Source organism: Pleurodeles waltl, chromosome 9 (genome assembly GCF_031143425.1).
Source record: "Pleurodeles waltl isolate 20211129_DDA chromosome 9, aPleWal1.hap1.20221129, whole genome shotgun sequence".
NCBI classification, from domain to species: domain Eukaryota; kingdom Metazoa; phylum Chordata; class Amphibia; order Caudata; family Salamandridae; genus Pleurodeles; species Pleurodeles waltl.
This window is the reverse complement of record NC_090448.1, coordinates 681,747,577-681,819,665: the sequence shown is the minus strand read 5'-3', so window position 1 is coordinate 681,819,665 and position 72,089 is coordinate 681,747,577.

Here is a 72,089-nt window from a genome sequence, read left to right as displayed (position 1 = left end):
GTCGATCAGGGCAGGGATGCCGTTCGTCACGGGTGTGGCCGGGGCTTGGCGTTCGTCGACTGACTGTTCCTGCACGGCGCAGGGTTCATGGGTCCCCTCGTCGCCAGTGTAGATGTGGGGCCTAGGAGCAGCGCTGTAAAGAATACGCGTACCCTTTTGCTGGGATACTGGGGAAGTGCCACGTCATAGCAGCCCCTCTTTATTTATAAGCTCGGTTCCGCGCTCCTCCCGGACGCGCAGAACACGATACAATGTATAAGAGAGGCCGGATGGCTCTCTACAGGTGTCACATTTTAGTATCTAGCAAATAGTTATAGACTTCTGTCAGGTAGGAGGTCAGGAGTGTTGCAAAGGCCTTGTAAAATAAATTGGACACTCCATCTGGTCTTGGAGTTTTATTGTACGAAAGCCCCTTGATGACCTGTTGGCCGTCCTACTGTGTTATCGGTTATTGTAAGTCCCTTTGTTGTCGGTGTTTACATCAGGGATAAGCACATTTGAAGATAAGTGTCTTGTTGTCCGGAATCATACCGATCCCTCTCGTAAAGGGCTGTGTAATGTCAGTGAAAGGTCTCCCTGATATCTTGGTCTGTTGTTCGGATGTGACCATTATCGACAGTAGCATGTATATAATTCTGAGTTCTTTGTGCCCAAATCTTGTCAGCCAATAGGCGGTCGGCCTTGTCACCTCTCTAGGAATAGAGTTTCTTTGTCTCGAGTAGCTTGTGGGCTGCATCTTTGGTCAATACCATCTCTAACTCTCTCCTGACCGAGGGTAAGGCTCTCAGGGTTTTATGAGAGGCTGTGGTTTTAAATTGAAGCTCCAATTTATTAATCTCTTCATCAAGCTCCAGTCGTCAAGTTTTAGCCAATCGGAGGAAAGTGGAGGTGTAGTTAATTAGTTCCCCTCAATTACCCCATTAGCTGCATCCCAGATTGTCGTGCATGACCTTCTCCTCACAGTAACGTTCTACTGCTTCTCCAGTGTAATTTCTGAGGCCCAGATCTCTGATTGCTATTTTGTTTAATTCCCGGATTCTATTCGGAGGTAGCTCTGGTGGGGAGATTTCAATCAGTATTGTCACCAAAGCATGGTCAGACAGCACTCTGGTACCAATCTCTATGCGTTAACTCAAGGGCAAATAGGTGGAAGGGCGAAAATGTAGTCAATACGTGAATGTGATTTGTGGGCACTGGAATAAAACATATAAATGGTCATGATGACAGTGGCGGTAAATGCCACTTACCGCCACAGTGATGTCTGCCAACATACCGTCGCAGAGGCGAACATCCGTTCGCCATATTATGACACACACACACGAAACTGACAGAATACTGCCACAAAAACAAATCCGCCAGACCAAAGGTCAGTGGTAAAGTGTCGGTATGAACACCCATACCTGTTATGCCGCGGCACTCGCCGCGGCGCTCGGCGCGGCCGCGGGCTCAGGTTGCTGCAGCGCGGCACGTTAATTCTGCCACAGCCGGCGCCCGGGTCGCGGAGAGCGCCGCGGCCGGCACTCGGGTCGCGGTAAGCGCCGCGGCCGACGCTCAGGTCGCGGGGGTTGCCGCGGCTCGAGCGAGAGCCATGGAGGCTCCAAGGAGCCGGTCTAGGGGTCGCGGCACTCGCCGCTTCCCTTATTTCAAGTACTGCCATAAAGGCAGACGCAGCAGAGCCTGAGACCCCAAGGGGGTTTCAGGCATGGCTGCATACAGCGCATTATGCGCTTAACATTTATTTTTCTTGCATGTCCATTACCTGCCCACCACTTACCGATGTTCCTAGAAACAAACCGAACCCTTGCACTTGGGGTACTTTATACTTGCCTTTTCTCTTCCCAGCATGCTGACCGCTTCCTCTCTGCCCAGCATGCATTGTTTAACGCACATACCTAATTCACTATTGTTTTCTTTTCCCCAATCCAAGATGGTGGTGTTCTACTTCCTGTTTCCTATTTCCTGTCCAGGGGTATATAAGGGGATTCCAACTACTTGTCCATTGCGTTGCAACACTCCTTGGTGGTAGTCACGCTCTGATTGATTTCCTTCTGCGAATCTTGGGGGTCATTCTGACCCTAGCGGCCGGTGGCCGCCAGGGCCACCGACCACGGGAGCACCGCCAACAGGCTGGCGGTGCTCCCACGAGCATTCTGACCGCGGCTGTTCAGCCGCGGTCAGAAGCGGCAAGTCGGCGGGCTCCCGCCGACTTACCGCTGCTCGGGGGAATCCTTCATGGCGGCGGAGCGCGCTCCGCCGCCATGAGGATTCTGACAGCCCCTACCGCCATCCTGTTCATGGCGGGAAACCCGCCATGAACAGGATGGCGGTAGGGGGTGCCGCGGGGCCCCTGGGGGCCCCTGGCGTGCCCATGCCAATGGCATGGGCACGGCAGGGGCCCCCGTAAGAGGGCCCGCAAAGTATTTCAGTGTCTGCCTTGCAGACACTGAAATACGCGACGGGTGCAACTGCACCCGTCGCACCCCTGCAACTACGCCGGCTCAATTCTGAGCCGGCGTCCTCGTTGCAGGGGCATTTCCTCTGGGCCGGCGGGCGCTCTTTCGGAGAGCGCCCGCCGGCCCAGAGGAAATGTTTAAATGGCCGCCGCGGTCTTTTGACCGCGGTGCGGTCATTTCACGGCGGTACCTTGGCGGACGGCCTCCGCCGTCCGCCAAGGTTAAAATCACCCCCCTTGTGTGTTCCTGACCTGCCTTGTTTTCCAGCCTTCCTGATCTTCGGTCCTAATGCCCTGGTGTTCTCCTTTCGTTTCAGGGAGTTCCTGTGGAGGTTTTTTACCCTACTGGGGTTTTTCCTCTGGGACTCCTTCTGGAGGGCACGGACTGTAGTGGTTCGCTCATACCAAACAGCACCGTGGCTACCGGAAGGGGTCGCCCCTACCTCGGCCAGAGCAGAACCCGCCGGAACAAGGGCCGTTCCCCTACGCCTCTCAGCTGCGACGGTAAGACCATTGAAAACTGTGACAATACCGTTACGCCAACAAAACAACGCCCACCACATTATGACCCACGAATCACCACGGCAGACATTCAACAGCAGTAAACCATTGGTGGTACACACCGGTGCGGTAAGAATGGACACCCAAATACAAAACAACACAACATTGCCCAAAACTAAAATCACACACCTTGACACTCATACACACACCATACCCACAGCACTATAAAACCCACACCCACAGTACACACAGCCCTTTGCCAACACAAAAAGACTGCAATAGCTAGCCATGCAAATCACAGAGGCAACCACACACACACCACAACCACCCATACATCCGTCACGCACTCCGCATCCCACACCCCACCACATTACTCAACACCCTCAGCACAACACACACCACACAACACCCATGTCCCCACTAAGGCACCCCCGTTTCACAGATGAGGAGCTGCAGGTCATGGTGGAGGAAATAGTCAGGGTAGAGCCACAGCTCTTCGGAGCACAGGTACAGCAAATATCCATTGCCAGGAAGATTAAGTTATGGCGGAGAATTGTGGACAGGGTGAACGCCGTGGGACAGCATCCAAGAACAAGGGACGACATCAGGAAGAGGTGAAACGACCTATGGGGGACGGTACGTTCTGTGGCAGCAAGGAACCAGCTCGCCATCTAGAGGACTGGCGGTGGACCCCCACCTCCTCCCCCACAGCAGACACCATGGGAGGAGCAAGTCGTAGCAATCCGGCATCCTGAGGAACTCACTGGAGTAGCCGGAGGTCTAGACACTAGTGAGTCAATATTTACTACTTATCAACCCCCATACCTGCATGCCCTCTCACCCCCTCACCCTGACTCCCATCAGTGCACTCCATCCCACACAGTGCACCTACACATAACTAACCCAATGCCAAACCCTGCGTGCCATACCAATGCATGTACAGCCCTCCCAGCCCAGCATGTACACCCACCACCAATGCATGCACAACATGGAGAACTAACAGTCCCACAATACATCACCATACACAAACAAAGGTGGCAGGGCAACAGCAACGATATAGGGGAAGATAGGGATGTAGAATATGTCAGAGAAATGAAGCATAATACATCACTTACATCCCCACAGGTGCCCCAGCCAATCCCAGGGGTGAGGAGGTGCCACGACTATCCAGTCTCCCAACAGCAGATGCCCCCAGTGATGACAGTAACTCTGGACTTCTGGATCAGGATTACCTACCTGGCCCATCAGGGACCACTGGTCAGTCGCCCACCCCAGCCCACTCCCAGTCCACCACAGAGCCTCCCTCCTCAGTATCCAACACCAGAGTACCCACCCAACGTCCCCACACCGCTGTCCCCAAGACACAGCAATCAGCAGTGTGCCCACCTGTACAAGGACCCCAGTCCACACCTCACAGCCAAGACAATCAGGGTCCTGGGTCAGTGGCAGTGGGCACACCGTTCAGAGGACACAGGGGGACAGGGACACTCGGAGGACAGCTGTGTGCTAGGGGAGGGACTGTCCAGGAGGCAGTCACTAATGTCCTTGGGGCTTACTAACAATCCCAGGACAAGATGGGCCAGATTCTTAACAACATGCAGGAGAACCAGCGGCTGCAGAAGGTACACCATCAGGAGATCAGGAATGATTTGCAGGCTCAACACCACCATGGTCTTCATAGCAGGGGGGCTGGCTCATAAGGCCAACATCTTGAGGGAATATACAGCAATCCAGCGAGCCCCTTCCACTAGCCAGTCAACTGAACAGCCCACCACATCTGCTGCAGCTACAGGACAGGAGGCCCTGCCCTGCCTCAGAACCCACTAGCCACCAGAACCCCTCCCCCTGCAGAAGATGATCCACCCCACAAATGGTCCCTGTGAACCAGACAGATGCCAGAGACACTTGCCAAGACCAAGACCACCGCCAGGAAATAAGACCCTCCTGAATGCCCAGCTTGTGTTCCACTGTCTCACCTTGTCCACTTTGAACTGCCATTGCTCCCCTTCCTATGGCCCCTTGGACACTGGTCCTGTGCTACAAACAGACTGGACCAATACTCTGGACTTACCTCTACCATCACCCCATTCCATTGCACTATTCCTTCTAAATATTTCACTACAATAAACACCCTTGAACACAACTTGAGTGATAGTGCTTTATATGATGAAAATGTGCAATTATGTTCACAGTTACATCTTGTGCAATTGACCTGAACTTTGTGATACCATACAAATAATGACCTGTAGCCATCTGTAGTCATCACATCAGTACACAGTTGTTATAACACCAACATCTGCAAATTGAGAAGGCACAGGTGACAGTCAATTGAGATGCAAAGGAAGTGACTGCCATCCTGCTACAGCCACACTGAAAACATAAATATTTAGAGGAATGGTCAGTTCCACTGTCTCACCTGTGTGTCATTGAAAGTACTGCCGTATTACTGATGTTCTGTTGTCCACATCCTCACCCTCTGCCTCCTCATCCTTACTGTCCTCAGGGTCCACTGCTGCCACAGGGGCATTTCCAATCTCCTCCTCCTGTAGATAAGGCACGTGTCGTCTGAGGGCCAGGTTGTGCAACATGCAGCATACTACAACTCTCTGGCAGACCTTCTCAGGGAAGTAGCACAGGGATCCACCTGTCAGATTGAGGCATCTGAACCTGGCCGTCAGGAGGCCGAAGGTACGTTCTATGATTCGCCTGGGTCGCCCATGTGCATCATTATACCGATTCTCACCTACTGTCCTGGCATTCCTCACAGGGGTCAGGACCCACGACAGGTTTGGGTAGCCAGAGTCACCTGCAAGAATTGAGGGACAAACATTAGCCTTAAACAATTGTATGGGGGATGACATCCAGAAGGCATACACTGACATATCTTGGGTGGGGACTCAGGCTCACATATCAGCCACACCCTGTGCCTCTGTAATTGTGCCATCACATTTGGAATGCTACTATTCCTCAGGACGAAGGCATCATGCACTGACCCAGGATACTTGGCAGTCTTGGCAGTGACGTGGGAGATGTACTGGTCAGCCAGGCACAACATTTACACACTGAGTGAGTGGAAACTCTTCCGATTCCTAAACACCTGTTCATTGTTGCGAGGGGGGGGACAAATGCAATATGTGTTCTGTCAATCGCACCAATAACATTGGGGATATGTCCCATTGCATAGAATCCAGCCTTCACAGTGGCCAAATCTTCCACTTGGGGGAAAGTGATGTAGCTGCACATGTGTTTGACCAAGGCAGACAAAACCCTTGCCAGCACTATTGAGAACATTGGCTGTGACATTCTTGCTGGCAAGCCCACTGTCACTTGGAAAGAACCAGTTGCCAGGAAATGGAGCACTGACAGAACTTGCACAAGAGGGGGGATCCCTGAGGGATGACAGATAGCTGATATCAGATCATGTTCCAATTGAACACTCAGCTCTGTGATTGTGGCCCTGTCCAGTCTATAGGTCAGTATTATATGCCTCCCTTCCAGTGTAGCCAAGCCCACAAGGGGTCTGTACACAGGGGCTTGTCTCCTCCTCCTAGTCCTTCTCAGTGGTAGGTATCTATGGGACACAAGAGTGTGAAGGGAGTCACAAACCGAACAATGGAACCACCACCCCAGTGCAACTAGGCATGTATGTAATCGGACAATGTGAATGACAATATATGTACAATTCACAGCAATGACACAGTTTCAAATTTCTGATTGTTGTCAACCACCATGAAATGGCTACCGCCTGTCCTGGAAGTATGGACAGGTGGAAGTGATGTAACTCCGCCAGTGTTGGGTGTCATGGCAGAAGGCGGTTTTGCACCGCCGTACTATTCCTCATTGGCTAACATGGGGCTCTATGGAGTACATCATCCAATGAGGGTCACCAGCGGTGATTACGGTGTACATGGCTGAGGACGTGACTGCCATTTTCCATCTATAACCTCAATTGATTCCTGACTTTCCACAGGACAACACCTACACTGTGTGTGCTGCTGGGACCTGTGTCTGGATCCTGCCATGGACAGTGTGACTGGGGAAAGGGCCCCTGCCTTCACTTCGGAGGAGTTAGAGCGCCTGTATGGACAGCTGTATGGGCTTCCAGACCAACAGGTGAGTACACCATGGGACGATGCATGCAACAAGGTGTGGGATATGTCTGGTGGTAGTGTACATGCAGGGCTCCGGGTGATGTGTGTGCCAATGGGGATGGAAACGTAATGTGTGGGCCATATGTGTGACAGGCCAGGCTGTCTGATTAATGGTGTCCTCCTGTCTGTATTACCCTGCAGGTCAGCACCCATCAGAAGAAGGAATTGTGACGTGCCATCGCCAAGGACTTGCGGGGGTCTATAGCAGGAGGAGCACCCACTGCAGGAAAAGGTGGGAGGACCTGAGACGCTGGGCCCAGAAGACTGTGGAGGCCCAGCTGGGGATGACCTCCCAATGAGGGTGGGGTGCTCGTCTGAACCTGACCCCCCGATGGCCTGCATACTGGTGGTGGCCTACCCAGAGCTGGATGGGTGCTTGAGGGCAGCACAGCAGCCACAAGGGGTGGGTACAGTGAGCGTGACAGCCCTTGTTTTTGGATGGCATGGGATCCAGGTGGCGGGTTTCAGAAAGTGGTTGCCCATTAATGCCAGCTCAGACATTGCTGCATGGTCCCGCACAAGGTAAATGGGTGAATAGCAAAATCTTATATTCCAGCTAGGTGGCATTCCAGGTCAGTCAGGGTTTACTGGGTCCCAGGAGGGGTGCAGTTGGCGGTGGTTGGCTCTCATCTTGCTGTGGTACGTAGCCAATGGAATGCCAGTGTAATGCATAGTGCCCAATCGTGTTCCCTGTGTGTGATGGTAATGTGTATGCCATCTGTGGGGTTGGTGCTGTAATTGAACCAGTGCTCCCTTTCTCTCTCTCCCCCGTATTTTCTTTTGTCATCCTGTCCATGTGTGCATTAGCATCATCTGGTGGAGGAGCAGGGTACCGGTGACTGAGGGAGCTGCATCTCATAGGACCCAGGAGGCAGAGTCCACTGACGCTGAGGGGACCAGTGGGACGAGGACGAGGGGAGCACCACGGCAGAGACAGGATGTGACAACACTGACTGATACCTCCTCCGACGGGAGCTCCCTGATGGTGGTGGATACCTCTGGCACCACCCCAGCTACAGCCGCCACCCCCTGTTCCAGAACCACCCTCTCAGTAGCCCCCCACTGAGTTGCCCGTGCCCGCTCACCCAGAAGGGGGGGCATCTCCTTCGCCCCAGGCACCTCAGACCCTGCCCCAGTCAGCCCTGCTGCCCTCAGCGAAGAGGCTATTGACCTTCTGAGATCCATCTCTATAGGGCAGTCAACCATAGTGAATGCCATCCAGGGGCTGGAATCACAGATGCAGCAATGCAATGCGTTCCTGGAGGACATCCATAGTGGCTTGTCAGCCCCACAGAGATCGTTTCAGCCTCTGGGCTCCTCTCTGATGGCAGCCAGTGTCCCTGTTCCTACCGTTCCGCCCTCCAACTACCACTTCCCAGTCCAAGTCTCTTCAACCCCAATCCATCCCATGCACACATACAGACAAGCATGCACACAAAACATTAGACAAGAGTAGCACAGTCAAACACAGGCAGCACACTTCAGGTCACAAGCACTCACACAAACCACAGACAGTTGCAAACACTACCACATCCACTGTGCCCACTGTCTCCCCCTCCTCCTCCCTCGCAGTCACATCCACACTCACAACTGCATGCACAGATTCAAGCAGCCACCATCACCACATCATGAGGACATGCAGACACCTCCACAACATCCATCCATGCATCCCCTTTGTCCTCTTCCACCCTGTCTGCCCCCTCCTAAGAGACACAAACGCACGCACTCAGACTCCCAACAGCCATCCACCTCACACACGCACATTGTCCATGCACCTGCACCCAAGTCCAGCAGATGTACACCTCCGACAACCACTCCCTCAACCTCCATTTCCATCCCTCCTCTCACATCCTGCCCTAACGTACCTAAGACGCTTTTTCTTGACCATCTTGATCTCTTCCCTCCCCCTCTGCCCCCCCATCCTGTCCGTAAGAGCACAGTCCCAACAACCCAACACAGCACCTCAGCCAAACAGTCTGCCACTGCGCCCATCAAATCCTCATCTGCTGGCACAAAGGGGCCCCAGAGTGTGATGGCTGCCACTCCTACTGTGAGCACACCTCCGCCTCAGAAAGGGAGGACTAGGGTGGTGAAAACCAAGGGACAGGAGATGGGGACAGTGGAGGCACCTCCTAGTCCTAGAGGCAAGAAAGGGAAAGTTCCCACTCCACCAACCAAGAAAGGGAAGGTACCCACTCCACTACCCAAGAAGGGGAAGGTTCCCACTCCACCAGTTAAGAGAGGCAAGAGACCCCCTCCACCAGCAGTGAGCAAGGAGCCCTCACCTCTAGCAGAGGCAGCCAGGTTAACACCTCCACCAGCAGTGGGCAAGGAGCCCTCACCTCCAGCAGAGGCAGCCAGGGTAACACCTCCACCAGCAGTGGGCAAAGAGCCTTCACCTCCATCAGAGGGCTTGTAGGCCACCCATCAGAGACAATTGGGCATGGAGCCCCCTCCAGAACCAGTGGGCATGTTCCCCACTTCAGAGACTGTGGCCTTGCACTCCCCACCAGGGACAATTGGGTATGGGGCCCCCTCTAAAACCAGTGGGCATGTTTCCCACTTCATAGACTGTGGCCTTGCACTCCCCGCCAGGAACAACTAGGCATGGTGCCCCCTCCAGAACCAGTGGGCGTGTTTCTCACTTCAGAAACTGTGACCTTGCGCTCCCCACCAGGGACGACAGGGCATGGAGCCCCCTCCAGAACCAGTGGGCATGTTCACTTCAGGTGAGGTACCCCCCACCCCCACCCTCTTTCCCCCTGAGGTGCCTGCCCATTTCCAACATGATGCCCCTGCACAGTGGAGTCCGGACAGTCAGGAGTCAAGTTGGACCTTGGACCCCTGTGGCCATGTAGGCCTTTTGGACTTTAGACTGGCCTTTGGCCCTTCTGAACATTGACGGATGCTTTTTTATTCGCATGGGCAAAATGGTAGCTGTTGGCATCAAATAACAGTGTCAGTTAAATTTCAATGTGGTTATTGTTTTAGACGTGGGTCCTGTGTCATTAGTTTTACTCTGCAGCTGGTTCTGGGTATGGTGTGTGTGTGAATGGTGTGTGTTGTGCGTGTGTGTGTCACTCTCCTTTTCCTCCCTCCCTCCCTTGTGTGCTAGGTGGCTGTACTCATCATCGTCGTCTTCGGAGGCGTTGGTGTTCCAGAAGGACCATGGCATAGAAGAGCATCGGGAAGACTTGAAGTTCCGGTTCCATGGCAGCGGCAGAGTCCTCTGTACCTGTTGGTGAGTCTTTCGTTTTCTGTGTTCTGTTTCCACCAGACTTTTGATGGCATTAGTACCGCCCCAGAAATCCTGTCAGTTTGCTGTGTCATAATATGGTGGGCAGTACCTTGTCTTCCGCCTGGCTGTTGTTGGCTACCGCCGTGGTGTTAACACCCTGTCGGTTGGTGTGGTACATTGACTGTCTATGGGAGGGATCACCGCCATGGTCATAATTTGGCAGTAATTACCGCCAGCATGTTAGCGATATTACCGCCACTTTAACGCTCACCGCCAATGTCATAACGAGGGCCATAATCTCTTTCACCCCTATGATGTGAGCGCCAAACATCTGTTAATTTCAAGTCATCTAGACCCATTAGCAAAGATGGAGGAGTGTTTAGTGGATCCCACAACTGGTGTGACCTGTCGATTTATGAGTCCACTGCTACATTGAAGTCCCCTCAGATTATCAAATTGTAGAGTGAGTGTTGGGCTATGCAGAGGAAAAGCCAGTAGTAAAACTAGGCTTCATTTTAACTGGAGCTAAAGAGAAATGCTATCAATATAGTCTTGCCCCCCCATAGATCCATTGATCAGGACCACCTGGCTCTCGAGGTCCCTATGTATAGATTGAAGCTGGAAAGGTGTTGACCCTCCTCTCAGGATCACTACCCCCTTTGTTTTGGGCATGATGGTAGGAAGTGTTTTGTGCAACATTGTGGGTTTTTTTCAACAACACTATATCAGCTTGTTTAACATGGAGCCAATGGAGAAGGATGTTAAGACCTTGCACATTGAGAAACAAAATTATCAACTTCAGTTCTGTATCTTTTGCCATAAGAATAGAGTGTGTCCTATATACTTGGGGATTCCTAAATGACTGCAGGCCCCTATAGTGTGGCTTGGCCTCCTGTGGTCATGATGTAATTAAGGGACATAGGCGGTCATTCTGACCCTGGCGGTCAAAGACCGCCAGGGCGGAGGACCGCGGGAGCACCGCCGACAGGCCGGCGGTGCTCCAATGGGGATTCCGACCGCGGCGGTAAAGCCGCGGTCGGACCGGCACCACTGGCGGGCTCCCGCCAGTGTACCGCCGCCCCATTGAATCCTCCACGGCGGCGCAGCTTGCTGCGCCGCCGAGGGGATTCCGACCACACCTACCGCCATCCAGATCCCGGCGGTCCGACCGCCGGGATCCGGATGGTGGTAGGGGGGGTCGCGGGGCCCCTGGGGGCCCCTGCAGTGCCCATGCCACTGGCATGGGCATTGCAGGGGCCCCCGTAAGAGGGCCCCTAAATGTATTTCACTGTCTGCTGTGCAGACAGTGAAATACGCGACGGGTGCAACTGCACCCGTCGCACAGCTTCCACTCCGCCGGCTCGATTCCGAGCCGGCTTCATCGTGGAAGCCTCTTTCCCGCTGGGCTGGCGGGCGGCCTGAAGGCGACCGCCCGCCAGCCCAGCGGGAAAGTCAGAATTACCGCCGCGGTCTTTCGACCGCGGAACGGTAAGCTGACGGCGGGACTTTGGCGGGCAGCCTCCGCCGCCCGCCAAGGTCAGAATGAGGGCCATAGTTATGAGCCCCTTGTGTTGCGTCTCTTTTTGTGGCACAATTGCAGCGCACACCTTGAACTCCCAGGGGGAGACACCTCCCCAGGAAAGGCGCAATGAAGAGAAATATCTTTGTTTCACCTCGTTTTTTTGTCTGTGTGTGCTGCAGAATGCAGCACACATAGAAAAAAGAAAAAGCCTCTCAGGACTCTTTTTGTGAAGGAAGGTGCCCCTTCCTGCATAAAAACAATCCTGCCTACAACGGAGATACCCTTGCACCATGGTGCAAGAGTGTGCCTGCATTGGGGTTAGGCTGCCAAAATGGGGCAGCACAGTGGGAAAGGACAAGAATGTACCATATTGCTTAAATATAGAGCATTCCTGCCCTTTCCATTTGATGCAGGGCAGCACAGCAAGATGATGCTGCGCTGCTCTGCGCCAAAAGCCTATAAATATGAGCAACTGTATAAAACCAATACAAATGTAAAAGAAGTTCACAGTTAAACTGAGGAGCTCTGATTGGTAGGTTGCCTCCCCGGGGTACAACCACCCGCAGTCCATATTGAATCACAGGATGTGTGCAGGGGTAACACGATGTTTGTTCAGCTGGTCCCTGCCATTGTGGTTCCCATCCAGCCCGAGTAGGCAGATGTCTTCTGTAATGACAAGGCACACGGAGCTAAGTAAAAAGCTTCTTTATTGCCGTCTTTCTCCTCACAGTATGCTCCAACCGTCCGCACGCAGCACGGCCTCTCCAACATTCTAAAAGGGCGTGCGCTGCGCACACAGACACACGAGGTCATGGCAGTACATTACATCTTTTCCCTTTTTACAACAATTAATTCAATATGCAATCTTTGAACCTGACGGGTGGTACAATGGTTCTTCTGGTTGTTACAGTACCCTTTGGATCAGGTACAGTCACAGCCGAAGACATGTCAGAAGGGTTACTGTTTGCATCAATGGCGTAGCTGGTTTTGCATTGTTTACTGTGCTCTGTTGTTTCATTGGATTTAGGCACATCACTATGAACAACTTCATGGTCTGTGACTGGTTCTGACAATCTAATGCCTACCACAATTGATTCATTCCACCATCGACCATTGTTTAATAAAACAGCAGTGCCCTTGGTCTTAACTACACATTTTAGTTCACTGTACTTGCTCATATCGGCTCCCTTCTTTCGATACTTCACTCTTACCATATCACCAACACACACATTCATTTTCTTGACTGCATTCCTAGCATTGTAGTTGGCACGCATGCGTTTTTGACGTATGTCTACTAACTTTCGCATTTCGGTTTCTTTCTCCTTCATGTTCTCCTCTTCCCATTTCTTCCATGCTAAAGTCCAGTATAGCTGCAACTGTGTGATAGCTAATCTACCCCTGACCAACTTGAAGGGCGCTCTACCGGTGGTGTTGTGCGGAGTGGTGCCATATGACCATAGTCTAGTCCTAAGGGACGCCTCAATAAGAATATGAGATCTTAATGCCATTGGAATGGTTTCCTTGACTCGGCGATTGGCTCGCTCGACCTGCCCATTGCTTTGGGGGTGATATAAGGAAGATGGTAAATGTTCTATGTTATCAGCCTTCAGGAATGCAACCATTTCTTGGGAAAGAAACTGCACTCCATTGTCAGAGACTAACTGATGTGGGAAACCCTCTCTACAAAATGACTCCTTTGGAAATATTATCACTTCAGATATGGTGGGTTGTGGTACAAACTTAACTTCAATCCATTTACTGAAATAGTCTATAATAACAATGGCATAACGCATGTGTAGGGGTAATGCGTTCCTAGGTGCGATAAAGTTGATTCCAACTTTTATCCAGGGTCCCTCAGGTAGCTCTCTGGATGACATGGGGCACCAGTGAGTAGTCATGGTTTTGTCTGCTTTTGCACAAATGGAACATTGACTGACAAATATGTCTGCATCCATCGGGATTCATGGCTGGCCAGCAATATCTTTCCCTAAGCTTTTGTTTGGTTCCTGTCATTCCCATATGACCTTCATGGGCAAAAGCTATCAATTTACTTCTTAATGACACTGGTGCAATCAGGGTTTCTCCGCGGAGGAGAACCTCATCAACAATGGTGATGTTGTCTCTAATTTTCCAGTAAGGTTGCAATGTTACTGTCAATTACTTTTCACGCGGCCAACCTTCAATCACATAATTTTGTATTTCTACAAACACATCGTCATTTCTAGCGGCCTTCCCCCACTCTTGTTTGTTAATAGCACCACTTGCTTCTTCACTATCAAACAAACATGCAACAAGCAAGTCATCGTCACATTCATTTTCTTCACCATCAAATTCATTATCACATGGGACAGCTACAAGTAGTCAGCTGAAACATTCATCCTGCCAGAAATATGTTCCATTTTGAATTGTTACTCTTCCAATTTGTATGCTAATTTTGCTATTCTTGGGGTAGGTTTGCTAGAACCTTTCCTTTCCAAGATGCTAACTAAAGGCTTGTGATCTGTGCGTATAATGAAGTCCTTGCCCGAAGAAAACTTTTAAACTTTGTAACTGCCCAGACACATTCTAACAGTTCACGTTCAATTACCGAGTACTTTGACTCTGTACCTCTCAGTTTTTGTGATGCAAAGAAGATGCTTTTTTCTCCTTTAACTGTTCTTTGGCTGAGCACCGCCCGCAATCCCACCTGGCTAGCATCGGTGGTCACAATGCTTTGTAATTTTTCATTGAAGGACTGCAGGGATTGTGCCTGCTCAAGTTCTTTTTTTATGTCCTTCATGCTCTGTTCACATGTTTCATCCCATATCAATTCTGCATCCTTTTTTATTAATTTTCGCAGTGGTTTAACTTTTATTGCATAATTCTGTATGAATTTAGAGTGAAATTCACACATGCCCAAAAACGATGCAAGTTCATCCTTGTTACTTGGGGTTGGTGACTTTGAAATTGCATATATCAAGGATGGCTTAGGTCGAACTCCATGTTCATCAATGAGGTGTCTGAGATACTCTACCATTCCTTTGAAAAATTAATATTTGTCCTTTTGTAACGTTAGACCATTCTCTTGGATCCTTTGTAGAACTTTCCGCAAAATAGACACTTGCTCTTCTTCTATTTCGCTGTAAATTAGTATGTCATCTTGGAATGATCTTACGCCTTTCATATCAGAGAAAAGTTGGTTCATTATGCGCTGGAAGACCGCCGATGCCGAGCATAGCCCAAATGGTAGCCTGCAAAATTGGTAAGCTCTTTCAGGAGTAACGAATGCTGTATAACCTTTTTAGCCCTCCTCCAATTGTACTTGGTGATAAGCCGCACTGAAGTCAAGAGTTGTGAAGATCTTCACTTTCCCCAAGGTCATCACCATTTCATTTATTAGCGGCAATGGTTGACAATCAGCTACCACGTGGTGATTGAGTTGGCAAAAGTCAATGGATAACCGTATTGATCCATTTTTTTTTTTTAGCTATGACCACAGGTGATAACCACTTTGATGCGTTGACGGGTTCTATTACTCCTTTGTCACACCAACTCTAAGGTATCTTTGACGTCGAAGCAGGCTGACAAGGGTATGTTTCTTACACTTTGTTTGACAGGTTGTGTATTCTGTTTTAGAATTATTTTATGTTTAAATTTCTTTAAGCATTCAAGTTTTTCAGTGAACACCATCTTGTACTCTTCGAGAATAGCTTCTAAACTGTTTTCTTGGATGCTGAACACATAAGGAGGTTTCTCTTGCTCCAACCAACCAAGGATGTTGACATTGTAATCTACTCTGAATACTTTTGATGGCACACATTTTCCTTGAACATCAACTCGGCGCTAAACACTCCTTCCAGCTTTATTTTATGACCTCCATAGGCTTCTGGAATGATCCTGCTAGCATGTAATGGTGCTTTGCACTTTAGGTTTTTGTAAGTGTCCTTTGATAAAATTGTGATTCTGGATCCAGTGTCAACTAGCATCTCCACACTTTCACCATTCACATGCACACTACACTTGGGTTGGTTCTGTAAGTCTTCCTTGTTGATGATGGCCACTAGTAAAACTGAAATTTCCATCATTTCACTGTCATCTGAGTCTTCCTCTGATTTAGATTCCTCTACTTTGAAGACTTTTTTTATGCAAGATGTTCTGGAAACTTTTAGGAAATGTTTGACTTTCCACATCCTTTGCAAATGTTTCCAATAGCAGGACACTCCTTGCTTGACGCCAAGTGGGAACTTGATCCGCAGCAATAGCAGGACAATTTTATATTGCTTGGCTTTGAACCACTCTTCCTGTTGTATTTTTTTGACTGATTCACAGATTCTTCTTTTTCTTTGTTTAGGTTGACCTCCGTAGGATGGTTATCAGATTTAAGCAGCATTTCACTACCTGTGCAGACCTTTCAATACTTTTCACAGTTGATATCACCTTCTCCAAACTAGGATTACAATGACATAATAGCTTTTCTTGTGCTTGAACACAAGTGGTGCGCATTACTACGTGATCGCGGATCATTTCGTCTATGTCTTTGAATAAACATGTTGTGGCCAGCATCCTTAGTGTTGCAACATAAGATTCAATAGGTTCTCCAGGAGCTTGGTAGCGGTAGTAAATAGTAAAAGTTGTATCTTTCCATAATGACACTCATTATATCAAAATAATTTTTCATTCTAGTTTTTGCTTCAATGAACACACCCCATTCTTGGTCTTCCTCTTCCTCCTTCCCAACTGGGTTTATGTGGTCAAATAATCTTCTTCCTTCAACTCCCAGACAATTATACGTCATGGCTTGCTTTCTGGCTGGCTCATACTTAGTTCCATCTATAGCCTCCAAGTGTTTTTCAAAACATTTGATCCACTGTGTCCAACTTTCTGTATGTGATCCTGGCACTTCTAAAAAGGTACTAGGCATTGCCACTACATTCAATATGCCAGCCATTTTAGTTCTAATTTACTGGGATGACGCTTAAAACATATTATTTTCAATAGTCATTTAAATGTACTTCTTATACTTGTAGTTTCTGTAGTTAGAGCTTTAACTTTTACCTTTAATGATCTGGCTTTCTCCAGTGGTCCATTTAGTGTATAACATGTTAATAAGTTCAATGTATGTAATGGGTCAATTCCTTCTGCTCTGTGGATGAACTCCTCCCAGCGGCTGCTCGAGGTGGATCTTCCTTGTCAGTAGAAACCCTTTGAGTGTTAAATGGGCATGTTTATAGGTGTTATTTTTAGAATAAGATGCTCCTCTCACCTCGTCAAGCCGGTAACTGAATTACGATGTATTTTGCGGGCTGTGGATACAGCGCTGCTTCCAGCTATTGAAGTTTGAAGTTAAGTGGCAACTTCTTTAATGGTTTCTCCGCGCTTGTCACCAATTTCAAGTGTGGAATGACTAGGCACACTGAGCACTAAGCTTCTTCATTGCCGTCTTTCTCCTGACAGTATGCCCCAATCGTCCGCACGGAGCTCGCCCTCTCCAACATCCTAAAAGAAGTGCGCTGCGTGCTCCGCGCACACAGACACACAGGGTCATTGCAGGACATTACACTTCCTTTCAGGTAGATCTGTGGTACTCAGAGTATGGCCCGCGGGCCGACAGTAAACACAAGAGGGCCGCTGGAGCATGTGCAAAAGCAGCTTCACTGCGCTAGCTCCAGCGGCCCTCTTTTATGTTTACTGAGAGTCTCGGTAACGTCACCAGCCTGGTGAGAAGCTAAGGCCCTTTAAAAGTCAGCGCATTCACAGCTGACTTTTTACAGGGCCTTTCAGAAAGCTTCCTACTGCCTTTGGTGATGACGTCTCCCACAGCCTGCTCTTTCCTTGTCGTCTGCAGCCTAATCTCCGCTACCATTAAGGACTCCAACAGGGGGCCTCCATAGATCAGCCAGCCTGCTTTCCTCCTCGCCACCTGCAGACCAGCTTCTTTGCCAGCCTACTCACTACCCGCAGATCAACTTCTTTGCCAGCCTACTCACTACCCACAGATCAGTTTCTTTGCCAACCTGCTCACCACCCACAGACCAGCTTCTTTACCAGCCTGCCTGTCCCCAGCCTCCTTTCCTCGCCTTCTGTCTTCCTTCAGGTCAGTTATGTGTGCTGTGTGGCAATGTGCACGGGGCAGTGTTTATGGTGGCGCAAATGCTCTGGTGTACAGTGAATGATAGCCAAGCTGTAGGGCAGCATAAGACTTCTGAAACAGCAGCTGGACACAGAAACTTGTTCTGAAGTGCAATCGGCAGTTTCTGCGGGATTTAAATGAATGTTAAAATTATTTGTATTTCACAAGCTATTGGGCTGCGGGTGAGACACTGACAGTTTTTTAAATTTAGATTGAGCTTCTAATTTCAAAATCACATTTACAGGGGGGTTTAAAATGTTCAATGGAACATTGTGCTTTGTTATGTATAAACACTTTATTAATTTATTAATACAATTTAATCTTCTAAGCAGTCAAGGATTGCCACTTATTGGGTATTGCAAACCATGAGGGGTCCCCGGACCTCAGGTTACAAACCGATAAACTAACATTTCAAATTGATGCATTCTACATACATTAAAATGCCGGATGTGTTCTTCTCATCATCCAGTTATTATTATTGAGTGTAAGTGATTCTCAAGTGCTTAGCAAATGCTTCCCTTGTTTGCTGTTTCACTTATTTGCATACAACATGGCACCAAAGCTATACAGTTGGTAAGGTGCTCTCAAATGAAGGGCACTATTGGCTACTGCACTTAAGTAATGAAAAAACACTCTACTCTTTACTAACCTCGCACAGCCAATCCTGGTACACAGCGTATCTCTCATGGGCTTCTACCCAGCAACTGCATTTCAACGAACTCAGGGAATCAGATTGGAGTGTTACCCAGTGCGCCTTCCTAGTGGGTGATCAGAAATGGGTGTGAAATCAAAAGTACATTTATTGCAATATGTAATAAGAGCCATCTTTCGCTCATTCTCCTAACCCTACTCCCACCTGTATTTCGCTCCCTCTGGGAAACAGAACAGGGAACCTACCTCCCATCCTGTTACCTAAAGGAGCTGCGACCCACTGTATACAATAAAAAATTCATTTTTTGGGATCAGGAGAATATAGAAGAGCTATCCTTTGTGTTCTATCGCCTGCCTCCTTTTTGCCCCACACCTCAACCCAACTGTTCACACTCGCATCTGTCAAAATGGGGCCATACATATGAATGACCATATGATAATGGAGAAGACTATGCAAAAACTGTAACCACGTATAGAGCATTTTGTTGTTTTTTGGATAACTTTTTATTAGCTTTTGAGTTCATCATCATCATCATATACTTTATTCGACCATAGGTCATAAAAGTTACATATTAAATTGTACAAAAAAGGTACGTTTTCTTCATTATACTTTTACACTGGCTGAAAATAGTAAGGTTTAGAATAGGAAAAGCTTCTATAGGCAATGGCCTACTATAATCCACCATTAATCCCGATACATAACTTAACATTTAGATACCAGGGTTTCTGAGACAATTGCTTCATAACGTTAAAATAGTACAAATATTTAAAACTCTTAAAACAATATGGGGTGATTTCAAAATACATATTTCCCAGATGGTATCATCATCAAGATAAATACAAACTATCCGACCCAAGATGTAAAAATTTAAAGTGCTGATTTGATGTTACATAATAATATAATTCCTTAATAATTTAGATGGCATACTTTAACAAAGAGAGCCTACTACCGGCACAATCATTTGGCAAATTTAAGCACTGTCAAGTCGTTAAGACACAAGCACAGTGTGATAAAAAGCTTATATATTAACTTAAAATGGTTATCGGATTCATGTTAAAATGGCACGAGTACCAGACAGATGCATAAAAAATAGCTCTTTATGGCTAAAACTAGTGTTAAAATGGCAGAAACACATAATGATTACCTACATAATGTCTGAAAAATCTATTCCAAGCCCTATCCAACCCACTTCATCCAGATCATCTTCAGCTTTTGAGTTATACAAAACAGAACAGCATCATCATACCACAAACCCATTTGAAGAATTATACCTATATCCCAGAATCCAAAGAGCCATAGTCCTGATGACCGTAGCATATGTAATAAACATTAGGCCAAGGAGCCAGAATACCCCCTCGTTAGATTTTAACTTTATATAGGCTCAAAGGAACGTAACTTATTGTCTATGAACCAGGGCATAGAAGAGCAAGGTTCTACGTAGAGCCCTCAATGCTCCACCAAGGTTTTACATATCTTGACGTATTTAAGGGGGCAACCACTAGCCTGGTATACTGGGTGTTGGAAATGGCCCTTTCTGTGGGGTTATCCCCAAACATTTGCCTTCCTCCACCAATTTTTCTGAACTTTTTGTTGGCTTAGGACACTGGGCACTTTACCACTGCTAGTCAGTGCTTAAGTGCATGTGCTCTCTCTCCCCTAAAGCATGGTATTGTCAGCTTACACCTGTTTTCCATATTTAATTTACCTATAATTCCCTTGTAAAGCGGCATACCATATACCCATCGTTTGTAGATTAAATGTTACAAATGCAAACTTGGCCTTAGAGCCATTGATTTGCCACATCAGCAATATTGAACACATTTACACTACATCAGAAAGCTCACTATCTGAGAGAAGTTCCACTTTCACACCAAGTTTAGTGTAAATCTGTCCCAATTTAACACTGCTAATAAGAAAGGTTTGTTGATAACATTGAGGGTGACTTGATTACCCTATTTGTGCTCCTGCTTAGCCTAAAAACTAGTGGTGTTGCCCTACAGATGGGGGCATCCATGTGGTGCACAACCAGTAATTGCCTTTACCCCACCACCTGCCTCACCACCAGCTGCAGTTGATTGAACCTGTACGGTGCCTGGGGCGAGGTGGCCTCATCCTCACACACAGTTCCCAGACCAGCTCTTTCTGCACCGGGCCCATGGGGGAGCGCTAGCGTTCCCTCCATGGGCCTCCCTCCCACACCACCCAGTCGGGGATGGAAGGGGAATCGCTTCCCCTTCCACCCCGAACCCCCCACTCAGCAATCTGATGATGTCAGCGCACTCATAGCGCGCCGACATCATCAAATGCTGCTGGGGACGCACTGGAAGCCATTTGCTTCCAGCGCGTTAGGAGAGAGGATGCATCAAAGGTGAGTCCTTCTCCTGGGGGGTTGTTGGGGGTGGAAAACAGGCACAGGGGGAAAGGAAAGAGTTTTTCCTTTCCCCCTGTGCCTGTTTTGAGTGGATTCCTCGCCCGCGATCGTGGAGCAGGAATCTACCCACTAGACACTAGGGATTGTTTTCTGTTTATTCTGGGGAGCAATCTCTTCGGTAAGGGTCGCTCCCCTGGGGGCATAAGTATATATGTGTATCTGCCCCCGGGGGGGTTGAAACCCACTAGACACCAGGGATTCTGTTTCAAATAATGTTTTAGGGCAGCAACCCCTTAGGCAAGAGTCGCTGCCCTGGGGGCCATTTTCTTTATATGTTTCGGCCCCCCCTGGGGCTAGATCGCCCATGTTTTTAGCCGATCTTGTCCCAGGGGTGTCAAAACCCACTAGGCCCCAGGGATTGTGTTGTGTGTGTTTTTTGCATCTTGGGGGCATCCCTTGGGCAAGGGTCACCCCCCAAAGGGGGCACAGAACTGTTGGTCATTTCTGCCACCCCTTGGGGACAGATCAGCCTCTTTGTTAGGCCCATCTGCCCCCAAGAGGGGCAGAATCCGCTTAAGCACCAGGGATCTTGTGTGTGCGTTTGTGTGTGTTTTGTGTGGGGGGGTGACGCCTTTGGCAAGGGACACCCTCCCCAAAGGGGGCACATTACTGATGGCCATTTCTGCCTCCGTTGGGGGCAGATCGGCCTATTTTCTTTAGGCCCATCTGCCCCCAAGGGGGGCAGAATCCACTTAGGCACCAGGGAAAATTTATAAATTCTTGGTGGCGGGGTGTTTGTCAACTGGCGAAGTATTTGTATTTGTGATTATAACAGTTTATTTCTTCTTTTTGTTCTAGTTCAAAGCTTTTGTTTCATTTGCTGTGAATCCTTATGGGTTTGGCAATAGTTGACCTGCGGTTTGCGTAGTTGCATGTTTTAGGTAAGTAAAAGCAATTTACTCCAAAGGAGTATTGTTGACATGCATGAATGACATATTTGTAGGTGGTGCACTAAATGCAGGATTCTATGTGAAATTGTCCTTAGATTTGTGCACAATGACATTTGTGTTGTCTTATGTCTAATTTGCTTTTCTTTTTTTCCTGTTTAGTGGCATATCATTGGTGATTGCTGTGTCTGTGTAGAGTAGTTGCTGGTGAGTCTAGCTTTTTCAGGCAAGTGAGTAGTATAGTTTTTGACTACATAACTCTTTGTGATAAAGCCACACTTTGTTTATTACTTATTTTAGACAGTGCTGGTTGGCAATCCATTTGTTGTTAGAAAGGATCATGGCTAGCTGCAGAGTGACCGCTCAGCAGGCTGTTGGCATGCTTTTTGAGTCGTCTTTTGACCATGATTATGAGACTGACTCTGCATCTGAGGCAGAGGAGGAAGTGAGAGATTCTGGCAGTGAGTTTTCTGTCCGAGAGGAATCTTCTGATGTGGAGGCCACTCTGAGTGCAGATGAAGGGCCTGTTTTAGAGGAGGATACTGATGTGCCAATATTGCAGCAGCCTGGGGCTGAAAGGTTTCCCTTTGGAAGACCTGACACCTGGGTTACCCCAAACATGAAGCAGCCACATTTGCCTGCCTTTACTGGTCACCAGTCAGAATGTGATAGACTACTACTGTATTATTCATCAAGACGTTTTGTGTGCAAAACTGAAACACGGAGAACTGAATAACATCCTAAAACCTGCAGTGAAAATTGTTAATTTTATTCATGCCAAAGCCCTTTACCATAGAGTTTTTAAAAGCTATGCTGCAGGTGTCTGAAGCTGAATATACAGACCTCTTGATGCACACTGAAGTGCGATGGCTAAGCAAAGGGAAAGTTCTGGAGCAGTTCATTGCTTTGTTCCCTGAAACTGAACACTTTGTAAACAATAGAGGTCAATAATTCCCAGAACTAAAGGATGTGAAATGGCTTATGATGCTCCATTTTCTTTCAGATCTATTTGCACACTTCAATGCTCTCAATTTGATGCTGCAAGGCAAACTTCGGCGTGTGTGCTCCATGATGAATGGTATTTACTCATTTTAAAGTAAGCTTGCGCTATTCAAGGAAAAACTGGATGTTGCTGACTACAACCACTTCCCAAAACTGTTGGCTGTGACTCTCAGGTTTCCAAATGCACAAGAAATGCTGACAGCGCTAAACCTTGGTGCATGTCTTGGGGAAATGTCCGGAAGATCAAATAGCTATTTTCTCAAGTCAGGGCCCTCACCCCTGTGTTGAGGGTGGTTGAAAAACCCTGGATGGTGAGTGCACAACATCTTGATCTTGTTGAACGTATTGGCATGAATAGGGCAGAAGCACAAATGGAGCTGATAGACAAGCAGCACAATTCAGCTCTTGAAACATCTTTTTTGGGGAAGGCACCAGAAGAATTCTGGAACAGTGTGCCTTCTGACATATTTCCTGTTCTTTTTACAGTGGCCCAGAAAGTAATTTGCATGCTTGGGTCAACACATGTTTATGAAAGTTGTTTTTCCACAATGGGACTGTTGAAGAGTAAATACAGAAATAAGCTTACAGACTTACATCTGGATCAGCTCTTAAGGCTTGCCATTTCAGATATAGTACCAGATTACAGGACACTAATACGAGACATGTTTAAAACAAGTTCTTAATATATCTTTCTTTGACGTAACTATATTTCGGACTCAGTTAAACCTGTGCTGAATATCTTTTAGCTTTGTAGTTATATCTGGTTTTGAAATACAGTATTGTCTAGTAATGTTTTAAAAAGGGGTGATTTTTTTATTTTTACCCCTGTAGCCCCACTTCTTCATCCCCTCCCCTCCCCTCCCCTCCTTTCCCTCATCCGCAGGCCCCTCAGTATGGCCCTCGGCCACAAACCAGACTGTAATTTTGGCCCCCGGGAAAAAGTTTGTAAGCACCCATGATCTAGAGATGTCCTTCTCTTTGTACCAAAACAGGAGGCGGAGTGGAAAGCCCCATTATATGGGATATTGTGGTCCCATAGGAAGTTGTGGCTATTTTAAGAGACTTCCTTTTGGCCAAAGTTAAGGTAGAGACATCTTGAAAAAGAGAAATGTTTGAGCACCTGAATACTGCTATGTCCAGCCGTCTGGCTGCTGACATAATTTCCTCTTTTTTTTTATGTAATGGACTCAGGTGAGGACTTCAGAGAGTAGGTTTTTCTTCTTTGATAAGGGCTGAACACTGTGTGTATGGTTCAATTCGTCAAGGAGATTGTCTGGGCCTTGCAGAAGAGTTTGAAATAGTTCCTGCACATATTGAGGACGTTTCTTGGCTAATACCAATTCAGGGATCCCTCTTATATGTCTGTTGTTCAGGTGGTAGCAATTTTCACCATCCTCCGCCTTATTAGTGAGTCATTGCCATCTTTTCTCCAGTTCCTCAACTCATATGCCCAGTATGTCTCTGTTGTGGGCCCCTCAGCCGTCGTCACCTCCAAATGATCCATCCTCATGTTGTGGTTTTGGACTGTATGGTCTGTATCAGCAATGGATTTCATGAAGCCCTGTCATAGTTGGACCTTTTCCATTTTGAATTCAGTCAACATTGCCATTATGCCTTCCTCATAGCTGACAAATCCAGATCCGTTTTGGCATTCAGACATGGATTGGAATGGTAAGTTTCATCAGGTGCCCCACAGATGCCTCCTTCTGTGACTCACATAGCTCCAGGAGATCCTTTACAGAATGACCGCTATGGGCCCCTCCCACATCCTTCATCATGCTTGCTGGGCAGCCAGAGCCAAATATTGCTGGGCTCTGGCTTGTGTGGGGGCCTCTGTCATGGCCTGGTTCCTTGCCTATGTGAGGGGGAGCCTCCAAAGGCCAGGGCAAGAAAAACCAAATAAAAACATTTGTGGCGGGGGAAAAAGTGGAAATCCTCAGATCTGAGTCCTACTGAGGCCTAGTGGTGGGATGGGAGGCTCTAAACGATTATCCTGGAATACCACTCTACAAGTCAATGTTCTGGTTGTCCCCCTCACACCTGGTCCGGTCTTCTGAGCTCCACCAGTCAACCCCCAAGACTCCTATCATGGGCTGGAGGTGCGCCACAGCTGCTCTTCCAGTCCTCTGGGCTTAAGAGCCGTTTGCTATCCTGGAGGACTCAGTGGACTCAGTGGAAGGGGCTGGGGGTTGAGGGGCCAGGGGCCACTGTTGCTTCAGGGTTCTATCCCCGGGTCATCTGAGGTACCCCGCTTCTCTTTTAAACAAGGTTGCTGCTTATGGGTATGGCGGAGGGTTACATTTTAGTGCTATCTGGACTGTTTGCAGGAGTGCGGCATACCTTGTTTTGAGGACCTCTGCAGAGCCAACATTTTAAAAAATACTACTCTTACTGACTGAGGAAGCCTTTTCTCCCACAGCTGTTTCACATTTGCAGATCCGCTATACCAAAACAACCTGGTCTCAAGTTTTTGAAATGTTTTTAGAAAAAACACATAGGATGGCAGGGTAAGCACATCCTGACGCCCAGGCCAATGTGGGAGGGTTGTTTAGCAAGGAAAATACCAAATGGACCCCCTTGTTTAAATCATAACAAAAAGGGTAATCTTTGCTGTCTTTTCTGTGGAGTTCAAGGAACCCGACTGATAGTCTCCAGCATAACCCACGAGATCCCTACATCCTTGTTGAGGACCAAACCTGTCACAAGCTTAACAGGTGTGGGAGTACAAACCCAAGGCAAGCTTCAAGGGAGCGGTGTTAGCATATTGATTGAGTCCGCATAGCTCAAACCAACCCTGAGGATCCGACAGAAGGGCCAACAGGGCTCCCCAGACCAGTATATCCTATGAACCCTCACTGCATACAACCAAAAGTCGAGCACAGTTGGGACTGGCGAGCCACAGGTATTTGGGTGCAGTAGGAGTTGGGCCTGGTTGCAGCAGGGGCTGGCCATCTGAGGTGGGTAGGTGCAGTGACTAGGAACAAATATACACTCACTAGTAAAAAAAAATGTTTAAAGTTCGCACACTTTAAATTGGTTCTGCAAAGCTCAAAAAGTCAAGGGCGAATACCAAAAGGTGCAGCCAAATGCAGTATAATAGTGGTTTTACAGAGGATCCACAAATCCAAAATGATTTTACTCAAAAGAAATTAAATTACTAACAAAATGTGACTGCAAGAACTAAAACTGTATACATTTCTTATTGTTGTTTAGAAAAATCTCGATTGCCCTCTGCAGTAAAATGGTCTTCATCTTTTTGGAAAATTCAAGGCATTTCAAAACGAATATCCCATGCCACAGTTCTGAAAGTAAGCAGAAGTCACTTTGTTGTCATGTTTACAGGATCTGTCAATTTGTGGACAGAACAGATCGGAGTATTTTACTTTTGCCTTTCATAAATGTCAGACTAAACAAATGTGTTGTGGGGGAAGAGATGCCTCAGCTTTGCATAGCATATTTTTACATTAAAAAAATAAATCAAATCCAGTAATTTTCCCCAACTACTTCCCTCCACATTGCACAATCGTTACATAAGGTTACTCAAATGTCAAAACGCTTTCCAACAAAAGTAAAAGCGGATGCCATTTCATTCCACTTATACCACTCCATGTAACGGCCAACTGTGACAATCCCATATCCCTATCACCACAGCAAGATATGGCATATTCTAGATCCAAGAAAACAAAGGAGCGACAAATCAAACAGATGTGAAGCAGGCTGCTGAAGTCCTTGCCAGCCTCAAAGAATAAGCTGTAAAATGACAGTGCATCACCGTTAAGCAGTGTCGTAAATACTAAAACAAAATCTGATTGGATAAGTTACATTTGGTGTAATGGGTATTCTGTTGACAACTCCAAACAGTGAGATGTTACCAACAGATTCAGGCTATGTTTCTTGTAAGACTAACAGTTTTATCTTTTCAAATTTACAACTGAACACTACACAAGTAGACTCCATACAGTGGAGTAATTAGTACAAACAGATAAGGTGATGCAAAGTACCACCACTGATTTCAAAGTTGCGGTTTGCTGAAGAACAGGCTATGCATGCTGAACTTTTGATCTGTCTAGGCACTAGAAACGTGTTCTGATGAGGTAGCCTTGGAAACTCGTGTCCAGTAGAAAGGGTCCTTTCACTGTAGTTAAAGATATTAGTTTATGCCAAGTTCAAATAATGTCTCTGTTTACAACACCAAATAAAAAAATGGCAATTAAACACTGACCCATATGAAAGTAGCATTTCAGCTAACCGAACACAGAAGAGGAGGAGACTGCAGTGCATGGAAAATGTTTAATAAAACACATCCAGAGATTTGATATGGTGTTCTGAGTCCTACTGATTTGGTCAGGTGGTTCACAAAAGCGTGTACAGAGAAAAGCTGACATGCAGAATGATAGACAACAGTTAGGTATGTAGTCATGCATATTAGCTGATTATCCTAGAAAGAACATTGCACCTCAGTGCAGGAAGATTATCAGTCCCTTTGACTTAGGCCCTCATTATAACATTGGCGGTAACTACCGCCTACCACCACGGCAATGGCCGCCAACATACTGCCACCGTGGCTACCAGCAGTCTACGTGTATTATGACTGCTGACGGTCATGGCGGCGGACAGTGGTAAGGCAGCACTGCTGACAGCAGCACCGCCACGCCAGCAAAACACCGCCGACCGTATCATAAGCAATGATTCGGCCTGGCGGTGTTTTGCTGGCAGACGCTGCTGCTGACAGCAGCGCTGTGGACCGTCTCCAGCCGGAGGACCCCGTGCAAGCAGGTACGTCGGGTTCTCCAACAGGAGAGGGGGGTGGGGGGTGTTGTGTGTATGTGGGTGTGTGTGTGTATGTTTTGGAATGCGTGCATGCGGGTGTGAGTCGCGTTGAATGCGTGTGTGAATGACTGATTGTGAGTGTATGTTGTGTGTTGTGAATGCATGTGTGCGACAAGGTATGTTGATGTGTGTTGCGGTGTGTGGGTATGTGCGGGTGCAGGAGAGGGAGGGGGAGGATGGGGGAGGACTCGGTGAAGGGGGTTGGGGGCAGGGGAGACCCCTATCAGTGCCAGGGAAGGGATTCCCTGGCACTGATAGTGCCTACCGCCAAGGTTTTCGTGGCGGTAAGTTTGGCACGAAAACCATGGCGGTAGGCTGGGTCGTAATCCTGAGGGTGTGAATGTGACGGCCGTCAGGGGGCTGGAGACCGAAGTCTCCAGCCCAGCGGCTATTACCACCCTGGTGGTCAGTGTGTTAAAGTGGCGGTCTATGATGGCGGTTACCGCCAGGGTCATAATCCCATTTTTTTTACTGCCAGCCTGTTGGCAGTATTAACGCCGCTTTAACACTGACCACCAGGGTCGTAATTAGGGCCTTAGTGTCTTACTTATGTTTGGACTTGTTCACTCTCTCATACAGGTAGGGGTATATTTATGAGCCCCTTTGCATTGCTGTTGCGCCATGCAACGTGATGCAAGAGCGATGCAAAACTTAAGTCAGATTTATGAAGCCACACAAAGGCCCCTTTGCTTGGCCCTGATTGGCTCCATAAATTTAAGTAAGGCAACACAGTGCAAATCGCTGCATTGCCTTACTCTGCTCTAGGGAGGCATTCCATGGGTGTTGAGTGGATGTTCTCACGTAATTCCCATGGTTTTTGGATGCATTTCCAGATTTACCATAATTGGTAAACCTGGAAATGTGGCAAAAACATATGCCTGAGGCGTGAAGAAGAGAAATATCTTTATTTCTAATTTTTTCCTCTTTCTATGCGTCTTGCATTCTGCAGCACACATGGAGAAAAAAGCCTCTCAGGATTGTTTTTGTGCATGAAGGTGCCCCTTCCTGCACAAAAACAATCCTGCATGGAATACAGGCACCCCTAACTTAAATACGGCGCATTCATGCCCTTTCTCAGTGATGCACACAGCAAGGTGACTTGCTGCGCTGCACTTGCCATTTTTGCATACGTATGCCCCCCAATCTATTCTATATCCTGCCACACCTTCCTTTGGACTCTATGTCTGTCACTATCACACTCACCCATTCACTCTCACTCATTTTACTCACTCTTTTTTAAAATTCTTGAATCCCATAGATTTACTCAAGCTCTCTCACTCTCTTTTACCGTTTACTCACTCCCTCTCGCTCGTCTCCCACTTATTTTTTCATTCAACCGCTCTACCATGCACTCTGTCCCTCACACCATCCTTTGCTGTCATTCACTGTCTGTCACTCTGTCCCAATTTCATACATACTCACTCCTGCATTTTCACTCATTATTCACTTTGCCAACTCCCTTTCTTTTTCTCACTCTCACTCTTTGCTCACTCCTTCTTACTATCTTCTCAGTTCTCCACTCTCATGCACTTTGCTTCTCTCATCTCAAATCTTCCTTCTTTTTCGCTGTTTTTCTCATCCACTACACCTTGCTCGTTGCCTCATTCCTACTCACTCAGGCTTTCATTCAATGAGTAACTTTATTTTATTCACTCTCACATAGGCCGTCATTATGAACATGGCGGTTGTAGGAAAGTACCATCTTGCCTGGCATGTTACCCCCATTTTTCACTGTATATATGTTGTTTTAGTTGTATGTGTCACTGGGACCCTGGTAACCCAGGGCCCCAGTGCTCATAAGTGTGCCTGAATGTGTTACCTGTGTAGTGACTAACTGTCTCACTGAGGCTCTGCTAATCAGAACCTCAGTGGTTATGCTCTCTCATTTCTTTCTAAATTGTCACTAACAGGCTAGTGACCAATTTTACCAATTTACATTGGCTTACTGGAACACCCTTATAATTCCCTAGTATATGGTACTGAGGTACCCAGGGTATTGGGGTTCCAGGAGATCCCTATGGGCTGCAGCATTTCTTTTGCCACCCATAGGGAGCTCTGACAATTCTTACACAGGCCTGCCACTGCAGCCTGAGTGAAATAACGTCCACGTTATTTCACAGCCATTTTACACTGCACTTAAGTAACTTATAAGTCACCTATATGTCTAACCTTTACCTGGTAAAGGTTAGGTGCAAAGTTACTTAGTGTGAGGGCACCCTGGCACTAGCCAAGGTGCCCCCACATTGTTCAGAGCCAATTCACTGAACTTTGTGAGTGCGGGGACACCATTACACGCGTGCACTACATATAGGTCACTACCTATATGTAGCTTCACCATGGTAACTCCGAATATGGCCATGTAACATGTCTATGATCATGGAATTGCCCCCTCTATGCCATCCTGGCATTGTTGGTACAATTCCATGATCCCAGTGGTCTGTAGCACAGACCCTGGTACTGCCAGACTGCCCTTCCTGGGGTTTCACTGCAGCTGCTGCTGCTGCCAACCCCTCAGACAGGCAGCTGCCCTCCTGGGGTCCAGCCAGGCCTGGCCCAGGATGGCAGAACAAAGAACTTCCTCTGAGAGAGGGTGTGACACCCTCTCCCTTTGGAAAATGGTGTGAAGGCAGGGGAGGAGTAGCCTCCCCCAGCCTCTGGAAATGCTTTGTTGGGCACAGATGTGCCCAATTCTGCATAAGCCAGTCTACACCGGTTCAGGGACCCCTTAGCCCCTGCTCTGGCGCGAAACTGGACAAAGGAAAGGGGAGTGACCACTCCCCTGACCTGCACCTCCCCTGGGAGGTGTCCAGAGCTCCTCCAGTGTGCTCCAGACCTCTGCCATCTTGGAAACAGAGGTGCTGCTGGCACACTGGACTGCTCTGAGTGGCCAGTGCCACCAGGTGACGTCAGAGACTCCTTGTGATAGGCTCCTTCAGGTGTTAGTAGCCTTTCCTCTCTCCTAGGTAGCCAAACCCTCTTTTCTGGCTATTTAGGGTCTCTGTCTCTGGGGAAACTTTAGATAACGAATGCATGAGCTCAGCCGAGTTCCTCTGCATCTCTCTCTTCACCTTCTGATAAGGAATCGACCGCTGACCGCGCTGGAAGCCTGCAAACCTGCAACATAGTAGCAAAGACGACTACTGCAACTCTGTAACGCTGATCCTGCCGCCTTCTCGACTGTTTTCCTGCTTGTGCATGCTGTGGGGGTAGTCTGCCTCCTCTCTGCACCAGAAGCTCCGAAGAAATCTCCCGTGGGTCGACGGAATCTTCCCCCTGCAACCGCAGGCACCAAAAAGCTGCATTACCGGTCCCTTGGGTCTCCTCTCAGAACAACGAGCGAGGTCCCTCGAATCCAGCGACGCTGTCCAAGTGACCCCCACAGTCCAGTGACTCTTCAGCCCAAGTTTGGTGGAGGTAAGTCCTTGCCTCACCTCGCTGGGCTGCATTGCTGGGAACCGCGACTTTGCAGCTGCTCTGGCCCCTGTGCACTTCCGGCAGAAATCCTTCGTGCACAGCCAAGCCTGGGTCCACGGCACTCTAACCTGCATTGCACGACTTTCTAAGTTGGTCTCCGGCGACGTGGGACTCCTTTGTGCAACTTTGGCGAGCACTGTTTCACACATCCTTGTAGTGCCTGTTTCTGGCACTTCTCCGGGTGCTACCTGCTTCAGTGAGGGCTCTTTGTCTTGCTCGACGTCCCCTCTCTCTGCAGGTCCAATTTGCGACCTCCTGGTCCCTCCTGGGCCCCAGCAGCGTCCAAAAACGCCAAACGCACGATTTGCGTGTAGCAAGGTTTGTTGGCGTCCTTTCGGCGGGAAAATACTTCTGCACGACTCTCCAAGGCGAGAGGGATCCGTCCACCAAAGGGGAAGTCTCTAGCCCTTTTCGTTCCTGCAGAAACCTCAGCTTCTTCTGTCCAGTCGAAGCTTCTTTGCACCCGCAGCTGGCATTTCCTGGGCATCTGCCCATCTCCGACTTGCTTGTGACTTTTGGACATGGTCCCCTTGTTCCACAGGTACCCTAGATTGGAAATCCACAGTTGTTGCATTGCTGGTTTGTGTCTTTCCTGCATTATTCCTCTAACACGACTCTTTTGTCCTTAGGGGAACTTTAGTGCACTTTGCACTCACTTTTCAGGGTCTTGGGGAGGGTTATTTTTCTAACTCTCACTATTTTCTAATAGTCCCAGCGACCCTCTACAAGGTCACATAGGTTTGGGGTCCATTCGTGGTTCGCATTCCACTTTTGGAGTATATGGTTTGTGTTGCCCCTATCCCTATGTTTCTCCATTGCATCCTATTGTAACTATACATTGTTTGCACTGTTTTCTAAGACTATACTGCATATTTTTGCTATTGTGTATATATATCTTGTGTATATTTCCTATCCTCTCACTGAGGGTACACTCTAAGATACTTTGGCATATTGTCATAAAAATAAAGAACCTTTATTTTTAGTATAACTGTGTATTGTGTTTTCTTATGATATTGTGCATATGACACTAAGTGGTACTGTAGTAGCTTCACACGTCTCCTAGTTCAGCCTAAGCTGCTCTGCTAAGCTACCATTATCTATCAGCCTAAGCTGCTAGACACCCTATACACTAATAAGGGATAACTGGGCCTGGTGCAAGGTGCAAGTACCCCTTGGTACTCACTACAAGCCAGTCCAGCCTCCTACAGCGGTCCGTTGCGCACTGCTGGCGGTAGAAACCGCCAAAAGAGGAGAAGCCCGGACCGCCAAATAATGAACCAAACGGAAAACACACATCCCGCGCACCACCCACCACCAGGAAAGGAGTCCCGCTGACGATGGCAGAGTCCGCCCACAGGCCGTTGGAAAGGCCCAACCCGCCCATCAAATTATGAACCACCATTCCGCCACCAGTTCCGTGGGTGGGAACAACCGCCACACAAAGCCAGGCGGAAAAGAAACAAAAAGAAGGAAACACTCACCGGAGTTCCACAAAACGTGCAGCGGCAGCCCTGGACAGAGAGCTGCAGATCATGCCAGCCTTGCTCCTTGACATATATCTACACGACCGAGACCACAGACGAAGACGACGATGGTAAGTACCGCAACCTCAACACAAGGGAAGAAAGGGCAAAGTTACATACCCACCCACCCCGCAACGCCCCCCAACCCTTCCCAGCAGCACAAGTCAGACACCCCACACCAGGACACGTGGTGCTTGTGTTTGGAAGTGTGCTTCTTGTGTGTTGATGTGCCTGTATGCGGGTCTGATTGTGTGCTTTGGACGGGTGAAGGGAGCGGGGTGCTGGAAGGGGTAGAGGAGGTTGGAGGGGGGGGCAGAATGGCCAGGAAAACTGGCTGCCGTCCAAGAGGAGGCCAGAGCCTGAAAATATCTCTGTAGGGCAGACACGGCACTGTGAATGCCATCCAGATAGGCATTGGTCTGCTGCACCTCAGAAGCCAGACCCTGGATGGTATTGATGATGGTTGTCTGCCCAACAGAGATGGTACTCAGGAGGTCAATAGCCTCCTCTGTGAGGGCAGCAGGGCTGACTGGGGCAGGGAAGGAGGTGCCTGGGGTGAAGGAGACGCCCACCTTACTAGGCGGGCGGGCACAGGCAACTTGGTGGGGAGCAGGAGGGAGGGAGCTGATGGTATGGGGGCGGTGGCGGAAGATCTCACGGTCGTGGTTTGTCCACTAGTGTCTGGCACCGCCGGAGGACCCCCATCGGAGGAGGTCTCAGAGTCACTACCTCCTGTGGTAGTAGCCTCCCCCATGGAAGTCCCCTCGCCCTCCCACCCACTGGTCCTCTGGCCGTCCGTTGTCTCTGCCTCGGAGGATCCGTGTGTCGCTGCCTCCCCACTTGCCGGTGCCTCAGCTCCCTCGGCTGATGTTGATGGCGTATCAGACAAACACAAGAGAACAGCGATGGGGAGACACAACAGGAGAGACACTTGTTAGTAGCTGAATGCTGATACACAATGGCCAGACATACACCTACCCAGCAGACACACCCAGCAGGCAGCACCGTGCACTAAGCCCATGGCCATGGCCCTGACTGCTGTGCAGTATACTGACCAACACCCATATCCTGAAATTGTGTTGGAGCTGAGGTAGGTGAAACCTGACAGGGACACCCCTACACCCTTTGGGGAGCAGACAGTAGGTGGACACCAGTCAAAATCCCTGCTCTAAGCACCATGAGCCCTATCGCATACACACTCATCCTTCCAGGCTGAAGTAAGGGCTGTGAGTACTCACCTCTTGTGACTGCTGTGCAGCCTTCAAGCGCCCATCCAGGTCTGGGTACGCCACCACCAGGATCCTTCGCATGAGGGGGGTCAGTGCCCGACAGGCACCCGTTCCACATTGGGAGGACTTCCCCAGCTGGGCCTCAGTGATCTTTCGCGCCCAGCGCCATAGGTCCTCCCACCTCTTTCGAAAGTGGGTGCTCCGCCGGTTGTAGACTCCCAGGGTCTGTACCTCCTTGGCGATGGCATGCATAATCACACATGATTTACTCCGTTCCCTCCTAGTGATGTACATGTACATCTGTCAGGTTGCAGTTATTGTACAGACACTACTATGAAGAATGCAGTGCATCTATGTAGCAAATATGCCAGTGTATGTGTGCACATCACTCCTTTTTCTTACCCCTCATAGGTACTGACCCTTGTGGCGAGGAAGGGCACCATCAGTGTACAGACCACTTGTGGATATGGGGACCATGGTGGAGCGTTAGATCATAATCTCCTACAGACTCACACGTGCAACTATTCAGAACCTATGTGCATTACTGGATCCTGCACTGACTCCCGGAAATCGTAATCAGCATGCCATTCCAATTGAGTTGCAGGTGCTCTCCGCACTCCATTTCCTGTCCACAGGCTTTTTTCAAGTGACAGTGGGCATGGGTGCTGGTTTCTCACAGCCAATGTTCAGCCAGGTGCTGACAAGATTTCTGAATGCATTTGCACAACATCTGCAATCCTATGTGTGATTCCCCCAAAGTGCTGACCTCCCTGCCATCAAGTCTGACTTCTATGCCTTTGCAAACATTCCCCATGTCATAGGTGCCATCGATGGCACCCACATAGCTATCATCCCCCAAGAGTGAGTGAACAGGTGTACAGAAACAGGAAGAACTTTCACTCCATGAACATCCAATTGGTATGTACTGCAGACCAGTACATATCCCATGTGAATGCCATGTTTCCAGGTTCTGTCCATGATTCATTTGTTTTGAGGAACAGTAGTGTGCCACACAAGATGGAACAACTACAAGAGGACAGAGGGTGGATCATAGGTAAGTTTGCCTGTCACTAACTGACACATAGCAGAAATCCAGCCTGTCTGACTAAGGACATTCCAATGATGACTCTGTATTGACCATTTATCTAGGTTATTCTGGCTCTCCAAACTTGCGTTGGCTCCTGACTCCAGTGAGGAATCCCGGGACGGATGCAGAGAGGAAATACAATGAGGCCCATGGACGTACTAGGAGGGTGATAGAGCGTACTATAGGTCTCCTGAAGGCTAGATTCCAGTGCCTACATATCTCTGGGTGTTCCTGGCCTATGGGCCTGATAAGGTGTGTAGAATAGTGGTGGCCTGCTGCATGCTGCACAACGTGGCAGTGAGACATTCAATCCCCCTTTTGGAGGTGGAGGGTGCTACGGGTCCTGATCAGTTACCTCAGAGATGAGAGTGATGGTGAGGATGAGGAAGGGGAAGATGTCAATTCCAGGAACCAACTGATACAACTCTACTTCCAATGACTGTGTGGGACTTAAGCCCGTAAATGTGGTTAGTGACTGATACTGTAAGTGGGCCATGTCATCTAGGGGGAATTGGTCATGATAGGCGAGACATGGACCTCTTCAGCATGGTACTGACAGACAATATATGCATTCCCTCCTTGCCTAATTTGAAACACACATTACCACCACCATGCACACATTGACAATAAAGTTGTTGCCTGCTAGTTGCATCCATAATCCACTTTGTTCAACATTGAAGACAGAGGACAGTGTTACAGGTGAGATATGTTGTTTATTCGTGGAATACAGTGAACTGTGCTATGTACAGTGATGGAAGTCGTAATGGTTCGGTGTCCTCAAAACCGACTTGGTGGCAGGCCTGTTTGATGACATAGGTTGGTCCTATTTGTAGTTTAGTACTTTATTTAGCCCTCAGCTAAGTGTAGTTGGTGAGTGGGTGGGATGGTTGCTTGGCAGTAGTAGCAGTGTCAATTGTTGGAGTGGGGCTTGTTCTTAGCTGGGTTTCCAGTGCCATATCTTGGCCTGAGACTACGTTTGGGCGCCTGCTGCGGAGCTTCTTGGGGTGGCATGGTCGGGCCTTGTGATTCCTGGGAGGGTATTTCCTGTGCTGTTTCAGCTGCTTGGGTCATCTGTTACTGGTTGTCCAGGGCTGTTGTGGGGGCCTCTTGTCCGGAGTGGGTGTCTGAGTGTTTGCTGACCAACTGCAGCAGTGCTCCAGCAATGGTGGCCATTGTGGCATTGTGTTCTTTCCACTGCTCCATGGCATGTTGGTGTTGTACCAGCTGCCTCCTCTGACTTTGCTCCAGGGTGGATACAATCTGTGCCAACCTGTCTTGGGTATGTTGGTAGGCCCCCAATACCTCTGCAATGACATCCTGGGCTGCTGCATCTATCCGGTACCCTACCACCTGACCCACAGAGGCACTTGACCTTGCCCTGGCCCCCTGTGCCTGTGTCCCCTGCGCAGGTCTTGAAGTGCCACTTGTACTGGGGCCATCATCTTCCTGCATGTTGGGGGTGGGAGACTGTGGCCTCTGTAGCTGTGTTCCACCTGTTTGTGCCCTGGGTACACTGGTGTGGGTACACCTCCCCTTGCCTGCTGGTCTTGACTGAGTGTTAGGGGTGACAGTGTTTTCCTGTGTGGGGCTGCTGCATGGTGAGCATCCAGGGCTGTGTGAGGGTCCTGCCTGCTCATCAGTGTCCAGGGATCCTTCACCAGTGTCCTGTGATGTGTCTCTGTCTCCCTGGAGTGCTGTGGCACTCCTTGTCCCCTCCATTAGGGTTGCATGGGTGGTGGTGCCTGTTGGGGGACATAGAAATGTATGTTACATATGCATGAGGGTTTGATATTTTGTGCTGGTGTGTCTTTCAGTGGCCTCCCAGGGTGCCTTTGTGAGGTAGGCATTGCATTTAGTGGCAGTGGTGGGGTTACATTGTGGTGGGGGTTATTATTTCATTGTGGGTACGCGCAGGGGTGGGTGGCTGTGCACAGCGGGAGTGATGTGGGGCTGGTAGTGAGTTGTGGGTGATGCAGGGTGGTGGATGTGGTGGGTAATGGCTGGGTGGGGTGTGGGTCTAGGTGGGTGTGTGTGGGGTGGGGCATGCATTACAGGTATGGTGTATATGGGGTAATTGTAGATGACTTACCCGAGTCCATTCTTCCAGTGAGTCCAGTGAGTCCCTCTGAGTGCAGGATGGCGAGTACCTTCTCCTCCCAGTCTGTGTAGTCGGGTGGTGTTGGTGGTAGTCCTTCCCCAGTCTTCTGCACTGCGATGTGGTGCCTGGATGCCATGGCACAGACCATCCCCCGCAGGTCGTTTCATCTCTTGCGGATGTCGTCCCTGGTGCGTGGATGGTGTCCCACTGAATTCACCCTGTTCACAATGGTCTGCCTCAGCTCCATTTTCCGGGCGATGGGTGTGTGCTGCACCTCAGACCCGAATATTTGTGGCTCCACTTTTAGGATCTCGTCCTTCATGATCCTTAGCTCCCTTTCGGTGAAGCGTGGATTTTTTTTGGGGGGGGGACATGGTGAGGGTGGTGGAAGGCGTCAGGACTGGGGACGGGGTTTGGGTGCTCCTGTGTGGGTCGATATGTGTGTCCTCTCTGCTGGCGTTCTCTGTCTGGCTCTGGTGCTCTCAGTCTTCTGGTCGTGGTTTCGTTGCAAGGGATTGTGGGGTGTGTCTGGGGGTGTTTTATTGTGTTCTGGATGTGTGTCAGGTGTGTGGGTGCTAAGCCTAGCCAATGTGTACACTGGTTGTTGTTGGGCCCACTTGCCGCCAATGGTCATCCAGCCTCCACTGTCTGCCGAGGTGATTTGTGCATCATTATTTGGAGGACGGGATGTAGGTGTGCTTGGCAGTGGCGGGGTGGGGTGGACCGGGATTCCCACCGATAGGGTCCTGGCGGGGAGTGGTGGTCTGGGAATTTTTTCTATTCGCCGCCGGGATTCTGTTCACCGCCGCCACGTCGGTTGGCGGTCTTTCCCGCCATGTTCATAATGACCGCTATAGTCTTCAATTACCTCCTCATTCAGCATCTCACCCACATGCTTACTCATCCTTTCTCCTATGCACTCTCAACCTTTTACTCATTCTGACGCCTCCTCTTACTAGCACACTCAGTCATTCTCTCACTTCCTCCCTTGCACACACACATTCACTCTCACTCACAGTTTCACTGTCGCTCTCCTAGTCTTCTACACTTTCATTCACATGCAACACAGACATTTTTATACCATTACATTTGAGTCTGAAAGGAACCATTTTTGTGGAAAACTAAAACAACCCTAGTTTCACAACATTAATAAGTCTAAAGAAATACAAAATGTGCATCAAAGACTGTAATTTGCTTCAACCGATCATGCAGTAAATGTATGTTGTTCCAAAGCTGTATTTCCCTTGACTCCCCCAGATTAACTCCTTTTTGCATAAAGTGCAAGTCGCATGTTTGAATGGTATTTTTTTACACCAGGTAAAATGTTGAAGAACATGTGTAGAATGGCCGTCGATCTGGACCCCTGAGTCTAAACTACAATCAGTTCTTCTTCACCCTCTTATTTAGGACTTCGTCTGCCCTGAGCTTCGAGTTGAGAAGAGGTAGAAAGAGAGAGAGGGTAGAGGTGTAGAAAGGTAGATGTGGAGGAAGGTAGAGGTGTAGCGATAGAGAGGTAGAGAGAGAGGGGTGTATAGGTAGAGGGAGAGGTAGAGAGTGAGGCAGAGGTAGAGGTGGAGTGGAGAGAGAGGTATAGGTAGAGGTGTAGAGAGAGGTAGGGGTAGAGAGAGAAAGGTAGCGGTAAAGAGGAAGAGGGAGAGAGAGAGGCTAGAGGTAGAGAGAGGTAGAGGTGTAGAGATAGAGAGGTGGATGTGTAGAGGTAGAGAGAGAGGGGTGGAGGTAGAGAGAAGAGACTTAGAGCGATGGAGGGGTAGAGGTTGAGAGAGGTAGGAATAGAAGTGTAGAGAGGTAGAGGTGCAAAGATAAAGAGGTAGAGACAGAGAGGTAGAGAGAGGGGTAGAGGTAGAGAGGGAGGTGTAGAGGTAGAGAGAGAGAGGTAGAGGTGTAGAGATGTAGAGATGTGTAGAGATAGAGAGGTAGAGAGAGAGGTAGATGGAGAGAGAGGTAAAGGTGTAGAGGGGTAGAGGTAGAGAGAGGGGTAGAGGTAGAGAGAGAGAGGTAGAGGTGTAGAGATAGAGAGGTCTAGGTGTAGAAATAGAGAGGTAGAGGTGTAGAGAGAGAGGGGTAGAGGTAGAGGTGTGTAGATGTGTAGGGATGTGTAGCAAGGGAGAGGGAGAGAGAGAGGGAGAGAGAAAGAGGTAGAGAGATTTAGGGATGGAGAGGAAGAAAAGGTAGAGTTAGAGAGGGAAAGGGGTGGAGTTGTAGAGAGGTAGAGATAGAAAGGTAGAGCGAGAAGGTTAGAGGTAGAGAGACAGAGGTAGAGAGAGAGGGGTAGAGGTTGAGAGAGGTAGAGATAGAGGTGTAGAGAGGTAGAAGTGTAGAGCTAAAGAGGTAGAGGCAGAGAAGTAGAGAGGTAGAGGTAGAGGGAGCGGGAGTGAGGTAGATAGGTGAAGATAGCGAGAGAGGGATAGAGGTGTAGAGAGAGAGTTGTAGAGGTGTAAATATGTGTAGAGATAGAGAGGGAGAAGTAAAGAGAAAGGTATAGAGGTAAAGAGAGAGAGAGGAGTAGAAGCAGAGGTAGATGTAGAGAGAGAGATAAATGTGTAGAGACAGAGAGATAGAGGAGTAGAAATAGAGAGGTAGAGATGTAGAGAGTTAGAGGTATAGGTGTAGAGTTAGAGAGAGAGGGGTAAAGGTAGAGAGGTAGCATTAGAGATGTAGAGGAGTAGAGAGGTAGAGATAGATAAAGAAAGGTAGAGAGAGAGAGAGGGGTAGAGATAGAGAGGTGTAGAGAGGTAGAGGGGTAGTGATGTGTAGAGTTAGAGAGGGAGATAGAGAAGTAGAGAGGTAGAGGTAGAGATGTAGAGGTAGAGAAAGAGAGGGGTAGAAGTAGAGAGAGAGTGATAGATGCAGATGTAGAGAGAGAGGTAAAGGGGTAGAGAGGTAGAGAGAGGGATAGAGGTGGAGGTAGAGAGAGGTAGAGGTAGAGTGGTAGAAGTAGAGAGGTAGAGGTGTAGAGAGGTAGAGGTGTAGAGGTAGAGAGAGGCTGTAGAGGTAGAGATGTAGAGAGGTAGAGGTGTAGAGATGTGTGGAGATAGAGAGGTGGAGATAGAGAGGTAGAGAGAGAGGTAGAGAGAGAGAGAGGTAGAGAGAGAGAGGGGTAGAGGCAGACCTAGAGAGAGATAAAGGTGGAGTGGAGAGAGGGGTAGTGGTGGAGAGAGAGGTAGAGAGAGGAAGTGGTAGAGAGACAGAGGCAGAGAGAGAGGGGTAGAGGTACAGGGAGAGGTAGAGGTGTAGAGAGGTAGAAGTGTAGAGATATAGAGGTGAAGGTGTCGTGAGGTAGATGTGTAGAGAGGTAGAGGTGTAGAGGTAGAGAGAGGGTGGTAAAGGTAGAAAGGTAGTGGTAGAGAGGTAGCGAGGTAGAGGTGTATAGAGAGAGAGGGGTAGAGGCAGACGTAGAGAGAGGTAGATGTAGAGAGAGAGGTAAAGGTGTAGAGAGGTAGAGGTACAGAGAGGGAGAGAGAGAGAGGTAGAGGTGTAGAGAGGTAGATGTGTAGAGATAGGTAAAGAAAGAGGTAGAAATGTAGCGGTATAGAGTGAGGTAGAGATATAGAGAGAGGAGTAGAGGTAGAGAGAGGGCAGAGGTAAAGAAAGGTGGAGTGCAGAGAGTAGAGGTGTAGCGAGATAGAGATAAAGAGGTGGAGGGAGCGGTAGAGGTAGTAGGAGAGAGAGAAAGGTAGAGGTAGAGGTAGAGAGAAGTAGAGGTGTAGAGAGGTAAAGTGTAGAGGTATAGTGGTAGAGAGAGAGAGAGGTAAAGGGAGAGGTAGAGAGGGAGGGGTAGAGCTAGAGGTAGATTGAGAGGTAGAGGTACAGCGAGAGGTAGAAGTGTAAAGAGGTAGAGGTGTAGAGACAGAGAAGGAGAGGTAGAGAGAGAGGTAGAGTGGAAAGAGAGGTAAAGATAGAAAGAGGTAGATGTAGAGAGAGAGGTAGAGGTAGAGAGCAAGGTAAAGGTGTAGAGAGAGGGGTAGAGAAATAGATAGAGGTAAAAGTAGAAAGAGAGAGAGAGGGGTAGTGGTAGAGAGAGGGATAGAGCAAGGTAGATGTAGAGGGAGAGGTAGTGAGATAGAGGTAGAGAGAGAGATAGAGGCTGAGAAAGAGGTAGAGGTAGGGAGAGAGGTAGATGGCGAGGGAGAGAGAAAGAGGTAGAGGTAGAGAGATATCCAAGAACAAAGTGCCATTACAAACAAAACCTGAATTCTTCCGTGCCTTTCTAAGCACTGTGTTTTCAATGGTGTGCTGTGAACACATTGCTGTGGTCGACCAGAAGAACACTAAGGCTGCAATGCGGAGGAGGGAGGAAGGCTATCACACGCTGTAACAGGAGGAACCGTGAACGTAGTGTGATCGCCAACAAATTTTTTCACTTTGCGAAATTGCCTGGGAGGGAACTAAGCACACAAAGAAGGGGCATTTAGAAAAATGCGCCAATAAAAAGGAAGTATTTAAGACAAGCACAACAAAGAATGCATGGCAATAGTGGGCATGGTTAAAGCCCATGAACTGAATACAGCATGTCTTGCAGAGAACACAAGCACACTGCCTAAGTGCGACCTAAAAAGGAGTTCCACCTGTCATGAACACAGTGACAAGTCCTGTTGAGACCTTTTCTATTTTTGTCATTAGCCTATTTGCAGGTCCTTTAATCTCTTTCAGTAGAAAGAGTGAAGTTTTAGACGTGCGCAGAAATCTTAGTATTATATCTGCCTCCTATCTTGGCTGACATATTTTTGTTTTTATTATGATTACTGCCATAACATTGTGGATGCTTACAGTGAAAGTTACATGATTCTATTGTAATACTTACTGTCTCCAAGTGTTGTTTTCTTTCATAAACTTGAGCTATAATTGTCCATAGGATACTATAAAAACCCAGGTATCTGCCCATAATTTGGTGGGGCTTTGCAACAGAACTATCAAGCAAGTACAAGGAGCAATGCAGAGAGTGGCCTTCAGACTTGCACTGCTAAATATCACCCAGACAAGGCCTGTGACAGAAAAACAGCTAAACATATAGGCCCAGACATAAAAAGTATTGTGTCAGGTTTGTGTTACTTTTTTAATGCAGACCGGATACAAAATTATTTTTGGGATTATTGGTTTGCAAGAACATGTAAAGCAGAAAACACTGCTTTCTGTTACTCTGTGGCAAGGGGGCATTCCATGGGTGGCACATGGGCATTCTGATGCAATCACCTCATGGTTTTTGATGCAAAACACTATCTATTACCATAGTAGAAATGTTTCTTTGCCAAAAATTTATGCCACGAAAAGCAGGCATTAAATAGAAAGGAGAAATTATTGTATTTCTCCTAACCTTTCCCACTATGCATAGTATGTGCTGCACTGTACAGCATATATTCAGCGTGGGAAAAGTTTTAGTTAACCTAATCATAGTATTTTGTACTGGAAGCTTATCCTTCCAGTACAAAACCTATGATAAACTCAAGCAGACACCTTTGCACTAGGGACCGAAGGTGTGGTGTGTGGCGCTTGGAGGCCTCACTGAGTGACATCACTAGGGAGGGAGCAGGATAGAACCATGTGTCTGTAGATATCATGCTTTCCTGCTCTCTCCCTGTTGTGCAATGCAGCACAGCACCTTTGGGTGCTGCGCTGCATTGTGTTATAGCCCTGTGTATATACGCCCTATTATTTATTTATTGTTTATTACAGAGAGATGGTATGCTGTAACTCGATTAATAGGCTTGCTTTTTTCTGCTACAATTTAGCATAGCACTTAGAAGTAGCGATAGGGTGTTAGGATGTAACTTGTTGCAGATATGTTTTATTCCCCCCACACAAGAGATAAGGGTAGCAGAAATGTAGCCTCACATTGATACTACTAATTTAAATTTTGACAAGCTGAGCAGAATAAAGGTGCTATAATTTCAAAAACAAGTGGCGTTGACAGCAGCCAAGGAGACGTACAATCTCCAGGTAGTAAGATCATTGGCCACGATACAATCCTTATTAAATACAGACTTCCCCAAGCACTTTATAGAACTGGTCTGCAGGATTTTTAACACCTCGAGCACTGCAGGGATTGTACACTTTTTTAAGGCTGTCAGTTCTGGATTTGTTTCTACCTTCCAGACTATCTTTGGAGTCATTCTTTCAGGTATCCACTCACTCTTTTCAATTGTGTTTGGTGGCTTTCCCATAGCTTTGGCGCTGATTGGCGGAATACTACTATTGCTTATATGCAATGATTGATCTTTCTCAGCTAAGCGGAGTGATGGCGCTACCACCAGCCCAGCTGTGTTGTGATTGCATGAGGCAAAACTTTGGCGCTCCATTGTTGGAAGTACTGGAACGTGATTGGTCATTGTCATTCCGGCTAGTCCTATGTTGTGTGCAGCACATCTTTCATTGCAACTGATGCCTCTTCTGATGTACACCATTGGTGTGTCTTGCTCTCCAGCCAGTGCCTCCTGTGTACAAGGAACTGTTAATTTTCCTAATGAAGGTGCATTCACAGTCATGCTCCATGAGACTGAGGTTGATTCGCGAGGCCACCTATGAGCCATCACCTGTGAACTACTTGGCTCCTTCAACATATGGCACAATGGATGGTGCCGCCTATGCAGGTGATCCTGTGTCTGAGGCTTCCGTGCACTTCTGCTCCGTGGATCCTTCTGCCAATCTTGTGATCGATCTGACATCTGCCGATGTGGAGACCTTCCTGTATGCACTCCCATTTGATGACTTTGGAGACCTTCTACAGGACTACACATATTGTTAAATTTGACCATTGGCTTTTTCCAAAATATAAAGGCCCATATTTATACTTTTTTAGTGCCGCATGTGCGTCATTTTTGACGCAAAAGTGGCGCAAACGTACAAAATACAATTGTATTTTGTAAGTTTGTGCCGCTTTTGTGCCAAAAAGCGGCGCAAATACGGCACTAAAAAAGTATAAATATGGGCCAAAACGTGATACCAAATTGCTTTAATAATTCAGCTCATGTTTGGCCTGCCTTGCTTGTGATGGATGACATTATGGTGGTCATTATGACCCTGGCGGTCTTCTGGCCGCCAGCCTTAAAGTGGCAGTTTTGCCGCCAACAGACTGGCGGTAATGACCGCCAAATAATGACCATAGCGGTGAGCCCTTCCATAGACAGCCAATGTACCACACCAACCGCCAGTGCGGTACGAACACCGACCACAGTGGTAGCCACCTACGGTCAGGCGGTTGACAAGGATCCACCCACCATATTATGAAAGCACACGCCACGATTTATGAGGCAGTAGCAACGACACCAAAAGCCTGGCGGAAACCCATCCTATAAAAGGAGGCACTTTCCTCCAGGGACACACAGGAGTCCGTGGCCGCCATGGAACCTTAACTGCAAGTCTTCCTGATGCTGTACCACACCGTGGCCATCCTGGAACACCAACACCAATGAAGACGACGACGATGAGTACAGCCACCTAGCACACAAGGGAGGGATGGGGGGGGGAGTGACACACACACCACACACCCAGAACCAGATGCACAGGAAAATAACAGTAACAGAACCCTGGAGTAAAGAAACCCAGGACACATACACAGTTCCAACCACTGTATTCCTGTTGTATGAATATGTAAAATGCAAAAACATACACAACTGCAGAAAGAAATACATGCAGGCCCAAAGGCCAGTCCAAAGTCACAAATGCCCACTGGGGAAAGTCCAAGGCCCAACCTGACTCCTGACAACAACGGGACTCCACTGTTCTGGGGCATCATGTTGGAAATGGGCAGGCACCTCAGGGGGAGGAGGATTGAGGGGGCACCCATTGGGAGGGGGCTTCCTGCCCACAGGTTCTGGAGGGGGCTCCCTGCCCACTGGGTCTGGAGGGGGCTCCCTGACCACTGGTTCTGAAGGGGGCTGCCTGCCCACTGGTTCTGGAGGGGGCTCCCTACCCACTGGTTATTGATGGTGCTCCTTGGCCTCTGGTTTTGGATGCTGCTCCTTGGCCTCTGGTTCTGGATGCTGCTCCTTGGCCTCTGCATGGACAGTGTGCGTGTGTGAGGTGGATAGCTGTTGGGGGTCTGAGTACGAGTGTGTGTGTGACTCTGGAGGGGAAGCAAGACAGGGTGGGTGAGGACAAACAGGACGTGTGGATGGATGTTCTGGTGGTGCCTGCAAGAGAGGTGGGTGTGCTGCATGAGGTGGTGGTGTTCACCGGACTTGGATGGGCGCTTGAGGGCAGCACAGCAGCCACAAGGGGGTGAGTACACTCTCATTCTGCTGATTTTGTGCGCAGTAGAGGTGTCTGGGTGGGGGAGGTGGGCTGTTTGTTTCCCTAGGCCAGGGTGAGTGTGCTAGTTAGGTCCCCCTATTCTGGCAGACCCTGTGGCACCTCACCCTGCCTGTGTACAGTGCCAAGTTCAACTAATCAGGCTCCTGTGTCATCCATGTGTGCAGATGTCGGCCATAGCCTTGTAGGCCATGTCCCAGGGATTGAACAGTGGAGCCCAAGTGCGCGGCGTAGTGCAGGGGGCTTCTGTGTATGTCGTGTCCACCAACAGTAGCGGTAATGCATGCACTCAACATGTCTTTCTTCTGTCGTCCCCCCCACTTTTTGTGGTCTCCCTGTTCTTGTGTGCATTAGCATCATCAGGCGGAGGAGCAGTGGCACCGGAGCAGGAGGGAGCTGCATCTCACATGGCCCTGGAGGGTGACACTACGGATTCGGAGTTCACCAGTGGGACGGAGGGCGAGGGGAGCTCCACGGCAGGGACAGGAGCTGACACCAGTGACACAGACTCGTCCTCTGATGGGAGCTCCCTTGTGGTGGCGGCAACATCTGTGCCCCCCATCTACAGGTACAGCCACCACCCCCCTACCAGCACCGCCCTCCCAGCAGCCCCTCAGCCTTTGCCCCGTGCCCGCTCACCCAGGAGGGTGGGCATCACCTTCGCCCCAGGCACCTCAGGCCCTGCCCCAGTCACCCCTGCTGCCCTCAGTGAGGAGGCCATTGACCTCCTCAGGTCCCTCACTGTTGGGCAGTCTACCATTTTGAATGCCATCCAGGGTGCAGAAAGGAAGTTGCAACAAACAAATGCAATCCTGGAGGGCATTCATTCTGGTCAGGCGGCCCTTCAGCGAGCTTTTCAGACTCTGGCCTCAGCACTGATGGCAGCCATTGTCCCTGTCTCTAGCCTCCCCCACTGGTCCCCTCAGCGTCGGTGGACTCTGCCTCCTGGGTCCCGTGGGCTGCAGCTCCCTCACTTGCCGGTGTCCCTGCTCCTTCGCCAGATGATGCTAATAAACACAAGGATAGGCAGACAAAAGGAGAGAGAGAAAGTGAGCTCAGGGTCAATCTCAGCACCAAAAGCACAGAATGCAGACACGTCACTGTCACACACTGAGACTGAGAATGGGCAGTACGGACCACACTGTCATACCATTGGCTAAGTACCACAGCAGGTATGAGCCAAACACTGCCAGCTACACACCAACTGGGACCAGCTAAACCCTGTCTGAGATGGGAAGCCACCTACCTAGCTATCTAATACATGCTTTGCACCCTATTAACCTGAGCTTGACCATGCAGCAATGTCTGAACTGGCATATTGGGGCATCCACTGACTAGTACCCTGCACCCAAATCCCATGCCAGGCTACAGAGATGGTTGACAAACACAATGTACTCACCCCCTTGTGGCTTCTGTGATGTCCTCAAGCACCCATCCAGCTCTGGGTAGGCCACCGCCAGTATGCGGGCCATCAGGGGCAGTCAGATTCCAACAGGCACCCCCCCTCCTTGGGAGCCATCCTCAGCTGGGCCTCCGAAGTCTTTTGGGCCCAGCGTCTCAGGTCCTCCCACCATTTCCCGAAGTGGGTGTTCCGCCGGCCAGGGTCCGCACATCCTTGGCGATGGCACGCCACAACCCCTTCTTCTGAATGGCACTGACCTGCAGAGGAAACACAGAAGGTGAGACACCATGGAGGCCCATACAACTGCCCATACAGGGGTAGGACCCTGTCCACGAGGCTCTCCAACTCCTCCAAAATGAAGGCTGGGGCCCTTTCCCCTGTTGCACGAGCCATGGCAGGTTCCAGACACAGGTCACAGCAGCACATGCAGTGGAAATGTCATCCTGTTGAAAGTCAGGAATCAAGTGAAGTGGTAGAAAGGAAATGGAGGTCACATCCGCGGCGGCAAACACCGTCACCGCCGGTGTTAAACATCATTGGTTCCTATTCTCCATGGAGGGCCATGTTAGCCAATGAGGAATTGCACGGCGGTGCAGACAGCCTTCCGCCATGACGCGAACACCAGCGGAGTGAGGTCACTTCCACCTGTCCATGAATACAGGACAGGCGGGTGCCATTTTCTAATGCTGGTACACATGTGCAGATTGAAACGTGCATCATTGTAGTCGAATGTACTCACCTACACAATTCCACTGTCCAACATACAAGCATGCTCTGTGTACACTGCTGTACTGTGTTCATGGTTCCTGTTGTCACTCTTTTCTTACATTTGGGTCCCTTAGGTACCAACCACTGCTGAGGAATAGGAGGAGGCACACACCAGTGTACAGACCCCTTGTGGACTTGGCTACACTGGAGGACCAGCACATCATACTCACCTATCGTCTGGACAGGGACACAGTCACAGAGCTGTGTGAACAATTGGAGCCTGATCTGATACCTGCTATCCATAGCACCACAGCAATCCCCCCTCTTGCGCAGGTACTCTCAGTGCTCCATTTCCTGGCAACTGGCTGTTTCAAGGTGACAGTGGGCTTGCCTGCAGCGATGTCACAGCCAATGTTCTGATTATGCTTGCAAGGGTTTTGGCAACCTTGCTCAAACACATGTGCAGCTACATTGCATTCCCCCAGGTAGATGATTTACCCACTGTGAAGGCTGGATTCTATGCAATGGGACATATACCACATGTTAATCGGGCCATCGAGGGGACCCATACTGCCTTAGTCCCCCCCAGGGCCAAAGAACAAGTGTAGAAGAATCGGAAAAGTTTCCACTCACTCAATGTCCAGATGGTGTGCCTTGCTGGCCAGTACATCTCACACGTCACTGCCAAGTATCCAGGGTCGGCGCATGATGCCTTTGTCATGAGGAATAGCAGTGTCCCACAGCTGATGGCCTAACTACAGAAGCACAGAATGTGGCTAATAGGTGAGCCTGAGTCCCCACCCAATGTATGCCTTCAGGAGTCATAGCCAATGCCATTGTGCAGGGCTAATGTGTGTCCCTTACTTCTTGCAGGTGATTCCGGCTAACCAAACCTGTCATGGCTCATAACCCCTGTTAGGAACCTGAGAACAGGGGCTGAAAATAGGTACAATGATGCTCACAGGCGTACCAGGAGGATTGTAGAAAGGACCTTCGGGCTTCTAAAGGCTAGGTTCAGGTGCCTCCTTTGACAGGTGGATCCCTATGCTACTCCCCTAGGAAGGTCTGCAGAATCATTCTTGTGTGCTGCATGTTGCACAATTTGGCCCTCAGACAGGCATGTACCCTAACTGTAGGAGGTGGGGTGACAATGCAGCTGTGGCAGCAGTGGACACTGAGGACAGGGAGGAGGAGGTAGAGGAGGACAATGTGGACAACAGGTCACATTTGATCCTGCAGTACGTCCAATGACACTCAGGTAAGACTGTTGAACTTAACATTTCTACATTTTAGTGTTGTACTGTCTGACTGCAGTCATTTCCTCTGCATCCAACCTGACTGTCACCTATGCCTTTCTAGCATGGTTACCCACACATTTGGACTCTTTGTGTGTGTCACTGTGTTTTTACTGTTCCATTGGGGTCCTGCTAGCCAGGACCCCAGTGGTCATAGTGAAAACCCTATTTGTCAGTGTGTTTTGCCTGTCTCACTGGGATCCTGCTAGCCAGGACCCCAGTGCTCATAGTTTGAGGCCTACGTGTGTGTTGTCAGTAGTGCTTAACTGTGTCACTGAAGTTCTGCTAACCAGAACTTCAGAGCTTATGCTCTCTCTGCTTTCAAATTAGTCACTATAGTTTAGTGACTTCATTTTCAAATTCCAATTGGCACACTGAACCCCCCTTACAAATCCCTAGTATATGGTACCTAGGTACCCAGGGCATTGGGGTTCCAGGAGATCCATATGGGGTGCATCATTTCTTTTGCCAACCATAGGGAGCTCAGACAAACCCTTGCTCAGGCCTGCAACTGCATCCTGCGTGAAATAACGCACACATTATTTCACAGCCATTTTCACTGCACTTAAGTAACTTATAAGTCACCTATATGTCTAACCTTCACTTGCTGAAGGTTAGGTGCAAAGTTACTAAGTGTGAGGGCATCCTTGCACTAGCAAAGGTGCCCCCACATAGCTCAGGGCCATTTCCCGGGACTTAGTGAGTGCGGGGATGCCATTAGGCGCGTGTTCCTGCGTGATGCAGAAGATGTCCCACGAGGTGAAGATAGATGCAGATGTGATTTTGTGTTGGAAGTCGCCAATAAGCCTTGGTTACGACAAAAGTGTGTTTTGAATCAAAATGGCGCTGGATGGCCCCAAGAGGGACCTGGGGGCCTCAACTCTGTGTGAGGAGGAAAAGGGGGCTCTCAGCACTTTAGAGAGCCCTTTGGATGCCAGACAGCACCATCAGGAGTCCCAAGAGACGGGGACAAAGGAGGTGCAAAACGCAGTTGGTGTAGCACAACCGAGGAAGGTCCCACACCCCCGGAGAACAACTCAGCGAGTTGGGTGTCGCAGGATGGTGCACGAAGGAATTTTGCAAATAGTGCACAGTATACAGGGGTACCGTCGCTCTCAGGGAAGTTCTTACCTCCTCCAAATTGCTTCAGCAGCACCTCAGGACAGTCTATGTTGATGGGGTCCAACCTCTGTGTCCTTATGAGCACGCTCGTCGCTGTGAGTGGAGTCCAAGGGTACCGGTCGTCGTCTTAGAAGGTGCCTGCTGGAGCAGTGAAGTGACTCTGTCACCCCACAGGAGATTTCTTCGGTCCTTCTGGTGCAGGAAGAAGACAGGGAGCCCTCAGAGAGTGCACACCATGGAAACTGTTGCAGTTGCTGGCTGGAGCTGAAGTTGCAGAGGAAAAGAATCCCTTGTGGATACTTTGTTGCTGTTACAGCGGTTCCTGGAGAAGGCTGCGGTTGATCCGAGGTCAGAGGATGAAGTAGTAGTTGCAGAGGATTCCTGAAGGATACTTGCAAGCAGAATCTGAAGAGAACCCACAGGAGAGACCCTAAATAGCCCTGAGAGGGGGATTGGCTACCTTATCAGGTAAGGACCTATCAGGAGGGGTCTCTGACATCACCTGCTGGCACTGGCCACTCAGAGCCCTCCAGAGTTCCCCCACAACTTGCAAACCAAGATGGCTGAAGTCTGGGACACACTGGAGGAGCTCTGGGCACCACCCCTAGGGTGGTGATGGACAGGGGAGTGGTCACTCCACTTTCCTTTGTCCAGATTTGCGCCAGAGCAGGAGACAAGGGGTCCCTGAACCGGTGTAGACTGGCTTATTCAAGGAGGGCACCATCTGTGCCCTTCAAAGCATTTCCAGAGGCGGGGAGAGGCTACCACTCCCCAGCCTTTAATCCTATTACCAAAGAGAGAGGGTGTAACAGCCTGCTCTCAGAGGAAATGCTTTGTTCGGCCTTCCTGGGACTGAGCTGCCCAGACCCCAGGAGGGCAGAACCCTGTCTGTGGGGTGGCAGCAGCTGTAGCTGCAGAGAAACCCCAGAGAGCTGGTTTGGCAGTACCAGGGGTCCATAGTGGAGCCCCCAGGATGCATGGAATTGGCTCCCCAATACCAGCTTTAAAATGGGGGGACAATCCCATGGTCTTAGACATGTTACATGGCTGTATTTGGAGTTACCACTATGAAGCTACATTTAGGTACTGACCTATGTGTAGTGCACGCATGTAATGGTGTCCCCGCATTCACAAAGTCCGGGGAAATGGTCCTGAACTATGTGGTGGCACCTTTGCTAGTGCAAGGGTGCCCTCACACTTAGTAACTTTGCACCTAACCTTCAGCAAGTGAGGGTTAGACATATAGGTGACTTATAAGTTACTTAAGTGCAGTGAAAATGGCTGTGAAATAACGTGTGCGTTATTTCACTCAGGCTGCAATGGCAGTCCTGTGTAAAGGTTTGTCTGAGCTCCCTATGGGTGGCAAAATAAATGCTGCAGCCCATAGGGATCTCCCAATACCCTGGGTACCTAGGTACCATATACTAGGGAATAATAAGGGTGTTCCGGTATGCCAATTGAAATTGGTAAAAGTGGTCACTAGCCTAGTGTGACAAATTTAAAGGCAGAGAGATCATGAGCACTGAGGTTCTGATTATCAGAACCTCAGTGACACAGTTAGGCACTACACAGGTATACACATTCAGGCCACAAACTATGAGCACTGGGGTCCTGGCTAGCAGGCAAAAACATAGTGACATACATGTAAAATTGGGGGTAACATTCCAAGAAAGATGGTACTTTCCTACACATAGGCAGTCCCAGGTCTGTGTTCCACTACAAAGTCCATTCCCTGTAGGGATATGGCCAACCTCAACAGTTTAGGGTTCTCTCCTTTCATCTGCATTAGCCATCTGAGAAGTCTGGACAGTCTGAACTATAAAGTGAGTCCCAACCAGGTACGGTCTCAACTTTTTCAGGGACGAAACCACAGCAAAGGCCTCCCTCTCAATTGCACTCCAAGACTGCTTCCTGGGGAGTAACCTCCTGCTAATAAAAGCAACAGGCTGGTCAAGGCCATCATCACCGGTTTGGGATAGGACTGCTCCTATCCCATGTTCAGAGGCATCTGTCGGCACAGTGAATTGCTTAGAATAATCTGGAGCTTTCAGAACTGGTGCTGAGCACACAGCTTCTTTCAGGGTGTCAAAGGCCTTTTGACAGTCCAAGGTCCAGTTAACCTTCTTGGGCATCTTTTTGGAGGTTAGTTCTATGACGGGAGTCACTATGGATCCATATTCCTTCACAAACCTCCTATAGTATTCAGTCAAGCCAAGGAATGCCTTGACTTGAGTCTGGGTTTTTGGAGCTTCCCAGTCCAGAATTGTCTGGATCTTGGGTTGTAATGGTTGCACTTGGTCTCCACCTACAAGGTGTCCCAAGTAAACCACTGTACCCTGCCCTATCTGACATTTGGGTGCCTTGATAGAGAGGCCTGCTTCTTGCAGGGCCTGCAAAACCTCCTTCAGGTGGACCAGGTGATCCTTCCAGTTGGAGCTAAAGACAGCAATATCATCTAGATATGCTGCACTAAAGGTCTCCAAGCCAGCAAGGACTTGATTCACCAACCTTTGAAAGGTGGCAGGGGCATTCTTTAAGCCAACGGGCATAACAGTAAACTGATAATGCCCATCAGGTGTTAAGAATGCTGTCTTTTCTTTTGCTCCTGCTGTCAAGCCAAAGGTACTTTAGAATTTGGGTGCACCAAATTTGTCAATTAATTAATCTGCCATTCAGATGGGGTAAGCATCTGTCTAGTAGAGCCCTCTCTAGTCCACACAAAACCTCATCTCTCTGTTTTCATCCTTGGTGTGAGGTTTGGGGACAAAAACCACTGGGCTAGCCCAGGGACTATCAGAGTGTTCTATCACTCCCAATCCCAGCATCTTGTGGACTTCCACTTTGATGCTTTCCTTGACTTGATCAGACTGTCTGAATATTTTATTCTTGACAGGTAAACTGTCTCCTGTGTCCACATCATGGGTACACAGGTGTGTCTGACCAGGGGTCAAAGAAAAGAGCTCAGCAAACTGCTGTAGGACTTGCCTGCAGTCAGCTTGCTGTTGGCTAGAGAGGGTGTCTGAGTAGACAACTCCATCTACTGAGCCATATTTAGGGTCATTTGAGAGGAGGCCAGGGAGAGATTCACTCTCTGCTTCCTGATCCTCATCAGTAACCATCAACATGGTTATGTCTGCCATGTCATTGTAGAGTTTGAGGCAGTTATGGATTACCCTTTTGGGTGTCCTGCTAGCGCCCCGGTCCACTAGGTAAGTGACCTGACTCTTCTTTTCTAGCACTGGGTAAGGGCCACCCCATCTGTCCTGGAGTCCCCTGGCTTTCTGCCCTGGCTGGAATTCAACCACTGCAGCCTTTTGGTCATACCACAACTTTTGAAGTTGTTGGCTGACCTCAAGGTTTTTGCTTGCCTTTTCCATGTACCCTGCCATCCTGGAGCGGAGGCCTAGTACATAGTCCACTATATCTTGTATAGGCTCATGGAGAGGTCTCTCCCAGCCTTCTTTTACAAGGACCCCTTACAGGATGACCAAACAGAAGGTCAAATGGGGAAAACCCTACTCCCTTCTGTGGCACATCTCTGTAGGTGAAAAGCAGACATGGGAGGAGGACATCCCATCTCCTTTTGAGTTTTTCAGGGCGCCCCATGGTCATGCCCTTCAATGTCTTCTTAAATCTTTCCACAAGACCATTGGTTTGTGGATGATAAGGTGTGGTGAACTCATAAGTCACCCCACACTCATTCCACATATGTTTCAGGTAAGGTGACATGAAGTTGGTACCTCTGTCAGAAACCACCTCCTTAGAAAATCCCACTCTGTTAAATATACCTATGCGTGCCTTGGCTACTGCAGGGGCAGTAGTCGACCTAAGGGGAATTGCCTCAGGGTACCTGGTAGCATGATCCACTGCTACCAGTACGTATTGGTTCCCTGATGCTGTGAGAGGTTCAAGTGGACCCACTATGTCCACACCAACCCTCTCAAAGGGGATCCCCACCACTGGAAGTGGAATGAGGGAGGCCTTTGGATGGCCACCTGTCTTGCTACTTGCTTGACAGGTGACAGGGGAGCTGCAAAACTCCCTTAGCTTCTGGGACATATTGGGCCAATAGAAATGGTTGCCTAATATCTCCCAGGTCTTGGTTTGTCCCAAATGCCCAGCAAGGGGAATGTCATGGGCTAAGGTGAGGAGGAACACTTTTAACTCCTGAGGCACTACCACTCTCCTAGTGGCACCAGGTTTGAGATCTCTTGCCTCAGTGTAAAGGCGTCCACCCTCCCAATAGACCCTGTGGGATCCACTGACACTTCCATTTTTTTGCAGAGCTGCTTGCTGTCTTAGGCCTTCAAGAGTGGGGCAAGACTTTTGTCCTTGGCACAGATGTTCCCTTAAGGGTCTCCCCGGGCCCAAGAGCACTACCTGATAAGGCTCCAGCTCCATGGACTCAGTTCCCTCAGGGGACAGGACAACTTACTGGGAAGAGAGGTCCTGTTTCGTTTGCTGTGTAGAAGCTGGTCCCCCATTTTTCTCACCTTTTCTCTTGGAAGTTTGGGCCATTATTCCAGAATCCAACACTTCTTTTTCACCCTGTGCTCTTGTCTTAACACACACCAGTTGAGGGATGCCCAGCATGGCTGCACGAGTATTAAGTTCTTACTCAGCCCATGCTGAGGACTCCAGATCATTCCCTAGCAAACACTCTACTGGAATTGCAGAAGAGACCACCACCTGTTTCAGGCCAGTAACCCCTCCCCATTCTAAAGTCACCATTGCCATGGGATGGACTTTAGTTTCATTGTCAGCATTGGTGACTGGATATGCCTGTCCAGCCAGATACTGTCCTGGGGAAACCAGTTTGTCTGTCACCATGATTACACTGGCACCAGTATCCCTCAGGGCTTCTACCTTATTCCCATTTATCAAGAATTGCTATTTTTGCATGTTAGGCGGCCAGGCAGCTAGTGTGGCTAAGCCCACCCCACCATCTGAGACTAAAGTAGCTTCAGTGTGAACCCTGATTTGCTCTTGGCACAATGTTGATCCCACCTCTAGACTGGCTATTCTAATCCTAACTGGAGTAGTAGTTGTGGGATTTTTCTTGGGACAGGCCTTGTCTCCAGTTTGGTGTCCATGCTGTCTACAGTTGTGACTCCAGGCCTTCTCGGGATCAAAGTTTTTACAGTTACACCCATTTGTGGACTGTGAAGAGGCTCGGAGCCCACCCTCCTGAGCAGGTTTTTGGGACCCTTGAGAAGACTCTTTGTTGTTGTCCATGGATGTCTTGCCACCCTTCCCTTGGGGAGGTTTTGGGACCCTTTTCTTTTGGTCACCCCCTGTGGAAGTCTTGGTCATCCTTGTCTTGACTGAATGGTCTGCTTTCTTTCCCAATTCTTGGGGAGAAATTGGACCTAGGTCTACCAGATGTTGATGCAGTTTATCATTGAAGCAATTACTTAACAGATGTTCTTTTATAAATATATTATACAGCCAATCATAGTCACTTACTCCACTCCCAGTTATCCACCCATCTAGTATTTTGATTGCGAAGTCAACAAAATCAACCCAGGTCTGGTTAGAGGTTTTGTGAGCCCCCCTGAACCTAATTCTGTACTCCTCAGTTGAGAATCCAAAGCCCTCAATCAGGGTAGCCTTTGTGAAGTCATAGGATTCTGCATCCTTACCAGAGGGTGTGAGGAGTCTATACCTACACTTACCAGTGAACAGTTCCCAAAGGAGAGCTCCCCAGTGAGATCTGCTCACTTTTCTGGTTGCACAAGCTCTCTCAAAAGCTGTGAACCATTTGGTCATGTGATCACTTTCTTCATATTTAGTTACAATCCCTTTGGGGATTTGTAGGATGTCAGTATTCTCTCTGACCCTATTTAAATTGTTGCCACCATTAATGGGTGTTAAACCCATTTCTTTTCTTTCCCTTTCTATAACTAGGAGCTGCTTCTCCAAAGCTAATCTCTTAGCCATCCTTGCTGGAAGGATGTCCTCTTCATTGATGCTGCCCTCAATGCTTACAAAGGTGCTGGACTCCTCTGTGGAAGAACCATGCTATCTGACTATGATTTGTGGAGACAGGGTTCTAGGAGCCCTGTTCTCCCTAGGTGAGCTCATCCTCCTGTTCACTAATTTCTTCCCCATCTGAGGGAGGATCCTCCAACTCAGAGGGTGGTCCCTTGTAAACTCTGCCAACAGCTCCTGGAGCTTGGCCTTGGTAGGGTTGGACCCAGTTTTGATCTTTTTTTATCTTACATAGAGACCTTAGCTCTGACATCCCTAGACGCAGATAAGGGGTGTGGTTGAGTTCCATCACCATCTCACCTGTGCTAGTCATTATCTGTCTAAAAGTTGGGATTACTTTTTAAGAAACTAAAAACTACTTCTAGTACTTAAATCCAAACTTTTACAAACTTTAAAACTTAAAACAAAATGCTAACAGGGACTTACACAAGGTCGTAGAGGGACTTTAAAAAATTTAGAGAAATAGTCAAAATTCAAAAAACTGTTTCTAATGACAATGTTTGGAATTTTAGTCGTGTGATCAGGTATTGGCTGAGTAGTCCAGCGAATGCAAAGTATTAGACCTCACTGCTGATCCACCAATGTAGGAAGCTGGCTCTGTATATACTATCTCAAAGTGTGAGATAGTGTGCACAGAGTCCAGGGGTTCCCCTTAGAGGTTGATAGTGGTAATAATAGTGTTGTGTAGCCATCTTTGCAGTACAAACTAGAATACCCAGTTCCAGCAAATACATTGCCTATTGAACAATATCATAAAGCCATGTAAACTGATGGCTCTGCACAACCGGCAATTGGCACAAAGCATGAATATTTTGCTGCTTGCGCTGTCGTAAGCGGCTATATGGAGGACAATAAATTCTGTCCCCTACATACATTTACGCAAACCCTAGGGGATTGCACAGCACAATTGGCAGAGCTAAAAGCTTTGTTGATGGCACTGGAACATACGGATCCTGTACAGCCAATGTTGATTGTTTGTGATTCGTACTATTGTGTCCAGTCCTTCAATGAATAACTGCATTACTGGCACCAGATTGGGTTCAGAGATTTTAAAGGCAACACCATTAAACACAGAGTTCTGTGGGGGAAAAGTAGCAGATCTGAAAGAAACGCTACCAAATGTCCATGTTGTACACACACTTGGACACCAGCGCATTGGAATACACGTTGTTGGGAATACATTGGCTGATGAAGCTGCAAAGTCAGTACTGGCTGTGGCTGCTGTTGCTGCAGTAACTCGTATGAGTTCAAAACCGGACGCAGACATATGGGCTGCCACGACAGCTACGGCTGATGGTACGCCCTATCCAAAAGGATTTCCTGACAAATATTCCTACCGAATGGGAGGTATGCTGAACGCTGAGGTTAAGATACCAGGCATAGGGGTACGAGATATTCCCAACAGAGATATAAGATCACAATTAAATAAAGTAGTGCATGAGAGGGTGGCATCTGCCCATGCTGGTGTGGCAGCACCAATTTCAATTTTACAGGCCTGCTATTGGTGGCCAGCCCTCTACAAAGAGACCAAGCAGTATGTCTTTGCTGTGACATCTGCCAACAAATCAAAGTTTGCACTGCCAAATGCCCGCTGCAGACACCCCTCTTGATTTCAAATAAACCATTATAATGTGTGTACTTGGAGCATTGCGGTCCCTTAACACTGGATAGTGCATACAAGTATATACTAGTCGCTGTTGATTCTTGGTCTAGATTTTTATGGGTGTGGCCACAACGTTCGGCTAACGCTCGGACTGTTATTAAAGATTTGCGAGTCTTTATCGGTACATATGCGGTTGCGGTTTTCCACTCGGACCAGGGCCCTGATTTCACCTCAGGGGCATTCAGGGGCGCCATGGCTTCATTGGGGGTCCAACTCCAGTACTCGTCTCCATTTCATCCAGAGGGAAATAGTGTTGTGAAGCGATTAAACCGTGATTTAAAGCAATCCTTAACAGCCAGAGTCTTAGGTACAGGTCGTAGTTGGCTTAATCACCTGTATGGAGTTCAGAGAGCACTTAACAATCTACCTAGAAGGTCCCTGGGGGTCGTACTTCATATGAGTGCCTGTTCGGAACTCAAATGTATGTTCCTGATCTTGATGGTCCTGACGTGGAGGCGGCAGAAACACCTTTTGACATAAATGAACGTGTCACTGTCTTACAGGAATTGCAACAGTTCCATGATGACAATTCTTCTATGAGTGCTGCCTCAACAGGAATCAAGGATGTACCTGTAATGGCTGTGGGCTGTATTCCTAGAATCGGGGATCTAGTATGTGAAAAGGTCACTGTGAAAAAGGAATTTGGTCCTTCCTATCGAGCATCAGTCCCAGTCTTGGGGATACACGGTACCAGAACTGTAATTCTACTGCCGTTGGCAGGTGCAAAAGAAAATCGTTTTGTCTCCATCGACAATCTCCAACTACACCTTGTGGCCGATCCTGCACAGCAAGCCAAGAGGAACACCCGGTAGTACCCGAATCCCTCTCACTACTGGTCAAGACGTTCCTCTACAAGTTGTAAGCAGCAACACCGACACTTCTCCGAGCTTGGGGAGGGTGGAAAATGATCTTACATTGGTTCCTCTAACATCAAATAATACAGACATAGTTGATCGCTTCGAAACAGCTTCAACACAAATGGATGGTGCGATGTATTCTGTACCACCGCGAGAAACACCAACTCCACCTATGAACACAACTCCAACTTTTGCACAAACTGCTTCTGGATATTTTGCTGACATCAATGATGACGTCTCAGACTAATTTGCCTCTTCGACACCTGAACTGTCAAACACACGTAAGCAAATGTACTGGCTCAAAATAACATACTTTATTTTTTCATGGAACAATCTATGGCTCTCCTTGAGTGTACTAGCTTTCCTACTTTGGATTGGTTTTGTTATCACTTTCTTTTTTATTAATACATGGTCATTTTCTTCCTGAAACATAAGAGTTGAACTGTGGATGAGGTCCTAAAACCAAATTTTTCTTCACACAAGGTCCGAAGAGACGTATCTTTTGTGAACATTTCCCCAATACCAATTCCTGATGGGATTGTTTGGGATAAAGTAATATTTGATATATACGGTCCCACAGAAGTTATTCAAATACCATATGTGTTCAAACTATCAATGAATGATATTATAATACCAGGCATTGTTTCTAATGATTGTGATGTGAAAACAATTGATTCTATGATGACTGAATTGCAGTATAATACTGTATTTGAAAACGAAAATGTTTATCAATCTAAAGAAAATTATGGTGATATGTTTTGCTATAATTATTATAGGTACCATTTCATACATAGAGCGAGCAGCCCCAAAACTGTTTTTAATTATACACAAAGGGAACATTGTCCGACTCCACCACAAGGGAGTTCCAAAACATATTCTGAAAAGTTTACATATTTTTCTGGGCACAATGTAAGAAATGCTGAGTCGTATTATTTTAAATTGCCACCTACTAAAGACATACATATATTATTGACGAATACAAAATGTACATATTCGGAATCCTTTGTTTCCCGGTTGTCTATAGAAGGCTATGAATATTGGCTGAAGTCGATTGACTTGAAAAGTGTATGGGGAACTAGACGTTGGCAAATAAGGGGGAAGGAAGCTTTATTCAGAGCATGCCTGATACTTGTACAAATTATATTCTTAAATGAAACAGTACAACAAACAAGTTGTTTAAGCTTAGCTAAGATTAAGGAATTAAACATGCCCCTGCAAAGTTTTATAAATGGCAAAAACATACAAATGCAACTGAAGATCGGCTCAACGAATGGGTCCAGAATGGTACATTTAATGTTTCACTGACATGTCCTGGCGGGTGGTTATTGTGGCCAATAGATACCAACGGGTGTCACCAACGTTTTATCAACTCCTCTGGGGAGGATTTAGAACTAATAGGCCTGACCCTCCCTATATATCATCAGAACATGCGGGTATAGTTACAACATATAGGACGTCATTACAACACTGGTGGTAAATGGCACCTACCGCCGTGCTGATAGCCGCCAACTAGCCATGACCGCAGCGGAACTCCGCGACGGGTATTATGACCCACACAGAAAAATCCACCACTATACAGACACCCACATAAGTCCGCCACACCAAAGGTCAGTGATAAACTGGCAGTACCAAAACCCACACCGTTACACCAACAGGAACACACTCACAGTATCATGACCCACGAATCACCCAGTCTTTCAATCGCGGTAAACCATTGGCGATACACACCGCCGCGCTCAAGATACACACACACTTGCAAAACTACACCACATTGGACAATTCAAAATACACACACCTAAAACATATACACACACCACACCCACACACTCACACCACTATAAAACACACGCTCACATTACCCACAACCCTTTACGACACCAAGGATTTGACAACTGAGAGAGAGACAAGGCAGGAGCACACACTCAATCAGAGGCACAGAACACCATCACTTATACACCATTCACGCACCTCACACCACAAACCACACCACATCACCCCACACATTCTCACACCAACCACTCACACCACATCCATGGCACCCCAAAGACACCCCAGGTTTTCTGAGGAGGAGCTAAGGGTCATGCGAGAGGAAATCATCCGGGTAGAGCCACAGCTATTCAGATCACAGGTGCAGCAGACGTCCATTGCTAGGAAGATGGAGCTATGGCGGAGAATTGTGGACAGGGTCAACACCGTGGGACAGCACCCAAAAACAAGGGATGACATCAGGAAGAGGTGGAACGACCTACGGGGGAAGGTGCGTTCCATAGTTGCAAGACACCAGGTAGCAGTACAGAGGACTGGCAGTGGACCCCCACCTCCTCCCCCACAACTAACAACATGGGAGGAGCAAGTCTTGGCAATCATGCATCCGGAGGGCCTCGCAGGAGTAGCAGGAGGACTGGACTCTGGTAAGTCAAATCTTTACTACTTCATCCCCCAACCTACCTGCATGCCATCACAAACTCCTACCCCTACCCTCACCCCCATCACTCCACCACCTCACATATACCCCACCATCACAACCCACCCATCCCAATACCAAGCCCTGCATGCAACACCTATGCATGGACCCCCATCACAGACCTGCGTGGACACCCATCACCACAGCATGTCCATCACAGAGATTCACACAGCCCACAAAACCACCACGAACACAAGGCCAAGCTCAAAGGGAAATCACAATCATACAGGGAAACACACACATGCACAAGATGGCATACGCAGATACATTAACACTGCATTTGCATCCCCACAGGACCCCTACTCAACGTCACCGGAGAGGAGGTGCCAGCTACAATCAGTTCACCTTCTGAAGAGGCCCAAAGTGATGACAGCAGCTCTGCGCGCCTGGATCAGGATGACCAACCTGGCCCATCAGGGACCTCTGGACAGTTGGTTCCCCTGCCAAAGTCCCAACCCACCACAGAGCCTCCCCCTCAGGAAACACCACCACATCACCCACCCAGCGGGCCCATCCCTCTGTCCCCAGGACACGTCAATCAGCAGTGTGTCCACCACTACAGGGACCCCAGGCAACCCCACAAACACAGGTCGATCAGGGACCTGGGGTCAGTGGCAGTGGGCACACGGTTCATGGGACAGAGGCACAGGACAACAGGGAAGCTGGGAGGACTGCTGTGCGACAGGGGGAGGACAGGCCCAGGGAACCCACTCTCCACAAGGCTCTCTCCAACATCCTGGGAGCATACCACCATTCCCAGGAGACCATGGGCCAGATACTGGCCAAGCTGCAGGAGACCCAACGGCTGCTGGAGGGACAGTACCTAGGGATCAGGGATGACCTAAAAAAACACCTATACCATACTGGTCACCAATGCAGGGGTGCTGGGTGACATGGCCAAGACCATGAGGGAGGCAGTGGCACAATAACGGGCCCCTGACACTAGCCACACAGATGAACAGCTCTCCACCTCCTCCGGCGCTAGTAGATAGGAGGCCCCACCACAGGAACAACAGGCTACCAGCATCCCACCCCCTGCAGAAGGAGAACCACCCCGCAAACGGTCCCTGTGATCCAGGCAGAAGCCAGAGAATATTGCCAAGACCCCAGCCAGGAAATAAGACTCTCCTGACTGTCACCCTGTCCACCTTGAACTGCCATTATTCCCCTTCCTATGCCCCCTTGGACAATGCACCTGTGATATCAAGAGACTGGACTCTAACTGGCACTTCCTCCACCATCACCCCTGCCAATCGCACATCCCCCTCTACTTATGAGCACTGAAATAAACACCCTTGGATCAAATACAAGTATGGAATCTGTCAATTGATTGCAATATGTATTAGGTTAATAAGCTATAAACATTTCAATCCATATGTACAGTTATATATACATTGGTATGACCTGTAGTGGGCGGCAGTACACATAGCAGGAACCAGAGTGGGCACAGGGATCTGAAAATAGACATGGTAAAGTGTAAAGTCAGTGGCCAGAAACATAGGGTAGAAGGCTCTCTTGTACAATGTCCAACAGTTAACTGAAACGTAATATGAAGGTACAATGTCTTACCTGTGTGTCACTGGAAATATTGTAGAATAATGCTACTGCTGTTGTCAACATCTTCTTCCTCTGCCTCCTCTTCCTCTCTGTCCACAGGCTCCACCGCTGCCACAAGACCATCTCCAGGCTCATCCTCCTGCAGAAAAGGCACCTGGCATCTCAAGTTCAGGTTGTGCAACATACAAAAGGCAACGATGATCTGGCACACCTTCTTGGGTGAGTAGTACAGGGAGCCACCAGTCAGATGGAGGCACCGGAATCTGGCCTTCAGAAGGCCGAAGGTCCGTTCGATAATCCTCTTTGCACACCCATGTGCCTCATTTTAACGTTCCTCTGCCCTTGTCCTGGCATTCCTCACTGGGGTCAGTAGCCATGAGAGGTTGGGGTAACCAGAGTCACCTGCAAATATCAAGGGATACTTGTTAGACAAACACTAACCCTTTGGGACAACCCCATACCCAGACACCTACTTATACTGTGTGGGGACCTTGGGCTCACCTATTAGCCACACCCGGTGCCTCTGGATTTGGCCCATCACATATGGGATGCTGCTATTCCTCAAGATAAAGGCGTCATGCACAGAGCCAGGATACTTGCCATTCACATGGGAGATGTACTGGTCCGCCAAACACACCATCTGCACATTCATCGAGTGATAGCTCATTCTGTTCCTGAAAACTTGCTCATTTCTCCGGGGGGGTGGGGAACAAATGTCACATATTTACCATCAATGGCACCTATGATGTTGGGGACATGTCCCAGGGCATAAAAGTCAGCTTTCACTGTGGCAAAATCCTCCACCTGGGGGAACACAATGTAGCTGCGCATGTGTTTCAGCAGGGCTCACCTATTAGCCACACCCGGTGCCTCTGGATTTGGCCCATCACATATGGGATGCTGCTATTCCTCAAGATAAAGGCGTCATGCACAGAGCCAGGATACTTGCCATTCACATGGGAGATGTACTGGTCCGCCAAACACACCATCTGCACATTCATCGAGTGATAGCTCATTCTGTTCCTGAAAACTTGCTCATTTCTCCGGGGGGGTGGGGAACAAATGTCACATATTTACCATCAATGGCACCTATGATGTTGGGGACATGTCCCAGGGCATAAAAGTCAGCTTTCACTGTGGCAAAATCCTCCACCTGGGGGAACACAATGTAGCTGCGCATGTGTTTCAGCAGGGCTGACAACACTCTGGTCAACACGTTAGAGAACATTGGCTGAGCCATGGCCACTGTTGTTTGGAAGGAACCACTTGCCAGGAAATGGAGCATTGACAGGACTTGAACTAGAGGGAGGATACCAGTGAGCTGACAGATAGCTGACATCAGGTCTGGCTCCAATTGGGCACACAGTTCCTGGATTGTGGCACAATCAAGTCTGTAGGTAATGATAATGTGTCTGTCCTCCATTGTTGCAAGGTCCACCAGGGGTCTGTACACCGGAGGATGCCGCCATCTCATATGGCGGTTGGAACCTATGGAAGAGAATGGTGAGCAGAGGGTCACATTCCCACATCTATTACACTAATGCTGTTTTTTGTTTTACTTTACAGAAACAAAATGTGAATCCTAGAATCAGTTGGTGTGCCAATGTCTGCTGTGACGCAGTTAGGTGCCATGCCCTGTGGCCCCCTGAAATGGCGGATGCCTGACCTGTGAGGAGGGACAAGTGGAAATGAGGTAATTGCGCTGGCGTTGGGCGCCGTCGTGGTAGGCGGTTGACGACCGCCGTGCAACTTCACATTGGTTATCATTGGGCCCTATGGGTTCCAGGAGCCAATGGCGATGTACGCCGGCCGTGACGGTACGCACCGCTGTGGACGTGATCACCATTTTCTATCTCATCCCTCACTTGCTACCTGACCTTCAACAGCAGAGGACCTACACTGCTAGTGCTGCTGTGACCTCTGTCTGGATGCAACAATGGCCCATGTGTCTGGGGAAAGGGCCCCTGCCTTCACTGCGGAAGAGTTTGAGAAACTGGTGGATGGGGTCCTATCCCAGTACACGTTACTCTACGGTCCTCAAGACAAACAGGTGAGTACACTGTGAGCATGACGCGTGGGCCATGAATGTATGGAGTGGTGTGGATGTAAGCCACATGTGGGGGGGTGCTGAGGCGTCCTGACCAGAGTGTAGCATGTAAGGTGGTCATTGTATGTGCGTCAGGGGATGGGTGGGAACTGGTGACCAATGAGTCTGACGTTCCGGACGGGTGATTAATTCCCTTTTCTGCTGTCTTTTCCATCCAGGTCAGCGCCCACCAGAAAAAGGGTATTTGGCGTGCCATCGCCAAGGAGGTGCAGACCCTGGGGGTCTTTCACAGGCAGATCACCCACTGCCGCAAGAGATGGGAGGACCTGCGCTGCTGGTCAAAGAAGACGGCGGAGGCCCAGCTGGGGCTGGCCTCCCAATGAGGAAGGGGTGCCCGTCGCACCATGACCCCACTGATGTTCTGCATACTGGCGGTGGCCTATCCAGAGTTGGATCGGTGCTTGAAGGCATCAAAGCAGACACAAGGGGGTGAGTACAGATTCTGAAAGCTGACTTTGCGCGCGTTAGAAGGTACCTGGGTGGGGAATGTGGGCTGTGGGTGACCCTAGGCCAGGGCGATCATGGCAGGGTAGATCCCTTGTTGGGCAGGCTCTGGCGCACTCCTACCCCAATAATGTAAGTGACCATCTACTACTGGGCAGGGTCCTGTGGGTTTCTGGTGTGCAGATGCTGGCATTAGGCATTGTACCCCATGGGCTGGTGACTGTTTTAGGAAATGGGTGGGCATGGCCGAGTGCATAGGGCTGCTCCCTGTGTGTTGTATACGTCAACGGTAGTGGTGCTGCTGGCATTGACCAAGTGTATCCTCTGTCTCTTCCGCCCCCCTTTTTGATTTGTCACCCTGTCCTTGTGTGCATTAGCATCATCTGACAGAGGAGCAGAGGCACCGGCGACAGAGGGAGCTGCATCCAACATGGGCCTGGAGGCCAAATCCACAAAGGGTGAGGGCACCAGTGGGACAGAGAGCAAGGGGAGCACCACAACAGGGACAGGAGGGGTAACCACAGACAGCGACTCCTCCTCCGATGGTATCTCCCTGGCGGTGGTGCACACCTCTGTGCCCAGCCCAACAACAGGTACAGGCCGCCACCCTCCTACCAACACTGCCCTCTCAGCAGCCCCTCAGCGTGTTTCCCGTGCCCGCTCACCCAGGAGGGTGGGCATCTCCTTCGCCCCAGGTCCCTCAGGCCCTGCCTCAGTCAGCCCTGCTGCCCTCAGTGAGGAGGCTATTGACCTCCTGAGATCCCTCTCTGTTGGGCAGTCAACCATACTGAATGCCATCCAGGGTGTTGAGAGGCATTTGCACCAAACAAATGTATACCTGGAGGGCATTCACTCTAGCGTGGAGGCCCAACAAAGAGCATTTCAGGCTCTGGCCTCAGCACTGATGGCAGCCCTTGTCCCTGTGTCTGGCCTTCTCCCTCCAAGTTCCTCTACCCAGACCCAATCCCCTGAACCCCAACCTATCCCAAGCACACCTTCAGACCAGCATTCACCCAAATCACCACACAAAAGTGGCTCAGGCAGACATAAGCAACACAGGCACTCGCACAAGCACCATACCCATGCAAACACACCAACATCCACTGCTTCCACTGTGTCCCCCCTCCTCCTCATCCACCTCCCTCCCAGTAGCGTCTACCCTCACACCTGCATGCACTACATCCTCATCCACTACCTCCATCACCAGCACGCCCATCACAACACACCCCTCACGATCAGTCACCACCCCCACAACCATGCACACGTCCCCTGTGTCCTCTCCCAGTGTGTCTGTGACCCCAACTCTCAAAGTACACAAACGCAAGCACCCACCCACCCAACAGCCATCCACCTCACAACAGCATCCAGCCCATGAACCTTCACCCAAACTCAACAGACAGACACCTCCTACAACCACTCCCTCTTCCTCCACTCCCACACCCTCTCCATATTCCCATCCCAGTGTGACTAAAAAACTTTTCCTGGCAAACATTGACCTGTTCCTTACCCCTGCCCCCCATCCATCCCCTCGGGCCAGGGTGTCCAGATCCCAGGCTAGCACCTCAGCCACCAAGTCAGCATCCGCAGTGGAACCTACAACTCCCAGAGGATCAAAGGGGGCACCCGTCAGGCCAGGCAGTGTAACCATTCCGCCACCTGCCAAGGTGAAGAAGGGGCCAGCATGTAGCAAGGGCAAAGAGCACGACCCACCCATCAAGGCCTCCTCCAAAACTCCAGCTGCCAGATCCAAGGTCCCAGCAGCATCTGCCAAGGTGAGGAAGGGTCAGAAAAGCGAAGGCAAGGCACTTCAGGCCTCGGAGGCTCCAGGTGAGGGCCTGGTGCCCACCATCAGAACCAACAGCCCCGCCACCTGTACGGCAGCCAGCACCGCCACAAGCACCGCCCCAAGCACCGCCACCTGCACCGCCACCTGCCCCCCTGCTGCCACCACTACTGTCAGCAGCAGCGTCCCCTGTGGGCAGCCGTCCGAGGCTGCAGGAGACAGCCTGGTGCCTCCCTCCACCACTGGCAGCTCTAGCACCTGCACCATGGACAGCACCGCCAGCATCCCCGCCGCATTAAGCACTGCCACCTGCACCACTGACAGTAGGACCACTACCAGCAGCAGCAGCCCCACCACCACTGGAAGCACCCCCACCAGCACCGGCACTACCACCAGTTTGCAGCCTTAGTCGCCGCAGGATGGAGTCTGGCCCTGCCTCCATGGAATATCATGCTACCTCATCCATGCAAATCTCGTGCCTCAGACACCCAGGTGAGGGAATGTGAACTGCCACACCACAAGTGCTGCATCACTGAGCACAAGGCCCCCTCCAGAACCACAGGAAAAATGCATCCACTCATCCTATCCTTGGCAGGATGAAGCACACTGGGCACAAGGCCCCCTACAGAACCAGTGGAGAAATGCATCCACTCACCCTATCCTTGGCAGGTTGAGTCACACTGGGCACAAGGCCCCCTCCAAAACCAGTGGAGAAAGGCATCCACTCACCCAATCCTTGGCAGGATGAAGCACACTGGGCACAAGGCCCCCCTCAGAACCAGTGGAAGAAGGCATCCACTTGAGAGACTGTGGCTTTGCACTCCCCAGGACCAAGCAGTGGGCAAACCACCCACTAGATAGACTGTGGCCTTGCACTCAACAGGACGAAGCAGCGGGCAAACCACCCACTTGAGAGACTGTGGCCTTGCACTCCCCAGGACCAAGCAGTGGGCAGACCACCCACTTGAGAGACTGCGGCCTTGCACTCCCCAGGACCAAGCAGTGGGCAAACCACCCACTAGAGAGACTGTGGCTGTGCACTCCCCAGGACCAAGCAGTGGGCAAACCATCCACTTGAGAGACTGTGGCCTTGCACTTCCCAGAACCAAGCAGTGGGCAAACCACCCACTTGAGAGACTGTGGCCTTGCACTTCCCAGGACCAAGCAGTGGGCAAACCACCCACTAGATAGACTTTGGCTTTGCACTCCCCAGGAAATCGCTGTGGGCATGGAGCCCCCTCGAGGAGCAGTGGCAGAGTACCATCTTCCAGCTGAGGTGCCCCCCCATTCCCCGTCCCCCTGAGGTGCCTGTGTGTTTTCGTCCTGATGCCCCTGTAGTGTTCTCTCCGTATTGAGGCAGGAGTCAAGTGTGGGCTTGTCCCATGATTTTTGGCCCAGTGGGCCATGGACATTTGCAAAGGACAGTGTACAGCCTTCTGTAAATATTGTAAATATTTGTTTATAGTGTTTTTCTATTTGTTACGTATATCTGCATATTTCAAAAATATCACTGATTTCACTCAATTCCTTTTGTCCTTGCTTTCATCCAGGGGGTAACGGGGTGTAAATGTACTGTTGTTGCATGTGTTTGTGTGTATGGTGTTGTGGGTGAGGGTGGGGGTGGGGGTGTTACGTGTTGCATGTGTGTGTCACTCTCTTTTTCCTCCCCCTGTCCCCTGTGTGCTAGGTGCAGTACTTACCGTGGTCGTCGCCGCCTGTAGGAAAGTACCATCTTGCCTGGCATGCTACCCCCATATTTCAGTGTATATATGTTATTTTAGTCTATGTGTCACTGGGACCTTGCCAGGCAGGGCCCCAGTGCTCATAAGTGTGCCCTGTATGTGTTCCCTGTGTGATGACTAACTGTCTCACTGAGGCTCTGCTAACCAGAACCTCAGTGGTTATGCTCTCTCTGCTTTCCAAATTGTCACTAACAGGCTAGTGACCAATCTCACCAATTCACATTGGCATACTGGAACACCCTTATAATTCCCTAGTATATGGTACTGAGGTACCCAGGGTATTGGGGTTCCAGGAGATCCCTATGGGCTGCAGCATTTATTTTGCCACCCACAGGGAGATCTGATTATTCTTACACAGGCCTGCCACTGCAGCCTGAGTGAAATAACATCCACGTTATTTCACAGCCATATACCACTGCACTTAAGTAACTTATAAGTCACCTATATGTCTAACCTTCACCTGGTGAAGGTTGGGTGCAAAGTTACTTAGTGTGTGGGCACCCTGGCACTAGCCAAGGTGCCCCCGCATCGTTCAGGGCCAATTCCCCAGACTTTGTGAGTGCGGGGACACCATTTCACGCATGCACTATACATAGGTCACTACCTATGTATAGCGTCACAATGGTAACTCCGAAAATGGCCATGTAACATGTCTAAGATCATGGAATTGTCACCCCAATGCCATTCTGGCATTGGGGAGACAATTCCATGATCCCCGGGTCTCTAGCACAGAACCCGGGTACTGCCAAACTGCCTTTCCGGGATCTCCACTGCAGCTTCTGCTGCTGCCAACCCCTCAGGCAGGTTTCTGCCCTCCTGGGGTCCAGGCAGCCCTGACCCAGGAAGGCAGAACAAAGGATTTCCTCTGAGAGAGGGTGTGACACCCTCTCCCTTTGGAAATAGGTGTGATGGCTGGGGAGGAGTAGCCTCCCCCAGCCTCTGGAAATGCTTTGATGGGCACAGATGCTGCCCATCTCTGCATAAGCCAGTCTGCACCAGTTTAGGGATCCCCCAGCCCAGCTCTGGCACGAAACTGGACAAAGGAAAGGGGAGTGCACAGAGCTCCTCCAGTGTGCCCCAGACCTCTGCCATCTTGGAAACAGAGGTGTTGCTGGCACACTGGACTGCTCTGAGTGGCCAGTGCCAGCAGGTGACGTCAGAGACCCCTTCTGATAGGCTCTTACCTTTCTTACTAGCCTATCCTCCTTCCTAGGTAGCCAAACCTCCTTTTCTGGCTATTTAGGGTCTCTGCTTTGGGGAATTCTTCAGATACCGAATGCAAGAGCTCACCAGAGTTCCTCTGCATCTCCCTCTTCACCTTCTGCCAAAGGATCGACCACTGACTGGTCAGGACACCTGCAAAACCGCAACAAAGTAGCAAAGACGACTACTGCAACCTTGTATCGCTTCATCCTACCGGCTTTCTCGACTGTTTTCTGGTGGTGCATGCTCTGGGGGTAGCCTGCCTCCTTCCTGCACCAGGAGCTCTGAAGAAATCTTCCGTGGGTCGACGGACTCTTCCCCCTGCAACCGCAGGCAACAAAAGACTGCATCACCGGTCCTCTGGGTCCCCTCTCAGCACGACGAGCGTGGTCCCTGGAACTCAGCAACTCTGTCCAAGTGACTCCCACTGTCCAGTGACTCTTCAGTCCAAGTTTGGTGGAGGTAAGTCCTTGCCTCCCCACGCTAGACTGCATTGCTGGGTACCTTGTGATTTGCAGCTACACCGGCTCCTGTGCACTCTTCCAGGATTTCCTTCGTGCACAGCCAAGCCGGGGTCCCCGACACTCTAACCTGCAGTGCACAACCTTCTGAGTTGTCCTCCGGCATCGTGGGACTCCATTTTCTGACTTCGGGTGGACTCCGGTTCACTCCTCTTCTAAGTGCCTGATCCGGTACTTCTGCGGGTGCTGCCTGCTTCTGTGAAGGCTCCTTGACTTGCTGGGCGCCCCCTCTGTCTCTTCATCCAAGTGGCGACATCCTGGTCCCTCCTGCACCACAGCAGCATCCAAAAACCCTAATTGCGACCCTTGCAGCTAGCAAGGCTTGTTTGCTGTCTTTCTGCATGGGAACATCCTCCAAAGGGGAAGTTCCTAGTCCTCTTCGTTCTTGCAAAACACCAAGCTTCTTCCATCCAGTGGCAGCTTCCTTGCACCCTCAGCTGGCATTTCCTAGGCTCCTGCCCACTCTCGACACTGTTGTGACTCTTGGACTTGGTCCCCTTGTCTTACAGGTACTCAGGTCTGGATATCCACTGTTGCTGCTTTTCTGGTGTTGGTTTTCCTTGCAGAATCCCCCTATCATGACGTCTGTGCTCTCTGGGGTTTGTAGGTGCACTTTACACCTACCTTACAGGGTCTTGGGGTGGGATATTTTTCTAACCCTCACTGTTTTCTTACAGCCCCAGCGACCCTCTACAAGCTCACATAGGTTTGGGGTCCATTCATGGTTCGCATTCCACTTTTGGAGTATATGGATTGTGTTGCCCCTATACCTATGTGCTTCTATTGCAATCTATTATAACTTTACACTGCTTGCATTACTTCCTTTTGGTATTACTGCATATTTTTGGTATTGTGTACATATATCTTGTGTATATTTTGCATCCTCATACTGAGGGTACTCACTGAGATACTTTTGGCATATTGTCATAAAAATAAAGTACCTTTATTTTTAGTATATCTGTGTATTGTGTTTTCTTATGATATTGTGCATATGACACCAGTGGTATAGTAGGAGCTTTGCATGTCTCCTAGTTCAGCCTAAGCTGCTCTGCTATAGCTACCTTCTATCAGCCTAAGCTGCTAGAAACACCACTTCTACACTAATAAGGGATAACTGGACCTGGTATAGAGTGTAAGTATCCCTTGGTACCCACTACAAGCCAGGTCAGCCTCCTACATTGGTTGTGCAGCGGTGGGATATGTACTTGCAACTACTTACCACTTTGTCATTTTGTACTTTTCATAAGAGAATAATATACAAAACAAGTTCAGTGTATGTACACCTAACCAAAAAGTTTTGCTTTTCTTCTCTTACACTTTCTGCAAAGTGCTGAAAAGTACTCCTAAAACTTTCTAAAAAGTTTCAAAAAGTTTTTTTTTCTGTTCTTTAAAAAGTCCTGAAACTTTTTCTCTCTTCTCACTGTCCCTAAACCTTCTTCTCTCATGTCTGATGTAGGAACTTCTCTTAAAATGGTCAATACAACATATGACAATCTTAACTTTAAGAGTCTAAGGAGTCTCAGCATTGATAGAGGTTTAGTGGTAGGAAAGAACGCTTCTAGAGAATTTCTGTTTAACATGCTGTAGGAAGTTGGCTCTGTATGCACTATTTCAAAGTAAGGAATAGTATGCACAGAGTCCAAGGGTTCCCCTTAGAGGTAAGATAGTGGCAAAAAGAGATAATACCAATGCTCTATTTTGTGGTAGTGTGGTCGAGCAGTAGGCTTATCAAAGGAGTAGTGTTAAACATTTGTTGTACATACACACAGGCAATAAATG